Source organism: Hemiscyllium ocellatum, chromosome 38 (assembly GCF_020745735.1).
Source record: "Hemiscyllium ocellatum isolate sHemOce1 chromosome 38, sHemOce1.pat.X.cur, whole genome shotgun sequence".
NCBI classification, from domain to species: Eukaryota; Metazoa; Chordata; class Chondrichthyes; order Orectolobiformes; family Hemiscylliidae; genus Hemiscyllium; species Hemiscyllium ocellatum.
Genome location: NC_083438.1, coordinates 10,408,955 through 10,481,043, shown reverse-complemented (window position 1 = coordinate 10,481,043; position 72,089 = coordinate 10,408,955). Strand labels below are relative to the sequence as shown.

Genomic DNA, 72,089 nt, shown 5'->3' with positions numbered 1-72,089 from the left:
TAGTGGAGGACAAGGCAGGTTTGGGGAGTGAACGACCTACCCCTGTGTCTGATGGTCTCACATTCTGTTATTGGAAAGTTAGTGGGTGTTATTTTCATGAATATTCTGTTATTGAATGTTGCAGTCAGGGAGACCAGAGGATTTTGTGAGCCATCTCTGGGTGAGGTATGGGGGCTGTATTATCAGTGAATTTCGGTCTAAAACGTGATCAACAAATGGAGCATAAGTTGCAGAAAGGGGAATCTCTGTAAAGAGAGATATGGGGCCTCTTTCATACCCAGCCTGGGTTTTCCAACTGCATTTCCCAAATCATTTCAAAGCGTGTGTGACAGTCTTGAAGGGCTGAATGGTCTTCTCTGTTTCTGTGCACCCGGTTATAGCAGTAAGTAGCCTCCAATTGCTCGTGTCTAGCAGGTATGAGGGGCTGAATGGAACACAGAAACATGGGACTGAGGAACATGAGTTGGTCATTAGTCACTTTGAGCCTTCTCTAACAGGCACTAAGATTGTGACTGATCAGGTTGGGGTCTCAGCTACACTTTCCTGTCTATATCCCATTATGCATGACTCAATTCTCTGTCAAATATTTAACTAACGCAGCTTTCAATCAATGTGAGTCATATAGAACGGAAACAGATCCGTTAGTCCAATCTGTTCACTCCGATCAGATATCAAATCTGATCCAGTCTCATTTGCCAGCATTTGGCCAATATCCCTCCTCTCAGACATATTTTAAATGTGCGATTGTAACCGCCTTCAGCACTTCTTCTGACAGCACTTTCTGTACACACACCACTCTCTGTGTGAAACATTTATCTTCAGGTCCCTTCTAATTCATTCGCCCACTCCCCTCCAATCTTTGCTCTCTTTTTCTGGACTCCCCTACCCTGGGGAGCAGAGCGTGGCTGTTCAGAATATCCATGCCCCTGATGATTTTATAAACATCTATAATGTCATCCCTCAACCTCTGGCATCCAGGGGGAAACACCTCAACCTAATCAGACTCTCCCTATAGCTCAAACCTCCAGTCCAGGGACATCTGTGTAAATCTTTTCTGCAGAAAACCGCGTTGTACACAGTATTCTTAAAGTGGCCTCACCAACATCCTGTGCAGATGCAACATACCACCACAACTCCTATACTCAATGCTCTGACTGATTAAGGTAAATTTACCAAATATGTTCTGTCCCACTCTGTCTACCTGCGACTCCACTTTCAAGGAACAATATGCCTGCAGCCCTATGTCCGTTTATTTCACAATACTCCCCAGGACTTTACCATTAAGTGTATAATTTCTGCCCTGATTTGCCTTCCCAAAATACAAAACCTCATATTTATCTAAATTAAACTTCATCTGTCACTCCTTGCCCCTTTGCCCCATCTAATTGTGGTCTAGTTGTACTCTAAGATAATCTACTACACCACCTTTCTGATGTAATCTGTAAACTTACTAACTATTGCCCCTATATTCACATCTAAATCCTTTACATAAATGATGAAATGCAGTGAACTCAGTCCTGATTCTTCCAGCACACTGCTGCTCACAAGCCTCCAGTCTGAAATATACCTCTCTTCCTTATGGAGGGTATGGACAGGGTGGACAGAGACAAGCTTTTTCCCAGGGTGAACGATTCAGTAACGAGAGGTCGTGCTTTCAAAGTGAGAGGTGGAAAGTTTAAGGGGATACACACAGTAAGTACTTCACACAGAGGGTGGTGGGCATTTGGAACGTGTTGCCTGCAGAGGTGGTTGAGGCAGGCACGGTAGATTCATTTAAGATGCGTCTGCACAGATGCAGAGTAGGTGGGGAGCAGAGGGATACAGATACTTAGGAATTGAACGACAGATTTAGACTACATTTGGATCGGCTCAGGCTTGGAGGGCGAAGATCCTGTTCCTGGGCTGTAAATTTTCTTTTCTCTTTGTTCTTTAAATGAACACCTTGCTGAAGTCCATATAGACAATTTCTACAAAACTGCCTTCATCAATCTTTTTTGTCACCTCTTCAAAAAACTGAACCAAATTAATGAGACATGATTTCCCATGCAGAAAGCCATGTTGTCTACCCCGATCAGCCCTTACCTTCCCAAATGTATGTAAATGCTAACGCTCAGAATCCCCTCCAACAACTTACCCACCACTGACATCAGGCTCATTGGTCTATAGTTCCCCAGCGTTTTGAGTCACTGTTTCCTTTTCTCGTCCCACTCCTCCACTGCTCACAACAAATGTTAAATGTAACCAAGTCGGTGATATGGCCAATGATATCGGTGTCAGACTGGGTCAGGGTGAGTTTTAGGAACAAGTCAGGCTAGTTTCATTAGTCTGCTAAAACAACACATTTATGATCCAGAGCAATGTTACTCAAACTATGATGGAAAGATGATGAATGGCAAACTGTTTGGGTATTGCAAATATATAATCAATATTTCCCTGTTTAAAACACAGACACACACACACACACACACACACACACTGATAAACAAAATCTCTGTAATTTTAACTTGAAAGAACTTTGTCCAGTTATTATTGGAACTCATGACAAAAGGAAAAATTGCGAGATTGTCCAAAATGTTATTCTGCTTCTGAAGATATTGTACTCACACATCTGCTAGCAATGGGATTTCATCCTGGGAGAGTGGATTTGGCTGAATTCCCTTTGCTTTAGGCAGTGAGTAGATTCCAATGGAGTCTGGTCAGGGCGCACCCAAAGTGTAGCACGGTGGTTAGCCCTGCGCTTCACAGCACCAGGGAACTTGGGCTCAATTCCAGCCTTGGGTGACTATCTGTGTGGAGTTTGCACATTCTCCACCTTTCTGTGTTAGCTTCTAAATGGGTGATCTAGTTTCCTACCACAGCTCAAACTGTGTAGGTTCGGTGGATTGGTCATGCTAAATTGTCCATTGTGTTCAGAGATTTCTAGGTTAATATAGGGAAATGGGTTGGGAAGTTGGTATGGACTTGTTGGGCAGAAGGGCCTGTTTCAACACTGCAGGGATTCCATAAAAATAAGAATGGTAACGATGACTTTAGAACTTTTTTTAGCTTGCACACATTGCTGTGCTGAGGAACAATGAAGGAGAGAGAGTGCAATAGGCTGTTCCTTCTCGGGCAGATTACATATTCTCCCTCTCTGAGCCGAATCACACAATAATGTCATCTTCTCCCAAACTGGACCATGTGAGTTGTCCAAACTATGTCTCCATCACATTCCCTGTTCCATGTAGGTGCATCATTGCTGCTGTCATATACAGAGCCATACCCTTAGCAGAAAATAGCCTTGGTCGATTTGAAGATATGTTTATACATCCCTGTGTGGTTAAAAAATAAAAATGTTTAAATTATTCATAGAACATAGAACATCGAAAAATTCAGCGCAGTACAGGCCCTTCGGCCCTCGATGTTGTGCCGATCTAAGCCCACCTAACCTACACTAGTCCACTTTCCTCCATATACCTATCCAATGCCCGTTTAAATGCCCATAAAGAGGGAGAGTCCACCACTGTTACTGGCAGGGCATTCCGTGAACTCACGACTCGCTGAGTAAAGAATCTACCCCTAACATCAGTCCTATACCTACCACCGCTTAATTTAAAGCTATGCCCTCTCGTAATATCTGAATACCTGTGTTAAAATGATTGCATTTTTTAAAGAAATACAGAAATTGCTGGAAACGCTTGGCAGGTCTGTCAGCATCCAGATGCCTTTTACATGCTGTAGTTGTACCAGTCTCCACCACTTCCTCTGGGACCTCATTCCATATGCATATCACCCTCTGTGTGAAAAGGTGCCCTTTAGGCCTCATCAAAACCTGTCCCCTCTCACTTTCCACCAATGCCCTCTAGTTTTGGACGCCCCTAACCTGGGGAAAAATCACTGACTACTCAACCTATCCATGACCATTCTGATTTTGCTGCTGCAAAATGGCTGTACTGGGCCTAAATTCTGAAATGCAATACTGACACCTCTTCCTTCTCCATCAGGTCACAATTCTAAATCCATTTTAATCAATTTGTTCAGATGTATCATGAGACACTTCTGTGGGCTTTACACCGAGACCTTTGTGCCCAGAAGAAGTCTCACCAATATCCCGTACATCCTCAACATTGACGTCCCCATTCCGATACTCAAAGGTCTGACCAATTAAGACAAGTGTGCTAAACACATTCTTAACCACACTATCTATATGAGATGCAAATTTTAAAGAATTAATCTTCACGGCCGATTTTTCTGTCCTCCAACACTACCAAAGGCCCCGCTTTTAATTGTGTAGGTCCTGTTCTTGTTTGATTTACAAAATCCAATGCCCCGCTTAATCCAAACTAAACTCCATCTGACAACCCTCAGCCCAGTGTGTGATATTACTGCCACTTCCCACTAGCATCACACAGCAATATCCATAAAGCTGTAACAGTATTCTCCTGTGTGTTTGCTCATCAGCCTGTTCTAACATGATGTGCCATACCTCTGCAACAAGCAGGACTTGAATCCAGGCCTTCTAGTCCAGAGCTAGGAACACTACCACACAAGTTCAGGAATTGGAATCAAATCCAGAATTCTGGCTCAGAGACAGGGACACTACCCACTACAACTACCATACGCAGATTTTGGGTCATATTTTATGTGCTCACTTTCAGCTTGGTGTGGATCTATTATAATTAGGTTACCATCACTGAATTACAAAAAACACTTTGTATTGTTAAGCAAATGCAAGATATTTGTCTCAACTGTAGGATATTGAGTGTACTTGCTATGCTATCGAAATTAATATAAACAGCTTTAAATCGCTATTATCTGCAGTCTGCAATATTAGGGAAAGAAATCCTGCAGACACACTCTGTACAATGAATGGTCTCAAATGGATATTTATTACTGAACACCAGAGACGAAGGAAGAGCTTACTTTCTGGTCCCAAAACACCGATCACTATTACCCACCTCTAACATGTGACTGCCCTCTTCCTAAAACCATGAAATGATACCAGGTCGCTGATTACTGTCCAGCCTCTTCTCCCCGCTGACTGTGTCTGCAATCTATCCCTCCTCCCCCTAACCACACAAGGCAAACCAAGCTCAGGGTCTTTGTGAAAATCAAGGCCAGAGTGTGCAGGCCTCCTGGAGAAGGGGAGGGAATTTTAAAATTGTAGGGGGAGGGGGAGGTGGCAGTAATATCACACACTGGGCTGAGGGTTGGCAGATGGAGTTTAGTTTGGATTAATGCGAGGTATTGGATTTGGTAAATCAAACAACAACAGGACCTATACAATTAAAAGCAGGGCCTTTGGCAGTGTTGGAGGACAGAAACCTAGGCCGTCAGGTTTAATTCTTTACAATTTGCATCTCATATTGATAGTGTAGTTAAGAAGGTGTTTAGCACACTTATATTCATTGGTCAGACCTTTCAGTATCTGAGTTGGGACGTCATGTTGAGGTTGTATAGGATATTGGTGAGACTTCTTCAGGAATACTGTGTCCAGTCTGGTCATCCTGTCCGCTCATTCCATAGACATACCACCCTCTGGGTGAAAAAGCTGCCCCTTAGGTCACTTTTAAATGTTTCTCCTCTCAGCTTAAGCCTCTGTCCTCTGGTTTTGATTTCCCTGTACCATTAGAAAACACCTTGACTATTCACTTTGATATTATTGACCTTGATATTATTAAGCTGGAGAGGGTTCCGAAGATATTAACCTGGATTTTGCTGTGAAAGGACGGATTGAGCTACAAGGTGAGGCTGGGTAGGCTGGGATTGTTTTCACTGAAAAATATGAGATTAAGCAGTAACTTTACACAGGTTTATAAAATAATGAGGGGTACAGATAAGCTGAAGGGCTGATGTCTTTTCCCTAGAGTTGGAGATTCAGGGATATTTTAAGGTGCAAGGAAAAGGAGTTACAAAAGTCATGAGAGGTAATCATTTTAGACAGAATCTGGCTTGTGTGTGGAATGAACTTCCAGAGGAATTGGTGAAAACAGGGACAGTTACAACGTTTAAAGGACATTTAGATCAGTACATGGATAAGACATCAGTTTGGATGGTGCTGTGAGCAACTGCCCTCTCCATCTCCCTCTCTGAATGAATCCCTGTTGGTTTTCACCCTCTGCCAATGCCTTTGCAGTGGCGTGGGGTGGCCAGCAGAGGGTGGCATTGCATCACTTTAATCACCACAGAGACAGCCAGACCTGCACCGCACAGAGACACACAGATACACACACAACAATTGTTAGGACACAACATTGAGCTCATCTGGTAATTTAAACTAAACATAAAGAAATGCTCAATTTGCTTTGTAAACTGTTAAAATATGAGTGACTGAGAACTCTCAAATTCCACTTTTTAACAAAAACATCAATTTATTTTTTCACTCTGAAACTGAACATTTTAAATCAACTATTCACAACTCTGAGACCCCATTTTTCTTAACTGCTTATTACCCGACTCCAACTCTGCAGCAATATACTGTTTCAAAAATACATTTATTAAAATTACATAAACGTAATTTCAAAACCACACAGCAGCTGACCTCACACCGATATCCCTTTTTCCCATCTTTCCTAGGAAGACTGGCTCATATTACAGGATGCTATGGAAGTGTCTGCATTTCAGCATTCTTCAACCAGTGAACACATCCTTCCATGACACTGTCTCTCAATCTCCCCCTCTCTGTCTATTTCCCAAACCCCTCCCATGTGGTGATATTTAAACTGATCCCCTGCCATCTTTTTCTGGCAGTGATGTTCACACCCAAAGCACCCCCTTATCATGACACAATGGAGAGATAGAGCTGGAAATAGGTGGGAGCTGCACATCCCGTCACTTCCAGCATGGGCTACAAGTTTCCCCACACTGGGCAGGGATCTAACATAGTGCTACTGGACAATGCACTGGGGCAGTGTACACGGTCCTACATGCTGGGAGGGTAACTGATCCTGGGTTACATATCAATGCACTGGGGTGGTGTACACAGTCCTACATGCCGGGAGGGTAACTGCTCCTGGTTTACAGATGAATTCACGCGTGATCACTGCACAGGTTGCTGTGCTGGTCAGACTGTCTGGTTGAGGTTTATAGATAATAAAATAATATGGTCTGTGCAGCTCCCCATGCTGGATGGATATTTGTTTCAGGTTTACCCATTAGTGCCCTGGACAGATATCTAGTCCGGTGGTTATAGATCAATGCCCTGCTGTGGTCTGCACAGCTCCCTGTGCTGGACAGTTATCTAGTCTGGACCTTACAGATCAATGCATGGGCGTTGTCTGCATTGCTTCCCATGCTGAATACTGGCTGGAGGAAAACAACAATCCAGGCAGCATCAGGAAGTGTAGAATTTGATGTTTCAGGTGTAGCCCTTCTTCAGGATTCTTACAGAATGGTTACACCGGAAATGTCGACTTCTCCACCTTCTGATGGTGTCTGGATTGCTGTGTTCTCCCAGTTTCCTGCCTGTCTACTTTGCATCTGCAGCTTTTCTGTCTCTATCCCAGCTTCCCAAACTGGACAGATGTCTAGCCTGCGTTTGAAGATAAGTGCTGTGACATGACCTGTGCAGTGTTTAACCCTGGACAGATTGCAGTGTTGTACTGAGCTGCACACTGGCCTGGTCTACACAGTGTTCCACGGTGAACAGATATCTCCTCTGGATTTATGGTGTCTGGGCTGGTTCTGTGAGGTGGATTGAGAATGTGGTATATCTTACCCTTTCAGCTGATCTGGCAATGCCTTTAGTTCCCATTCCTGTGATTGGACCATGTGTCTCTCACCCCATTAATTTTACAGTTTGTCCAGGCACAGTACATCATGTTGGTGGGTGGGTAGGGGGGAAAGGTGATGGACAGGTCAAGGGGTTCCCCGGAACGTTCTGTCTTTGACATTCTATAACTGACATTTCCTGGAACGTTCTGCCCCGACATTCTATAAATGACACTCCCCGGAAACTTCTGTCCCCGACATTCTATAACTGACATTCCCCGGAAGGTTAAGTCCCCGACATTCTATAACTGACACTCCCCGGAAGGTTCTGTCCCTGGCATTCTATAACTGACACTCCCCAGAATGTTCTGTTCCTGACATTATATAACTGATATTCCCCGGAAAGTTCTGTCCCTGACATTCTATAACTGACATTTCCCGGAAGGTTCTGTCTCTAACATTCTATAACTGACACTCCCAGGAACGTTCTGCCCCGACATTCTATAACTGACACTCCCCGGAAGGTTTTGTCCCTGACATTCTGTGACTGACACTCGCTGGAACGCTCTGTCCCCGACATTGTACAACTGACACTCCCCGGAATGTTCTGTCCCTGACATTCTATAACTGATATTCCCCGGAAGGTTCTGTCCCTGACATTCTATAACTGACATTCCCCGGAAGGTTCTGTCTCTAATATTCTATAACTGACACTTCCCGGAATGCTCGGTCCCCGACATTTTATAACGGACACTCCCCGGAACGTTCTGTCCCTGACATTGCTTGTGAACGGCAGGACGTCAGTGAATTGAACAAACGATAAGATCCCAAGGGAAGAGATCCAGTTCCAGGGAGAAGGGGACATTGTTCCGAAGGCCCCTCACGCAGTTAAAGGGGTGAATACGTTTCCCCTGCGTTTACATTTCTCCACCACACAGGATTGACCACAATTTAGACCAAAATACAGAAATTCCCAAACTCCGTTTGTCTTCAGGAAACTGGGAGAGAATCCTTCAGGACAGCAACATTTCCACCATCCATATTAGGAACTGGGAAGGAGTGACCTATGTCTGCTCTCGAGTGATCGAGTGTGTGGGAATGTTGTAGAAACCATCTGTCGTTATGGATGTGTCTCTGTGTGTTGGGGAGGGAGGGTTTCTTGTGGTTTAGAACATAGAACATAGAAAAATACAGCGCAGTACAGGCCCTTCGGCCCTCAATGTTGCGCCGACCGAATCCTACCTAACCTACACTAGCCCAATAACTTCCAAATGCCTATCCAATGCCCGCTTAAATGACCATAAAGAGGGAGAGTTCACCACTGCTACTGGCAGGGCATTCCATGAACTCACAACCCGCTGTGTAAAGAATCTACCCCTAACATCGGTCCTATACCTTCCACCCTTTAATTTAAAGCTGTGTCCCCTTGTAACAGCTGACTCCATTAGCGGTAAAAGGTTCTCAGTGTCTACCCTATCTAAACCCCTAATCATCTTGTACACCTCTACCAAATCTCCCCTAAACCTTCTTTTCTCCAATGAGAACAGCCCCAAGTGCCTCAGTCTTTCCTCATACGATTTTCCTACCATACCAGGCAACATCCTGGTAAACCTCCTCTGCACTCGTTCCAAAGCCTCCACATCCTTCCGATAGTATGGCGACCAAAACTGCACACAATACTCCAGATGAGGCCGCACCAGAGTCTTATACAACTGTAATATGACTTCAGGACTCCAGAACTCAATTCCTCTGCCAATAAAGCCCAGTACACCATATGCCTTCCTCACAGCACTATTTACCTGGGTGGCAACTTTCAGAGATCTGTGTACATGGACACCAAGATCCCTCTGCTCATCCACACTACCAAGTAGCCTACCATTAGCCCAGTAATCCATCTTCTTGTTACTCCTACCAAAGTGAATGACTTCACACTTAGCTAATTGAATTCCATTTGCCACCTTTCTGCCCAGCTTTGCAATTTGTCTATATCCCGCTGTAACCTGCCACATCCTTCCTCACTATCCACAACTCCACCGACTTTTGTGTCATCCGCAAACTTACTCACCCAGCTTTCAAGCCCCTCCTCTAGATCATTTATAAAGATAACAAAAAGCAATGGTCCCAAAACAGATCCTTGAGGTACACCGCTAGTAACTGCACTCCAAGATAAACCTATACCACCAACTACTACCCTCTGTCTCCTTCCAGCCAGCCAATTTCTAATCCAAACCTCTAATGCATCCTCAATGCCATACCTCCGTAGTTTTTGCATTAGCCTACCATGGGGTACCTTATCGAAAGCCTTGCTAAAATCCATATACACAACATCTACTGATTTACCCTCGTCCACCTCCTTAGTCACCTTCTCAAAGAACTCAATAAGGTTTGTGAGGCACGATCTGCCCTTCACAGAACCATGCTGACTATCCTTGATCACGTTATTCCTATCCAGATGTTCATAAATCTTATCCCTTACAATTCTCTCTAAGACTTTGCCCACCACAGAAGTCAGACTCACTGGCCTATAGTTACTCGGGCTATCCCTACTCCCCTTCTTGAACAAGGGGACCACATTCGCCATCCTCCAGTCTTCTGTTACTATTCCCGTTGACAATGACAACATAAAAATCCAGGCCAATGGCTCTGCTATCTCCTCCCTAGCTTCCCAGAGGATCCTAGGATAAATGCCATCAGGCCCAGGAGACTTATCTATTTTCATCCTTTCCAGTATTCCCCAGACATCTTCCCTACATACCTCAATGCCATCCATTCTAATCACTTGTGACTCAATATTCACACCAGCAACAGTGTCCTGTTCCTGAGTGAATACTGACGAAAAGTACTGATTTAGTGTCTCTCCAATCTCCTCCGCCTCCACGCACAACTTCCCACTACTTTCCTTGACTGGACCGATACCTACCCTAGTCATCCTTTTATTCCTGACATACCTATAGAAAGCCTTTGGATTTTCCCTAATCCTACCAGCTAAGGACTTTTCATGTCCCCTTCTCGCTGCTCTTAGCTCTCTCTTTAGATTCTTCCTGGCTACCTTATAACTCTCAATCGCCCCTACTGAACCTTCACGCCTCATCTTTACATATGCTGCCTTCTTCCCTTTCACAAGGGATTCCAATTCCTTATTAAACCAGGGCTCCCTCACAAGACCCTTAACTCCATGCCTGACTGGTACATACTTATCAAGGACACTTAGTAGCTGTTCCTTGAACAATCTCCACATATCATTAGTATTCTTCTCTTGAAGCCTGTTTTTCCAATCCACACATCCTAAGTCATGCCTCACCGCATCATAATTTCCCTGCCCCCAGCTATAACTCTTGCCCTGCAGTGCACACTTATCCCTCTCCATCACTACAGTAAAAGTCACCGAGTTGTGGTCACTGTCCCCGAAGTGCTCACCTACCTCCAAATCTAACACCTGGCCTGGTTCATTACCTAGAACCAAATCCAGTATAGCCTCACCTCTTGTTGGCCTGTCCACATATTGTGTCAGGAAACCCTCCTGCACACATTGGACAAACACCAACCCATCTAACGACCTCGAGCTATAGCTTTCCCAGTCAATATCTGGGAAGTTAAAGTCCCCCATAACAACCACCCTTCTACTTTCACTCTTCTCCTGAATCATCCTCGCAATACTATCCTCTACTTCTCTCGGACTATTAGGGGGCCTGTAGAAAACACCTAACAGAGTGACCTCACCTTTCCAATTACTAACCTCAGCCCAAACTACCTCAGATGGCAAGTCTTCCTCCATCGTCTTTTCCACCGCTGTAATACTATCCTTGACAAGTAATGCCACACCTCCCCCTCTTTTACCCCCACGTCTGACCCTACTAAAACATTTAAACCCTGGAACGTGCAACAGCCATTCTTGCCCCTTTTCTACCCACGTCTCTGTAATGGCCACAACATCGAAGTCCCAGGTACCAACCCACGCTGCAAGTTCACCTACCTTATTTCTTATACTTCTGGCATTGAAGTATACACACTTCAAGCCACCCTTCTGTTTACAGGCACCCTCCTTCGAGATTGCTGCCTTGTTCATAATCTCCCTACACTCAAGGTCCTGTACCCTAAAGCTACAGTCCAGGTTCCCATGCCCCGGCGGAGTTAGTTTAAAACCTCCCAAAGAGCACTAGCAAACCTCCCCCCAAGGATACTGGTGCCCCTCAGGTTCAGGTGTAGACCATCCTTTTTATAGAGGTCCCACCTTCCCCAGAAAGAACCCCAGTTGTCCAGAAACCGGAATCCCTCCCTCCTGCACCATCCCTGTAGCCACGCGTTTAACTGCTCTCTCTCCCTGTTCCTCAATTCTCTATCACGTGGCACGGGTAACAAACCAGAGACAACAACTCTGTTTGTTCTAACTCTGAGCTTCCAACCTAGCTCCCAAGCTAGGTTGGCAGTCACATTTTTGTCAGTAATTCACACCTTCCCATTTGTTATTCCAGCTCCAATTATTTTAATAAATCCCTGAATACAGGGACACATGTGAAAATCCCACTGGGTCCCCAATCAAACGGTCCCTTTGCCTCCAGGCTGATGGATAATTGGTTGTTTTACTTCCTCACAGTTAACGTAGTGACCATCTACGTCCTGCTTTATAAAGATTGTGGATTGTCTCCATGTGTCAGACGTTACCTGGGGGCCATGGCAGCGGCGGATCTCCTGGTCATTACCCTCGACCTGATCCTGAGACACAGTCCCATTGTTTATAAGGAACACTTTGATTTCCTGTGGGACATCCCGGTGTGTAATATCCACGCCATCCTGCTTTATGCAGGCACTGACTGCTCTGTCTGGTTCACCGTCACTTTCACCTTTGATTGATTTGTGACCATTTGTTGCCAGAAACGGAAAAGTAAATATTGCAGTGAGAAAACGGTGGCTGTGGTTCTGGGAGCAGTGACTGTGCTGAGCTGTTTAAAGAACATTTTCTAGTGTTTTATGCTCACGGCTCGGTATTGGCTGGAGAACGCCCCCTGGTTTTGTGAGATAATATTCACTGCTCGAGTCTCCAGTGTCTGATCACAATCGAGCTACTCTACCACATTATAATCCTGAGTGTCCCATTTCTCCTGATTCTGCTGCTCAATGTTCTTACCGTCAGGCACATTTTAGTGACCAGCAGAGCCCGCAGTAGACTCCGCGCTCACACCAATGGGGACGCTCAGTCTGACACAGAAATGAGAAACCGAAAAAAATCCATCATTTTACTGTTTGTGATCTCAGCCAATTTCATCCTGTTATGGTCAACGTTAATGGTTTATTCTATGTGGAGTCGGATATATGGAATTGGGTATTCCCCTTTGTATCTCCATCCCTTTGTGCAGGAATTGGGCTTCATGCTGCAGCTCCTGAGTTGCTGCACAAACACCGCGATTTATGCCGTGACCCAGACTCATTTCAGGCAGCAGCTGAAGAATGTGCTGAAATATCCCTTCACCCAAATCCATCCATCAATCAAATTCCCTCATGAATCAATCCATCCAGGATTTTCTCATTTCAGTTCTGTGTTTCAGCGATGGAGCAGCCTGTCACTATGGTAACAGACGGTAGCGCTGGTTTGTCCAACCGTATCCCACAGGGGGGTTCCAGGGAAACATTTCAATGTTTCTCACAACTCAGGGGCCAGTGAGAAAAGGCACCATCCCACTGTCTGTATCCATCACTTCCATTTGTAACCAAAAAAATATTGATTAAAGCGTGCCAAGCAGCAGAGTGATCGATGTTGTTGTGTGTTTTTGTGTTGGAGAAGCTGAGCTGGAGAGAGTCATACTCAGCCCCGAGTCCTGGTCCTCAGGGAAGGGCAGGGCACCACGCCTTCAGCTCAGGAGCTGGGTTTAACTTCCTCTGTCCGCCCTCACTCCAACTTGGCCTCCCCATTTCCTCTCCCCCACTCTTACTCCACATTTCTCTCGCTCTGTCTCTTCCACCACTTCTCCCTTTCACTCTCTCTCGTCTCCCTCTCTCTCTCGCACACGCCCCCAACCCTGGTTTCTCCAGCTGCCTTCACTCTTTCCTCTCCCCCTCCCCCATTCTCTCTCTCTCTTGCCGTCTCTGTCTCCCTCCTGCAATTCTGTCTCTACCCCATTTTCCACCTTATCCCACATCTCACACCAACCACCATCCCCCCACCCCACCCACACACACAAACACGCAGCCTCAACACCCAACCACCCCCAGTCTCTGGGTCAGAGGGAGAGGGAAGGACCAGGGAGACAGAGTGCATCAGAGAGAGATAGAGGGAGTGACAGGAGGGAAAGAGATTCAGTCAGTGAGAAACGAAGTAATGTGGGGAGAGAGACACGGAGGGAGGGGGATCGAGAGTGAAAGAACGGGGGGAGAGAGTGAAGGAGCAGGGAGAGAGAAGAGGGGCAAGACAGAGATAGGGTGGGTGAGGGAGAGATAGAGAGAGAGAGAGATGGGAGGAGATAATGAGAGGGGAAAGAGAAAGCGTGAAACTGAGAGAAGAACAAGGGAGGGGTCAAGAGAGAGAAAGAGACAGAGAGAGAGAGGAGAGAAAGACAGCAAGAGCGAGAAAGGGGGCAAGACCTAGAGAGAGAAACGAGTGAGGAAAGAGGGCAACAGAGATCAGGATGGAAAGAGAGACAGAGAGAGAAAGACAGAGGGCAGAGAGAGAGATAGAGGTGGGAAAAGAGAGAGGGACAAGAGGGATGGGGGTCAAGAGAGAGAGTTAGAGAGAGCGAGTGGTGGGACGAGAGAGAGCAAGGGTGAGAGAGAGAGATGGTGAGAGAGAGGAATGGCAAGAAGGAGAGAAGAGTGTGTGAAGGGAGTTCGAGAGAGAGGGTGGCAGGAGAGAGAGATTTAGAGGGCAGAGCGAGTGTGGGCGCGAGGGGGCAAAACAGGACGAGACTGAGAAGGAGAGAGAGAGAGAGACAGAGCGAGACAAAGCGACGGAGGGAGAAAAGGGGTGAGAGAGAGAGAGGGAGACAGTGGGCAAGAGAAAGATAGAGGAGAACAAGAGAGGGGGAGGGCGAGTGAGGGGGATAGAGAGGGGAGGGCAGGAGCTGGGAGAGTAAGAGAGGGAAGGGCGTGAGAGGGGAGAATGGGAGAGGGCAGGGTGAGAGAGATGGGAGGGCGAGAGAGAGGGGAGGTAGAGAGAGTGGAGGAAGAGAGAGGGGAGGAGAGAGAGGGGAGGGCGACAGAAAGGGAGTGTGAGAGGGAAAGGATGGGAGAAAGGGGAGGAGAGATGGGAGGGCGAAAGAGGGGAGGGATAGAGAGCGGAGGGAGAGAGATAGGAGGGAGGGAGAGGAGAGGGCGAGAAAGGGGAGGGCGAGAATGGGGTGGCGAGAGAGTGAGTCGGGCGAGAGAGGAGAGGGATAGAGGGGGAGGGTGACAGAGGGGAGGGAGGGAGAGGGGAGGGCAAGAGAGTGGAGAGAGAGAGGAGGGTGAGAGACGGGTGGGCGAGAGACGGGAGGGATAGAAGGGGAGGGCGACAGAGGGGAGGGCGGGAGAGGGGAGGGCGAGAGAGGGGAGGGAGAGATTGGGGAGGCTGAGAGAGGGGGAGGGCGAGAGACGGGGAGCAGGAGAGAGGGGTGTGGTGGGAGGGCAGGAGGAAAGAGCGGAAGGGCGAGAGTGGGGAGGGCGACAGTGTGGGGAAGGGGAGTGGGGCGAGAGAGAGACTGCGGCGAGAGAGGGGTGGGGAGAGAGGGAAAGTGGAGACAGGGGAGGGGAGGGTGGGGAGGGCGAGAGGTGAGGGAGAGAGAGGGGAAAGGCGAGAGAGTGGGGTGGGCAAGAGAGGGGAAAATGAGAGAGGGGAGGATGAGTAAGAGGGGAGGGCGAGAGAGAGAAGATGGCGAGAGTAGGGGAGGGCGAGAGAGGGGGAGGGGAGGAGGAAGAGGGAAAGAGGGGAGGGCTGCAGAGGAGAGGGAGAGAGGGGAGGGCGACAGAGAGGGGAGGGTGAGATGAAAGGGAGGAGAGAGAGGGGAGGGAAAGAGAGGGAAGGGTGACAGAGGGGATGGCGAGAGAGGGGGAGGGCAAGAGAGGGGAGGGCGAGAGATGGGAGTGTGAGAGAGGGGAGGGAGAGAGGTGTGGGTGAGAGACGGGATGGTGAGAGAGAGTGGAGGAAGCAAGAGAGGAGAGGGTGAGAGAGAGGGCAGGGCGAGAGTGAGGGTGGGAGAGGGGAGGGATAGAGAGGGAAGGGCAGGAGCTGGGAGGGAGAAAGAGAGGAGGGTGAGAGAGAGAGAGGGGTGGTTGAGAGAGAAGGGTGGCTGAGAGAGGGGAGGGCGAGAGGGGGAGGGCAAGCGATGGGATGGCGAGAGATGGGAGGGAGGGAGAGGAGAGGGCAGGAGCAGTGAGGGTGAGAGAGGGAAGGGTGAGACAGGGGAGGGAGAGAGAGAAGGTCGAGAGAGGCTGTGGGCGAGAGACGGGAGGGATAGAGGGGAGGGCGACAGAGGGGAGGGCGGGAGAGGATAGGGAGAGAGAGGAGAGGGATAGAGAGGGGGAGGGCGATGGAGAGGGGAGTGCAAGAGAGGGGGAGGGAGAGAGAGGCGAAGGGTAGTTGGGCAGGGGAGAGAGGGGGAAGGGTGAGAGAGGGGAGGGCAAGAGAAGGAGATAGAGTGGAGGGCGAAGAGGGGAATGGCGAGAGCAGGGAGGGCGAGAGAGGGGCGGGCGAGAGAGGGGAGGGAAAGAGACAGGAAGGCGAGAGTGTGGGAGGGCAAGAGAGGGTGAAGGACGAGAGAGTGGCAGTCGAGAGAGCAGCAGGCGAGAGAGGAGAAGAAGAGAAGGGAAGGGTGAGTGTGGGCCGGGTGAGACAAAGGAGGGACAGAGAGAGGAGGGAAGAGAGGGGAGGGCAGGAGAATGACAGAGGGGTGGGGGAGAGATGGAAGGGCGGGAGAGGGGAGAGCGAGAGAGAGGAGGACAAGAGAGCGTGAGGCCGAGAGAGAGGGGAGGGAGAGAGAAGGGATGGAGAGAGAGAGAGGGAGAGAGTAGGGGAGGGACAGAGAGAGGAGGGCGAGAGAGTGTTGCGCAAGAGAAGGGAGGGAGCGAGAGATGGAGTGCGAGAGAGAGAGTAGACGGATAAAGAGTGCATGGTGAGAGAGGAGACGCCATGAGAGTAGAGGGTGGGAGAGAGGAGGGAGAGATAGCAGATTGAGAGGGAGGTGAGGGGGAGAGAGAGGAAGGGCAGGAGCGGGAGGGTGAGAGAGGGGATGGCGAGAGAGAGGGGAGGGGAGAGAGAAGAGAGGAAGAGAGAGAGGAGGGGGTGAGAGAGAGGACAGGGAGAGCGCAAGGGGAGTGCGAGAGAAGGGAGGGAGACAGGGGGAGGGTGAGAGAGGGGAGTGCGAGAGTGGGGGAGGGTGGGAGAGGGAAGGGTGAGAGTGGGGGAGAGCGAGAGAAGGAAAAGTGAGAGAGGAAAGGGCGAATGGGGAGGGGTAGAGAGAGGGGAGGGAGGGAGAGGAGGGGGTGAGAGGCAGGAGAGAGAGAGAGGAGGGCGAGAGAGGGGAGGGACAAAGACGGGAGGAAGAGAGAGAGAGGAGAATGTGAGAGAGAGCAGCGTGAGAGAAAGGAAGGAGAGGGGAGGGCGAGAGAGTTAGGGGAGCGTGAGAGAGAGAGTGGAAGGCGTGAGCGAGGAGGGCGAGAGAGGGCAGGCGAGGGAAGGGGTGTGAGAGAGGGGGGGCGAGAGAGGGAGGGTGAGAGTGGGGGAGGGAGAAAGAGAGGTTGGAGAGGGAGGGGAGGGCGTGAGAGGGGAGGGCGAGAGATGGGAGGGCGAGAGAGTGGAGGGCTGCAGATAGGAGGGCGACAGAGAGGGGAGAGTGAGAGGGAGGGGAGGCGAGAGAAGGGAGGGCGCGAGAGGGGATGGCGAGAGAGAGGGGAGGAAACGAGAGAGGAGAGGGTGAGAGAGAGGGCAGGGTAAGAGTGAGGGGAGGGTGAGAGGAGATGGCGAGAGAGGGGGGAGGGAAGGAGCTGGGAGGGTGAGAGAGGGGAGGGAGAAAGTGGGGAGGGCGAGAGAGAGGGGTGGGTAAGAGAGGGGAGGGCGAGAGAGCGGAGGGCAAGATGGGGAGGGCGAGCAATGGGATGGCGAGAGATGGAAGGGGGTAGAGGGGATGGCGAGAGAGAGGCGAAGGTGAGAGAGGGGGAGGGCGAGAGAGAGGGGAGGAAAAGAGAGAGAAGGGGTTAGAGAGAGGGCAAGGCGAGAGCGAGGGGAAGGCGAGAGAAAGGGAGAGAGAGAGGGAAGGGCATGAGAGGGGTGGGCGAGAGGGTGAAGGCGAGAGGGTGAGGGCGAGGGATGGGAGGGAGAGAGGGGGAGGGAGTGAGAGGAGTGGCAGAGAGGGGAGGGCGAGTGAGGGGTGGGAGAGAGAGAGGGAAGGGCTAGTGAGGGGAGTCGGGGGAGCGAAGGATGAGAGAGGGGAGGGCAGGAGAGGGGACGGCGAGAAAGGGAAGTGTGAGAGAGGGGGAGGTTGGGAGAGGGCAGGGTGAGACTGGGGGAGTGTGAGAGAGGGATAAGTGAGAGACGGAAGGGCTATATAGGGGAGGGGTAGAGTGGGAGGGATAGAGAGGGGAGGGCAAGAGAGAGGGGAGGGAGAGAGGAGAGGGTGAGAGTGGGGGAGGGATAGTGAGGGGAAGGCGAGAGAGGGGGAAGAGAGAGAGGTGTGAGGGATAGAGAGGGGGAGGGCGAGAGAGAGAGGAGGGAGTGAGGAGAGGGCAAGAGAGGGCAGGGCGAGAGAGGGGAGGGCGGGAGAGGTGAGGGTGAGAGTGTGGAGGGAGAGAGAGGGGAAGGCAAGAGGGGAGGGCGAGGGAGAGGGGAGGGCGAGAGAGAGTAGGGAGAGACAGAGATGAAGGAGGGGGAGGGAGGGAGTGTGGAGTGTGTGAGAGGGGAGGAGAGAGAGCGGGAAGGCCGAGAGAGGGGAAGGAGACAGAGTAGAGGGCGAGAGAGGGGGAGGGAGAGAGAGGGGAGGGAGAGAGAAAGGGGAGGGAAAGAGAGGGGAGGACGAGAGACAAGGCAGGGCGTGAGAGTGGAGGGCGAGAGCGGGTGGTGGGCGAGAGGAGGAGGACGAGAGAGGTAAGGGTGAGGGAAGGGGGTGCGAGAGGAACGAGAGAGTGGGGGAGGGAGAAAGAGAGTGGGAGAGAGAGGGTAGAGCAAGAGAGAGGAGGGAGAGAGAGTGGAGCGAGAGAGAGGGGAGGGCGAGCGAGGGGAGGGAGAGAGGGGGAAGGACGAGTGAGAGGCGTGGGCGAGAGAGAGGAGGGAGAGAGAGGGGAGGGCGAGAGAGGGGGAGGAGGAGAGAGAGGCGAGGGTGAGAGAGAGGGAGGAGGAGAGAGGAGGGGATGAGAGAGAGGGCGAGAGAGTGGAGGGTGTGAGAGGGGATGGAGACAGAGGGAAGGCTGAGAGAGGGGAAGGAGACAGAGGGGAGGGAGAGAGAGTAGAGGGTGAGATGGGAGGGTGAGAGAGCGAGGGGAAGGCGAGAGAAGGGAGGGAGGAAGAGGGGAGGGAGAGACAGGAGAGGGAGAGAGAAAGAGGAGGAGAGAGAAGGCGAGGGCGAGAGAGGGGAGGAGGAGAGAGAGGCGAGGGTGAGAGAGAGGGGAGGAAGAGAGAGGGGGGATGAAAGAGAGGGCAGGGCGAGAGAGTAGATGGCGAAAGTGGGTGGTGGGCGAGAGAGGGGAGGGTGAGGGTAGGGGGTGTGAGAGACGGGAGGCCGAGAGAGGGAAGGGAGAGTGGGGGAGGGAGAAAGAGAGGTGGGAGAGAGAGAGAGAGGAGGATGTGAGAGGGGACGGCGAGAGATGGGAGAGCGAGAGAGGGGAGGAAGAGAGAAGGGAGGGCAAGAGAGAGGGAAGCGAGAGAGGGAAGGTCGAGTGAGGGGAGGGCGAGAGATGGGAGGGTGAGAAAGGAGAGGGAGAGAGAGGGGAGGGCGAGAGAGAGAGGAGGGAGAGAGAGCAGAGCGAGAGAGGGGAGGGTGAGAAAGAGGGGAAGGCGAGAGAGAAGGAGGGCGAGCAAGGGGAGGGCGAGAGAGTGAAGGGCGAGAGTGGGGGAGGGAGTTAGAAGGGAGGGCGAGGGAGGGGAGGGCGTTATATGGGAGGGCGAGGGAGGGGAGGGCGAGAGAGGCGAGAGATGGGAGGGCGAGAGAGGGGAGGGAGAGAGGTGAGGGAGGTGGGAGAGATAGAGAGGAGGGAGAGAGCGAAGAGGGCTGGAGAGGGGAGGGCAGGAGAGGGGATGGTGAGAGAGAGAGAGGGGAAGGTTAGAGAGGGGAGGGAGAGAGAGAGGAGGAAGGGAGAGAGAGGGCGAGAGAGGGGAAGGTGAGAGAGGGGAGTGAGAGAGGGGAGGGTGAGAGGGAGGAGGCAGAGAGAGAGGAGGGAGAAAGAGGAGGGGAGAGAGAGTGAGGAGGAAGAGAGAGAGAAGGCAAAGTGAGAGAGGGGAGGGCAAAAGAGAGAGGAGGGAGATAGAGGAGAGGGAAAGAGAGAGGGCATGGGGTGAGAATAGGGGAAGGAAGGAGAGATGGGAGGGAGAGAGAGGGTAACGAGAGAGTGAGGGGAGCGTGGGCATGGTACGGCGAGAGAGGGGAGGATAAGAGAGGGGAGGGTGAGAGAGGGGAGGGCGAGAGAGTGGCGAGGGACAAGAGTGCGGAGGGTGAGCGTGTGGCGGGTGAGAGAGTGGTGAGGGTGGGAGAGGGGAGTGCGAGACAGGGGGGACAGTGAGAATAGGGAGGGCCAGAGAGTGGGAGGGTGAAAGTGGAAGGGCGAGAGAAGGAAATGCGAGGGAGGGAAGGGCGAGAAGGGGAGGGGAAGAGAGAGGGGAGGGCGAGAATGGGTAGGGGAGAGAGGGGAGGTCGGGAGAGAGGAGGACGAGAGAGGGGAGGGCCGGCGATGGGAAGGCGAGAGAAGGGAGTGTGAGCGAGAGGAAGGTGCGAGACGGGAGGGTGAGTGTGGGGGAGAGTGAGAGAGGGAAAAGCGTGAGCGGGAAGGGCGAGAAAGGGGAGGGGTAGAGAGAGGGGAGGGATAGAGAGGGGAGGACGAGAGAAGGAAAAGCGAGAGAGGGAAGGGTGAGAGAGGGGAGACGTAGTGAGAGGAGTGCGAGAGAGGGGAGAGCCAGAGTGGGAGGGAGAGAGGGAAGGGAGGGAACATCATAACAATGATGTTCATTATATTTTATTTAGAACATGAGATAATTCATCCACAAGAATGTTGAATTGTTCCCCTCTATTAGAATGGTGACTAAGTTATTGATTTTCACTGCCCAATTCCAACAGCAGACCTTGTCACAACAATACGCTTCACTTCTGACTGAAAACTCAGTGGTTAGGGCAGGACACTCCATGAAAGCCTTATGCCCGAAACGTTGAGTCTCCTACTCATTGGATACAATGCCTGACCCGCTGTTCTTTTCCAGCACCACACTTTGTGACTCTGTTCTGCAGTCCTCACTTTCTCCTTTTCCCTCGGTTGTCTTGTCTGGTCTGAAGTAATCTGAGAGGTACAGATGCACTTGCAAGGAGTTTTGTGGTGCTGGAACATGCAGAGGGAGGAGTGAAAAGGCTGTTGGATGGAGACTTGCAGGGGCTGTTGGGTTTAATTGAGATGTGGGTGAGGGTATCCCAGTTGGAATGCTGAGATTTGGAGGTGACATGACAAATTCGTGAATTCTGTATCCTCTCAAATGGAGAGTTTCGAAATCATCCAACAAGTGTGTCTAGGGCATGTCGACAGAATGGAAGCATGTGAGTTGTGAATTTACTTCCTGCATGGTGAGATTCCTACGGCCAGGTAGCTAGTGATGGACCAAAGAGTCCGCTTCAGGAATGACAGCCCTGAACATCGACTATACATGGAGAGAGTCCCTATTGGTTCAGAAGATTTCCATTGGTTTGACATGATTTGTCAGGGTGACCAGACATCACTTTAGACGCTGAAACTAAAGGCAATAGCTCATAATGACACTCCGTAATTGTTAGTGAGAAACTGGTGATAGAAGCTTTTTCTTATGAATCAGTCTTTTCACCAAGCAGTAAAGTTACATTGCACGGAGGCACGCAATCTGAAATACATCAGAACACCTTCCAGCAACTGGAGCATACTGGTGGCCTCTGACAAAGAAAATAGTTTCAAGGAAATATGACATGCTTCACATGGCCGGAGACACAGAAATGTACATGCAGAAATACACACGCACACACACACAGATACAGACACACAGAGACACAGACACACAGACACAGATACGCACACACCTCCACACAGAGACACACACAGATACTCACACACACATGCAACCACACAGAGATAGACACATACATACACAGACACGCATACACAGACACACGCGCACACGGACACACACCATCACACACAGATACACACAGAATTGCAGACACACACACCAACAATCACAACAAGATGACATCTTGTGTTAAGATTGACTCTTGGGAGGCGATGTGTCATTGAAACTTGAGAGGTTATGACTCCACATTATTTTTCAGGTGGGGTGATGAGAGATATTTTGAGGGAAATGGGGAAGCACTAATAATGTACATGATTTTTTCAGCGAAATATCCTCTTCAACATCGAAGATAGGAGCAGGAGGAGGCCATTCAACCCTTTGAACCTGCTCTGCCATTATCATGATTATAGCTCATCGTCCAACTCAACACCCTTATCTGTTTACTCCCCTTTGAACCCAGTTGCCTTAAATGCTTTATTGAACCGCATATTCAATACATTCAATGTTTTGGCATCCACTAATTCCTGTGATAATGAATTCCACAGGTTCATCACTCTTTGGGTGAAGAAATGTCTCCCTCATCTCTGTCCTAAATGTTCCACCCAAATCTTCAGACTGTGTTCCCTGATTCTAGACACACCCATCATCAAGAGCATCCTTCCTGTATCTACCCTGTCTCGTCCTGTTAGAAGAAGGTCCCCTCCCATTCGTTTAAACTCCAACGAATACAATCCTGAACTGGTCAATCTGTCCTCGTATGTTAGTTTCACCATTCTAGCAAGAACATCCTTCCTAAGAAAAGGGGACCAAAACTGCTCACAGTGTTTGAGCTGTGGCCTCACCAAGGCCCTGTACAACTATAACAACACATCCCTGCTCCTATACTTGAAGCATCACACAATGAAGGCCAATATAGCATTTGCCTTCTTTACTGCCTGCTGCACCTGAATGCTTACCGTCAGCGACTGGTGCACAAGGACATGTAGGCCCTGCAGCACACTCTCCGCTCCCAATTTACAGCCAGTCAGGTAGTAATCCACCACTTTGCTTTTGTCTCCAAAGTGAACAACTTGACATTTATCCAAAATAACTGCATCTGCCATTGATTTGCCTGCTCACCCAATCTGTCCAGATCATGTCATAGGTCTCTTCATCCTCCCACACAACTTGGTATCATCTGCAAGCCTTGAGATATTACATTTTATTCCTTCATCCAAATCATTAATAAATTTTGTTAATAGTATGGGTCGCTATGGCACCCCACTAGCTACTGGCTGCCAATTTGAAACGGACCTTTTGAGCCCTACTCTGTTTCCTCTCTGCTGATCAGTTTTCTATCTATCTCAGTACACGTACCCCAATCCCATGCTCTTTAATACTGTACTGTGATGTCTTAAGTGGGACATTGTCAAACACATTCTGAAAGCCCAAACATACCATATTGACCAGTTCCCCTTTGTCAACTCTGATAGTTATACATTCACAGAATTCCAATAGATTTGACAAGCATGATTTCTCCTCCATAAATCCATGCTGTCTCTGTTTGATCTTGCCACAGCTTTCTCAATGTTTTGCGATAAAGTACTTAATAAAGGATTTGATCATTTTCCCCACTACTGATCTCAAGCTTACTGGTCTATAATTCCTTGGTTTCTCTGTACCTCTCTTCCTGAGTGTTGGAGTGGCAGTAGCTGCCCTCCAATCTGCAAGGACTTTACCAAAATTTAAAGAATCCTGACAACTAAAGCACCCACTATTTCTAGAACCATTTCCTTAAGAACTCTGGGATGTAGATTTATCAGGTCCTGAGGACTTATCGGGTTCAATACCCTCAATTTCTCAGTACCATTTCTCTACTAATATTGACCTCCCTCAGTTCATCCCTCTCACTAAATCTTCTCCTGGATTTCTGGTGCTTGATTTGTTTCTTCCAGTCAGAGAGTCCTACAGCACAGAGAGAGGTCGTTTATCCCAAACTGGTCCATACTGACCAAAATGTCCACCCATTTCCCTGAATTTGGTCCACATCCTTCTAACCCTATTTGTCAAAATGCCTTTCAATGTTGTTAACGTACGCCCCTCAATCACTTCCGCTGGCAGCTCATTGCATACACATACCAACCTCTGTGTAAGTAAATTGCCCCTCAGGTTCCCTTTTATAATTTTCCCTCTAACCTTAAACTAATGCCATCTAATCCTCGATTCCGCAACCCTGGCAAAAAAGACTGGGTGCATGCCTCTCATGCTTTTGTAAACTTCTCTAAGATCCCCTCTCAGTCTCCTAGACTGCCAAGAAAAGAAGTTCTAGCTTGTTCAGCCTCTCCTTATAACTCAGACCATTGAGTCCTAGCAATGTCCTTATAAATTTCGTCTGCGCTCTTTCCAGTTTAATAAAGCCTTCCTCGTGCAAGATGACCAAAACAGAACATGAGCTCCACCTGCAGCCTCACCTACCTCCTACACAACTGTCCTTTTTAGTGAAGCCAGAACTAAAGTATGTATACAGTTGCTCAGCTGTTTCTTTGTCCTTTGTTATACATTTCCCCATTTCCATCTGTAGGGACCTACAAACGTCTTCACCAATCTCTTTCTCTTCACATACTGTAGAACCTTGTAGCGTCAGCTTTCATGTTCCCTGCAAGCTTGCTTTTTATGTACTGTGTTTTCCCATCTTAATCAATCCCTTGGTCCTTCTTTGCTGAATTCGGAACTGCTCTCAAACATCAGACCTATTATTTTCTTGGCCAATCTCTATGTTTTTTCATTCAACTGGATACTATCTAATTTAATTTATAAGCCATGGATTGGCCCTGTTACCCATTTTGCTTTTGTACCAGACAGGAATAAATAGTTGTTGCAGTTCCCCCATGATTTCCTTGAATATTTGCCAATGCCTTTCTACTGTCACATCTTTAAGCAACTTCCACTAATCTATCAACGCCAACTCATGCCTTTTCCATCTTCATAGTTTCCTTTATTAAAATTCAGCACCCTAGTCTACAAATAAGCCGACACACTCTCCATCTTGATAAAATAGTTGTATCATGTCATGGTCACTCATCTCCAAGGAATCTCACGCAGCTAGATTGGCAATGATACCCTTCTCATTACACAGTACCCAGTCTAAGATGGCCGGCTCTCTAGTTGGTTCATCACATGTTGTTTAAGAAAACCATGCAATATGTAGGCCAGGAATTCCCCCTTGTAGACATTGTGGCTAATTTAATTTGTCCAATCTAGATGCAGATTAAAATCACCCATGATCACCAATGTCTCTATATCACATGCTTGGCTAATTTCCTGTTTACTGCTATTCCAACCTGACCACTGCAGTCTGGGGGTCTGTGTATCTCACCCACTAATGTTTTTGTCCCTTGGTATTTCACAGTTCCACCCACACTGACTCCACATTGTTGAAGTTAACATCCTAAAAAGAGATGAACAAAAATACGTGACCAGGAATTGGGATATTTTTGCTCAAATATTGATTTTTTTATGCTAATTAGCCTTGACGACTTTCAATGAGTTGCTTCGTAAAATCTGGGAACGCCAGCAGAACGTGATGAGCTAGAACATCGGTGGAATTTCTTTCTCAGGAGATGAACATCAGATACATTTTGTTGAGATTTTCACAGTATATGCAACGACAGTGTTTCTCCAGCAGGTGGAAGTGAGGGCTGATAGTAGATCCTTCAACCAACACCTTCACTCAAAAAAAGTTAAGGCACAAAAAAGATTGACTGAGGCTACTTAGTTAAACATCATTTGTTGAAAAAATGGTGGAGTCTTTAAAAAAGGATGTTACAGCAGAGCACTGAGAATGGCTTTACAAAATGGAAATCTTGCCTGATAAATGTATTGGAATTCTTTGAGAAAACGGAGGAAACCGAGATTGTAATATGTTTGATTTTCTGAGGGTGTGTGATAGCACCCACGCATAAGATTACTGAATAAGATAGGAGCCTTGGCTTTGGAGGTACTGTATTAACATGGAGAGAGGATCTTTTAAATCCCAATCAGAAAAGTTTGATCAAGAGTTTTATTTTATAGGATGTCAATCTGTGGAGTACCACATAAATCAGTTCTGGGGACACAAAAATTTACAACATATTTTGATGACTTAGATGAGGAAAGAGAATATATTTTGGTCATGTTTGCGAATGACGCAAAAATTGGAGAGGAGGTAAGTGCTGAGTACTACACAAAAAGGAGTTTGCAGAGCGATACAGATAGGACAAGAGAGTGAACAAGGAGCTTTGCACATTAATGTAATGTGGATGCAATAAATGAGAACAGACATAAACAGTGAACTTATGCATTTTAACAGGCAAGATAGAGATTGAATTCAGAAATCTACAGGGAGTCCGTATCTCCAATCCACAAAAAGTTAGCTTTTAATTTCAACTGTCAGTAGGAATGGCAAACGTCATGTTGGGGTTTGTTTAGAAACTAATGGAATATTGAGAGTAGGAACAGTCAGATAGAGCAGCGAATGCGTGGCTGAGAAGCTGCTGCAGGGGTTAGGATTCCCATTTTTCAATCATTGGGATCTCTTCAGGGATAGAAATGACCTATATAAGAGAGATCAGAATTCGAAGAGGACCGATATTCTTGTGGGGAAATTTGCTACAGTATGCTGAAGGTTTTAAACTAGATGGTGGGAACCAACAAGATAGCGAGAAAAGAGAATTTTTTTGGGTGAGATGCGGTGAGCAATTCTAGGGGTCAAAGCAGACAACAGTTTGGCAACAGCGAAACAGGACTGGCAGCTTAATATTTCAGGATATAGATGTAATAGAATGTATGGGCAGGTGAGCAAGAGAGGAGGTGGAGTGGTGTCTTTGGTTATACAGAACACCACAGCTGGATGCAGAGAGGATATTTCTTAGAGACTGCCCAGTGAAGTTATATGGATGAAACTTAAAAATAAGAAAGAGGTAATGACCTTGCTGGGATTGTAAAATAGGCCTCCTAAAAGTCAGTCGGAAATTCACAAGCGAATATGAAAGGAGGTCTCTGCTATCTGTAAGCAAAAAGGATGACGGTAGGGAATTTTAACTTTCCAAACAGAGTTTGGGATAGTGTTAAGATTTTGGAATGTGGAAAATTTGGTTAAGTGTGTACAAGAAAACTTTGTTATTCAATATGTATATACACCTACAAGACATTTCTCAATACTTGACCTACTGTTGCGAACCACGGCAGGGCAAGCGACTGAGGTGTCCATAGGGGCACTCTTCAGGGAAAGTGATCATAATTCTATTGGTTTACTAATAATGAAGAGAAAGAATAGAATTGATTTTAAAATTAATGTTTCAAATGGGAGTGTGGCTAGTTTCAATGGTATTAGACTTTGAGAAGTTGGTTGGGGGTGGTTATTCACAGGTAAAGGGACAGTTGACAAGTGGGAGGCCTTTAAGAATGAGACAATCAGAGTTCATTAATGGTATGTTTCTGTTTGTGTGAAGGGCAAGGCATGGGAAAAGTTCAATGATGAGGAAAATTGCAACTCCTGTCCAGGAAATGAAGGAGGTATTCATCAGATATAGACAGTTGGGATTGAGTGAATCCTGAGAAAGGTATAAGGGCAGTCGGAGTATACTGAAGCAGGAAATCATGAGGGAAAAAAAGGGAACATGAAATTGCTTTGGCAAATAGAATTAAGGAAAATCCTAAAAGATTCTAAAATTATTTTAAGGCTAAAAGAATAACTCAAGAGAGAATACAGCCCGTAAAGATCAACATGGCTTTCCATGCATGGAACCACAGGTGATGGCTGAGATACTAAGCAAATATTTTGCATCAATATTTACGGTAGACAGGAGCATGGAAGCTAAGAAACTTGGGAAATAAATAATGTGATCTTAAAATGAGTTCATTTTACAGAAAAGGACGTGTTGGAGGTCTTAAAGTAGAAAAATGGAAATAAATCCTGGAAACCCGATTAGGTATTTCCCAGAAATTGGTGGGAAGCTAGGGAAGAGATTCCTGGACCCCTCGCTGTGATATTTGTATCATTGATAATCACAGATGAGATGCTAGAAGACTGGAGAGAGACTAATGTGGCAGCATTATTGAAGAAAGTTGTATGGAAAAGCAAGGGAACCATAAACTGGTGAGTCTTTCACGCCAGAAATGCTGCCAGACCTTCTGAGCATTTCCAGCAGTTTCTGCTTTTGTTTCTGATACACAACATCCACAGTTCTTTCAGTTTTTATTTAGTAGTTAGAGAGCATTACTTTTTGAAGTGGAGGCCTGTTAGAACATAACAACATTAGATCATAAGAAATACAATCAGGAGTAGGCCATCTGACCCCATGAGTCAGTCTACCTTTCAATAATATGGTGGATCATCTTTCAATGGACTGAGACTCCACTTACCCACCCATTCACTATAACCCTTCATTCCTTTACTGTTCACAAATATATCTTCACCTTTAAAACATTCAACTGGTTAGCCTCAGCAGGGGATTCCAGAGATTCACAACCCTTTGGGTGAAGATGTTGGCTTGACGAGCTATCCTTAGTAGCCACACATGCAGATGACAAGCAACATGAGTTCGACTGGGACAACACTACTATTATAGGACAAGCCAAACAGAGAACAGCCAGGGAATTCCTAGAGGCATTGCATTCATCCACAGATTCAATTAATAAGCACATCGACCTGGACCCAATAGACTGGCCACTGCAGTGGAGCTGGAACTGACAACCGGAAGTGGCAGATACAAATCACTGTAAATGCCGGAGGAAACATCACAGAAGCGCTTCACAGGAGGCTCCCAAGCACTGAGGATTTCACCAAGACAGGGGACGAAACGTTTGCAACACAAATTCCCAGCTGGGCAAACAGACCACAACAACAAGCACCCGTGCTGCAAATCTTCTCATAAACTTTGAGCCTTCCTGCTTCTGTCTTATCTATCCCATTTATAATTTTACAATCCCCCGTCCCCCATTCTTCTAAATTCCAATGAGTATAATCGCAGCCTGCTCAATCTCTCCTCATAAGCCAACCCTCTCATTTCCAGAATCAACATAATCAACCTCCTCATCAAACCCCACCCCAGTGCCATCTCATGTAAGGCGATGAAAAGTGTACTGAGTACTCTAGGCGTGCAGAGTACCAGCGCCCGATACCGCTGCAGCAGAAAGTCCTAACTTTAAACTCTATCCACTGCCAATGAAGGACATTATTCCATTTGTCTTCCTAATTAGCTACTGTACTTGCAAACCATACTTTTATGTTTCATGCACAAGAACACTCAGATCCCCCTGCACAGCTGTATTCTGTAATTTTTCACCATTTTAAAGTAGGCCACTTTGTTATTATTCCTATCAAAATGGATGACCTCATGTTTACTAACATTGTACTCCATCTGCCAGACTCTTGCCCACTCCCTTTACCTGTCTATTTCCATCTGCACACTTTGCTCTATCACTCATTTAAGTGTCTTCTGCGAACTACAACACACTACACTTGGGACTCTAACTCGAAGCAATCTATCTGAATTGTAAACAATTGCAGTCTCAACACTGTTCCCTGAGACACATCACTAGCCACTGATTGTCAACCAGAAAAACACCCATTTATCCCCACGTTTTGCTTCCTGTTAGTTAACCAATCTTCTGTCCATGCTAATGCATTGCCTGTAACACTGTGCATCTTTATCTTATGCAGCAGCCTTTTGTGCAGCACCTTGCTGAATGCCTTTTGGAAATCCAGATACACCACGTACACCAGTTCCCCATTGTCTACCACGCTCGTTATAACCTCAAAGAATTCCAATAAATCAGTTAAAGATGACTTGCCTTTCATGAACCCATGCTTCATTAAATAAATGTGAGGTGTTGCATTTTTGTAAGGCAAACCAGGGCAGGACCTATACAATTAATGGCTGGGCCTTGGTGAGTGTTGCTGAGCAAAGAAACCAAAGGGTGCAGATGCATCATTCCTTGGAAGTGGAGTTGCAGGGAAACAGGGTGGGGAAGGAGTAGTTTGGCATGCTTTCCTTCATTGGTCATAACATTAAGTGTAGGAGTCGAGATGTCATGTCTCAGCTGTACAAAACATTTGTGAGACCACATTTAGAATTATTACAGAGAAATCTGGCTGACCATTTCTATGAAGGATTTTCTGAAAGTTGAGAGGGTATAGAAAAGATTTCCAAGAATGATGCTGGAACTGGAGTGTTTAAGGTGTAAGCTGAAGCTGAATAGGCTGGGGCTTTTCTTTTCCCTGCAGTGAGAGAAAAGGAGGCTGAGGAGTGGCTTGAACAAGACTTATATAATCATGCAGGGCATTGATATGGTGAATAGCCAAGGCCTTTTTCCTCGAGCAGGAGAGTCCAAAACTAGAGGACAGCGGATTAAGGTGAGAGGAGAAACGTTTGAAAAGACCCTGAGGGGTCACCTTTTCACGTGTATGTATGGAAACAGCTGCCAGTGGTAGTGGTGGAGGCGGGTTCAATTACTGAATTTAAAAGGCACCTGGATGGGTGTATGTACAGGGAACATTTAGAGGATGATTGGCCAAATGTTTGGCAAATGGTACTCAGTCAGATTGGGATATCTGGTCAGTGCAGTTGGACCGAAGGGTCTGTTTCTGTGCTGGATATTTGTATAACTATAATATTTGTTAAAACTGAAAAAAAAACTATTATTACCACAGCTGGAATACTGTGAATTGTTCTTTGGACTCATATCAAAGAAAAGGTACACTGGAGTGTGAGACAATCCACACGAGGTTTAGCCGACTGATCCTGAGGATGGACGGACTGTCTTGAGAGTAGAGACTGAGTCGTTTGGGCCTATACTGAATGGAACATAGAAGATTCAGTGGTGACATTCTGAAACAACTATTATTTTCAGGAAACTTGATGGTGTAAATGCAGAAATGTTGTTTCCCCTTGTGGGAGAGTTTCGGACCAGGGAGTAGAATCTCTGAATTAGAGGTCACAAATTTCAGGCAGAACAGAATGTCTCCCAGAATGTAGTGAATCTATGGAATTTGTTTCCACAGAAGCCTGTCGGGGTTGGGTCATTCAGTACTTTGAAAGCTGAAATGGGCAGGTTTTGATTTGGTAATTGAATCAATGCTGACAATTAAAATGCTGGAAAGTGGAGGTGAGGACTATCAGTTCAGCCATGATGTCATTGTTTGGAAGACCAAACTCCATTGGCTGAACAGACTGCTTCTGGTTCCCTCTCATTGACCTTTGCTCTAAGTTACTCTTTTCAGAATTATATAGGCCTCATTTAAATTAACCTCTATTTCATGTTTGAAGCCCAGCTGCTTCCATCCCTCCTCATCATGGAAAAAGACAGGGATCATCTTTCTCCCTGTTTGATGGCATTGCATTCTGCCTCTAATGCAGTGACTACATTTATAGTCCTCCAGTTCTGTTGAATATTTGCCAAACAGAACCACGGCTGTCACAGAAAAGGTTAAAGATAGATGAAAACTACATTTAAACTACCATATCAAACTCACTGTCGGCATGATTTGCATGGAATACACACACATTGCATATCAAAGCTCTCTCTGCACTCATCCATTAAACACTGCAAGGGTTGTTCAGAGATGATTTGCATATGTGTTTGTGTATGTCTGTGCCTGTAGATGATAATCTGCTTGTATAACAAAGTTTCGATGCAGAGTGTTGTTCCCTTTTTATTCTGGTATCAAGCATTTCAAAATCAGAAAGACAGTGGGTAGGAGTTCAAGCTCGTTTACAAGGCTACATCAAATGTTTTCCGTGATTGTACAGCTCATGTAATGTGTTGGGTAAATCTCCCCCTATATTGTGATGTCCAATGCAATCATGTCAAATATATTTTGGTTTAGACACAGAGTAGAGCTGCATCCAGGATTCCCTAAAAAATTCCCCTCTCAGAGTAGGTACAACACAAAGTCGATACAGAATAAATCGACCTCTACAATATTAAACATTCCATGAGATGTGCAGTAAAGGTTAATTATAGACTAAATATGCATTGCATGGAACCATTAAACATTCCTCAGCCAAGAATATTACTGCTGAGATACAATAAAAACACTATCACAGTAAAGTCTTTCAGCCTCATTCCCATCAAGCATTTCCAGATCACTCAATACTTAGACAGATTTTTGAGCAGTACTGACTCAAATCTCCCGAAAGAAATGGATGAATTTAGCTGAGAGCATATGTTGGTGTGGTGTTGGCTTCATGTTATTGAGGAAAACATTATCCGATTGTGGCGAGGCAAAACAAGGCAACAGATATAAAGAAAAAAGGGGGAAGGCAGGAGGGGAAGAGAGAAAAAAGGAGACAGAAATATAAGCTGTGCCAATGTATCTCTTAATTATAGTTATTTTTTGACTAAACATGACAATTGATACCTCTGTCATTCAAGAATCATACAACTTATTGTCCTAACATCAATTCGAATTGGAATCCATTGAGTTATTTGCATTTTTTTCCCACAATTCGTGTGCTGTGCTTGTGGGGAAATATAAATTGGGGTTTTGTTGCTCTGTAATTTATTCTGAGCATTCTATTTCTGTTTTTATTTACATAAATGCTTAATTGGTTTCAAGAAAGTGATGGTGACAGCAAAGCCAGATGAAAGAAGTAATTTGTTTGTAAGATTCAAATCGAAACAAATTTATTTTAAGAACGTTGAAAATTTTCAGAAGGGAAAACAAATTTATGAAGACGAATTGCAACAGATGTTACATATTTCTGGACGATAAACACAATTTAAAACTTTTATTTAGGTTAAAATTCAGTGCTGAAAATTCTGCAATTAAACTTCAATGTTGAACTGGATCTACTCTGAATGTCCCACTAATTTATATTGTAGTCCGTTTAGACGGTGCAGCATCACTCAAAGTGCATTTTAGAATATTCACGTGAAATACTTGAAATTACATCAGGAATTGCTGCAACAATTACATTTAATTGATATAGTTGTTGTCAGGTTTTGTCACACGTATTACTTTCTGGTAAGGACCAGCAATGAGTCCCTATCCCCAATTGCCCATTGCATAGCTTGCTAAAGCCACTTCAGAACACAGTCAATTCCTTCCAGTGGGTCTGGAATCTCATGTCGGCCAGACCATGTAAAGGTGACAGATGCCTTGCCATTTGTGAACCAGCTGTTTTTGCATTTTTCCATTGACTCGGGCTACATGGTCACCTGGCTTTCTTTCTGATTCCAGGATTTCTTTGAATTCAAATTTCACCCTGGGCAACGATGGTATTCCAAACCCTGGTCATTCAGCATCAAACTGGAGTTTGGGAATACTGGTGTCATGATATCATCACTGTGATCCTAATGTTGGAAGTGCACAGAAAGTGGTCACAAACAGAAATACAATAAATCTGACACTTTACATCATGAACAAATGTTGGAGTGCAATACTGGCAAGAACTGTCTTGCTGTTCACAGCAACATCACAGGAGACTTTGCATCCAATCTTAAATGTGTACCAGACTCTGTCTGAAGAGCCTGACTCACCGTTATTTGCATTATTTGAATTCTTCATTCAATTATGAAAAATTTAGTCACATATCCCAAGAACGCGGTCATCAGCTACCTTTATAAAGGCGTGCCATCTTATTCGGCTAATTATGGTTGATCTTTCTTAAGAAGCTTTATTACAACCAAATAGCTTCTCAGTCGAGACTGTAGTGCTGGAAAAGTACAACAGGTCAGGCAGCGTCCGAGGAGCAGGAGAATTGACGTTTCAGGCATAAGGCCTTCATTAAGATACCTGATGAAGGGGTTCTGCCTGCAACGTTGATTTTCCTGCTCCTCTGATGCTGCCTGACCTGCTGTGCTTTTCCAGCATTACACTCTCAACTCTGATCTCCAGCACCTGCAGTCCTCACTTTCTCCTGATGGGTTTCTTAGTCAGGTTCGGCACAGGAAAGGACCATCACCTTATTGTTGAATGGGTAGGGCAGGCCAGGTAGGAAGTTCAGACGTCCTCCTCTGAAGGACAATACTTAACCATGTAACATGCTTCAAACATTTGGTAGGTCTGATATTATCGTTCATTATTCCAGCATTTTCATTTCATACTCTTTTATTAATTGAAGCTACCATGGTAGGGACTGATTCTGGAACTTTACTCCAAACCTTTTGATTGCTTATTACATACACATAATGCCGCCTCAACCACTTTATCAAACTGTCATGTTAGCTTCAATGATTTTTTTATTGACTCATGGAACATGGTGGTTGTTTTTGGTTGTCGGTAGATGTCCTTCAGCAGATGACAGTAGGCTGCCTTTCTGAAATAACATGTTCCAAAATGGCCTGAGGAAGGGAATTCCAGATTTTGACCCAATTACAGTAAAGGATCGGTGAATATTTCCATGTCAGGATGCCGAGTGTTTTCGAGAGGAGCTTACAGTGGTGCTGTTCCCTTGTATCTGATGTTCCTATCCTGCGAGATGCAAGTGGTAGTGGGAAGGTACTGTCTAAGGAAGTGGCTAAGTTACTGCAGTGTAGTATTTTAGATAGTGCATACAGCAGGTACTAAGAATCAGATTTGGAGGCAATGGACGCTTGTGGATGTGCTACTGATCAAGTGGGATGCTTTGTCCTGGACAATGCCAAGCTTCTTGAGTGCAGTTGAAGCTGCTCCTATTCAGTCAAGGGGCGAGCTGTGCTATTAGCCTCCTGACCTCTGTCTCTTAGACAGTCAATTGTCTTTGCAAGTCCGGAGGGTGAGTTACTCGCTGTCGTATTCCTAGCCTCTGGCGTGCTCGCACAACTATTTTATTTATGTGAAGTGTCCAGCTCAATTTCTGATGAACAATAAAACCCAGGGTGTCGTTGGTGAGGGATTCAGTGATGGTAACCCTATTGAATGTCAAGGGGTTTTGTTTAGATTGTCTCTTATTGTCAATGGTCATTGCCTCGCAGGTTTGTGGTGTGAATGCTATGTGCCATTTGTTATCTCAAGTCTGGAAATTGTCCAGATTTTGTTGCGTTTGAATGTGGATTGAGGAGTCACAAAAAAGTGCTAGATTAATGCAGATTTCACTTCTGACCTTCTGATGGAGGGAAGGTCATTTATGAAGCAGCTGAACATGATTGGGCCAAGGACACTTTCTTTCGGAACTCCAACAGAGATTTGCTTTGGCTCAGATGACTGACCTCTAACAAGCAGAGCCATCTTCCAATGTGTGAGGTCTGACTGCAGGCAGCAGGGAGGTTGTCACCTGATACCCATTGAGTCCAGTTTTGCTATGACTCCATAATATCACACTCTGTCGAATGTGACCTTAATGTCAAGGGCTGTCACTTTCCCCTCATTTCTGGAATTCAGTTCTTTGTCCATGTTTAAATCAAGTCTGTAATTCAGACATGAGCTGAGTAGGCCTTGCGTAACCCACATTTACGCAGGTTAGTGCTGCTTAATAGCACCTTCTTACACCTAACTCATGATTGAGCATGGACTGATGGGGCAGTAATTCGCCAGGGTGGTTAAACCTATTTTCTATGCATAGGACGTGCCTGGCCTATTTTCCACATTGTCCATGCCAGTGTTTTAGCTGTACCGGGAGTACTTGGCTAGCACAAGTCATGAGTATTATTGCCAGAATTTTGTCAGGCTACATAGCATTTGCAGTAACCAGTGCCACCATCTCCACCCCCGCCCCCCCCAACCACCACCACCGCGCCAAACAGTGTCTTGATTTCACGTGGAGAGAAGCGAATTCCCTGCTGACAGGTATCTGTGATATTTATGATCTATGGAAGATGCTGAGGTGGATCAGACAATTGGCACTTCTGGCTGAAGATTGCTGTGAATGCTTCAGCCTTAACTTTTGCGCTGATGTGTTGTGCTCTCCAAAGCAGAGCAAGGGAATATCTGTGGAGCTTATTCCTTCAATGAGATGTTTAATTTTCAACTTTAATTCACGATTTGATGTGGCAGCACTGTGGGCTCAGACCCCTGTTTCCTGAATTAATGGTCTAGCCCAATATCTCCAGACTGTAACTCCAACCCACACTCCATAATGTGGATATTCACAACAGTAGATTGCTTATCCTTTGTATTTTGTAGATTCTAACAATGCATCGTATATTCGCTTAAATTGCTAGTCTCGAGAATGCTTTACTTCACAGACTTTAGGATATAATGTTCTGTTTTCAATTTTTCTCTCCGACAGCCAAGATAATTGATGTCACACGAGTTTTCCTCCTCACTAATTGCAAAACCAAACGTTTCTCACCTCATCTTTGAACTTACTAATAAAAATTGCTACATTCTTGACTAGACCATTCATATACGCTGCACACAGCAAAGGATCCAGCACCAAGTCATATAGTAAGCCATTGCACACAAGATGTCTTCACAACAACTACCTTCGACCATTACCTTCTGCTAACAAGTAAATCTTTGATGTATTTGCCAAATTGCACCAGATCCCATGAACCCTTACCATATTGAAGATGCAAGATCTGGTCAAAAACCTGATTGAAGTCAAGAAGCATTGCATCCCCTTTTTATACCCGATGTCATATCTCATTGCCTCTCCAGAAAACAGAATCAACCACTTCCGAGATGATATCACTTCCATCAACGTCATCCTGAATTTTATTGCTTCAACCTTACAATTCCAACTTTTAATGAATGCTGTCTCTTAGATTTACTTATCAACTTTCCTCAAGCTTTCTGCTTTTAAACATAGGTTTATGAGTGAAACTACCCATTGTCATTTAGCTCCTTTCACCCAATGATAACTCTTCTTATCTCTCTGACAGATAATTTACTCTAACTGAAGTAATCTTGTGTCTCTTCTGTTTCATTCTGGAAAATGGGAATGGAATTAACTACAATGTTGAGACCAACAGCAATCTGTCTGTTTGTTCTTGACACTGTCAGTGTGTGTTCACCCTCAGAGGTAGGAAGACTGTTTGTGCTGATAATATGGAAAGTAGCACCTGGTGTATCATTCTCAGCTGGCACACAACTTCCTGTTTCTATGTGCCAGCAGCAAGCCACACATCTCACTTCTGATCAGAAAATAAACCCAGGGGATGCAATCTGGCGGAAACAACTGCCAATGTGGCGTAGATCAGGACACAGAGTGTGAAGCGATCACATTGAAGTGACATTTGCAAATCGACATTTCGATCTCTGTTTCACGGTCTGATTCCAGGACGTCATTGGACGAGTCTCTCGAACATCTAACAAGCTCATTTGATTCACGAACATCTGGAACGCATCGACATGCATCTTTTCATGCCTTTGATCTTGTAACTTGTTACTCTCTCTTCAGATTTAATGTTCCCAGTTTTTGATTCTCTCTTCTGTATCCATCACCTTCCCAGTCGAATACATTCTGTTTGATCTATTTCCTAAATTTTGGTCAACTAAAGAAATAATACCATTTTGTACAGACAGATATGTTGGTGTGTCCGATTAACAGAATCGATATATGGAGAGATCACCTTGTCTGTATCTAACTCTGATCGACATTGAATTCAAATAAACCACAGCACTGTACGGTTTTATACTTTGCAAATCCTCTCTCTTTGAAAGAGCTTGTTCTAATGGTTAATTCTTTCTTGATTATTTCAGAAACTATGACTAAAAATCCCTATTTTTAACAAAGTTTCAAATCTTATTAAAAGTTGCAGCACTTGCATTTCCTACAGTGAGCTTTGTGGCGTTTAAATGTTCTGGTCAAAATTTGCTTCAAGCAGAAGACTGAAACATTGGTTTCTCTGAGTTCTCAGCCAATGCCCTTACAGTTCCATAATAACTGCAAGCTATTGATAAGCCCCAGAATGAACAGAATGCCCAGGCCCTGTACACATCCAAACGCCATGATGTAGGCCTCGAAGCCCTCCGTTTCTTCCTGTCACACCAACCCAATCAGTACATGCTCAACCTCAACTACATTTCTTTTCAATCCTCCCACTTCCTTCAAAAGGGTTAGCCATGGACACCTGTATGGACCCCAGCTATGCCTGCGTCTTCATCAGATATGTGGAACAGTCAATCTTCCACAGCTACACCGGTATCATTGCCAACCATTACCACCGCTACATTGATGACTATATCACCGCCACCTCATGCTACCACGAGGAGGTTGAACAGTTCATCAACTTTACTAAAACATTCTACCCTGACCTAAACTTCATAGGGACCATCTCGAACATCTCCCCCCCCCCCCCCCACTTTCCTAAACGTCTCCACCTCCATCTCCAGTGACCGACTAAACATTTACTAAAAGCCCACTGTCTGCCACAGCTACCCGGGCTACATCGCCTCCCACCCAAACTCCTGTAAAATTGTTGTGGTTCTGTTCGCTGAGCTGGGAATTTGTGTTGCAGACTTTTCATTCCCTGTCGAGGTGACATCCTCAGTGCTTGGGAGTCTCCTGTCAAGCACTTCTGTGATCTTTCCTCCGGCATTTGTAGTGGATTGAATTTGCCACTTCCGGTTGTCAGTTCTAGCTATCCGCTGCAGTGGTCGGTATATTGGGTCCAGGTTGATGTGCTTATTGATTGAATCTGTGGATGAGTGCCATGCCTCTAGGAATTCCCTGGCTGTTCTCTGTTTGGCTTGTCCTATAACAGAATTATAGGACAAGTGAAACAGAGAACAGCCAGGGAATTCCTAGAGGCATGGCACTCATCCACAGATTCAATCAATAAGCACATCAACCTGGACCCAATATACCGACCACTGCAGTGGACAGCTGGAACTGACAACTGGAAGTGGCAGAGACAAACCACTAAAAATGCCGGTAGAAACATCACAGAAGCACTTGACAGGAGGCTCCCAAGCACTGAGGATGTCACCTCGACAGGGGACCAAACGTCTGCAACACAAATTCCCAGCTTGGCGAACAGAACCACAAAAACGAGCACCTGAGCTACAAATCTTCTCACAAACTTTGAACTCCTGTAAAAAATGCCATCCCTTATTCTCAATTCCTCTGCATCAGCTCCCAGGAGGACCAGTTCCACCATAAAACATCCCACATAACCTTCTTTTTCAAAGACTGCAGTTTCCTCTCCACGTTGTCGACGATGCCCTTGAACTCCATCCTCCAATCGCAATAGGGAGCCCTCATCTTCCACCGCACCAACCTTACATACATCATACCATCCTCCGCTGCTTCCACCATCCGCAAACAGACCCCATCACTTGGGGTATATTTCCCTCCCTACCCCTATCTGCATTCCGGAGACACCATTCCCTCTGTGACTCCCTCAGCAGGTCCATGCTCCCTCCCCACCAGCCCAATCTCCACCCCTGTCACCCTCCCCTGCCAACACAGTAAGTGCAAAACCTGGCACCCACACCTCCCCCCTCACCTCTGACAAGGCCCCAAATGATCCTTCCACATCCCACAGAAACTTATCCAAACTTCCACAAATGTCATCCACTATGTCTGTTCCACCTGATGTGGTCTCCTCTACATGTGATAGACAGGACACTAACTTGCGGATCATTTCAGAGAACATCTCTGGGACACCCATGCCAACCAACCCCATGGCCCCGTGGTGGAACACCTTAACTCTCTCTCCCACTCCACCAAGAACAGACCAGTCATATTCTTGTTCAATTCCAATGAATAAATACAAAATAACCGAGCCTGAATTTGGGATGATATTAATAGGATTTATTTCGATCTAAGCATGAACAGATTATTTTGACATAACAGGTGGAGAGATTCACTTCCTGAAAAAGCAGCTCAAGTGATTTAAGCTGGCACCAAACCGAGTTTGGTCAATACTGAGGCAAAAATACAGCATAAAGTCTTGAGTGAAATAAATAAAGAAACTATCTTAACCCCGGAACAAGATAGAGTGTATTATATATGAACAAAGACACAAGTATTTTAGGATATAATAGAAAAGTAATTTATAGTATATTGAACTGCAAACAGAGATATGAATTTGTGTCTCTACATTCTTCCTATCTAAATTAATCATTTCAGAAATGCCTTTGTTAAATTTCATGTATCACTCATCGGTCCATTCCACGAACCTTGCGAGGGCCTTGTTAAATTCTGAACCATCACCTTCCAGATTCACAGTGGTTGCGAGTTTCATTTTACAGCAAATTGTGAAGTTGTCCATTGCATGCCAATGTCTTAGTCAAAAATTTAAAGCAATCACAGCTCCAAACATTTACCAAATATCACTATGGATCTTCCTTGATTCCAAAAAAAAAATGTCCCTTTGATCAATGATTTCTAAAATTTGTTCCCATATCTGTTGCGATGGACGTTTTCAAATAACTTGAAGTGCAAATGGTTCACGTCAGTCGGAATACAGTAACATTTCATGTGTCAGCCCACACAAAAAAATCAAGCAATTTTGTTGTCACCAGTTGCTCTAAGCAAGTCTATGATGGACTGTTGTATCAAACAAAATCATTTCCAATGTTGTGAGGGTTCGTCTATCTTCTGTGCAATGGTCTGAATTTTGTGTCTGACTGCAGATGAAACTGGCTGGTCTGGGCAAAAGTACACTTTGTGCCTTTCACATTGTTAATGTATATTGCTGACTTCAGCTGAAAAAATTGATGTTGTCCCAGACATCGTCTGGCACCATTAATTAGACCATTAATTTCCACATCACTAGCCAGACCATCAGGGGGAGTGTATTGACCTCATTGAACCGAAGGCTTGGAATATTTCCAGTATGAATCATGTGAATTAGAGCCTCTGAACGAGACAAAGTAGGAAAGTTGAATTTAGAGTAGTAGGAAGTTTTACGATAGAGAGAGATCACTTCGCCCATCGCACCTGTATCACGTGAAGACCCAGCCTTCCAGCCAACACCCACTTTATAGCATGTTGTCCATAACCCTGCAGGTGATAGCACTTGAAGTAAACATTCGGGAACATTGTGTAGGGTCTAATCCATTATCAACATAGATATGATCTTCAATGCTGTAAATCCTGGCTTATGGGAAAAAAAGTAGGGGCAGAACTGTATCAATATTCAAACAGTTGGTACAGCCCTGAGAAGCTAATAGGCCCATTTCTAAACGTTGTTTCTTAGGACATTTTGACTATTCTTGACTTAATATCATTGTAAACTGACATGAAAAAAAATGCAGATATATTCCCCAGAAATGCTGACAGCAACATACCTTTATTCAGCCAAGATCAGCAACATGAATTAAGAAAGTTTAAAAAAAACTTTCTTTTAACTGATTGTTGACAACACGGGATTTCACAAAGTGGAAAGTACAGAGGGGAAGGGTGGAGGGGTGGGAGTGGGCGATGTTCACTATTCCCTGATATCTGGTTGCGTTTGTGAGCAACAGATGAACCTGCGAACCAGATTCAGGGGGGTACTGCAGGTATTTCAGCAGATACTGTGTACACGGCATTCTCTCATAAATCAGCAATGACATGAACATTTATTTTTGATGGTATTTGAAGCCAACTAAAATTGAACAATATGATGGGACAACTTGCTTTCATTTCTTTGAACTAATATCAAGGGACACTGTCTGTGGACCTGGGGTGGCAGGAGGATCTTTAACAGCAGAATGTGAGGGAACAGAACCACCGTTGGAAATCCAGATAGTCTGGAACCTTTTTAACTGGAGGATGAGAGTTCGGGGCGGGGTGACCTCATATAAGTTTATAAAGCCATGAGTGGAAAGGTGAATGGCTCTAATGTACATGATTCATACTGGGAATGTACGAAGCTTTCGTTAAAAAAAAAATCACATGTCAACAAACTCCACCTGATAGTCTGGCTAGTATTGTGGAAATTAATGGTCTAATTAATGGTGCCAGACAATGCCTGGGACAACATCACTTTATTCAACTAAACTCAGCAATATACATTAACAATGTGAAAGGCACAAACTGTACTTTTACCCAGAGCAGCCAGTTTCATCTGCAGTCAGACACAACTTAAAATTCAGACCATTGCACAGAAGGTAGACGAGCCCTCACAACATTGGAAATGTCATTGTTTGATAAAAGAATCCATCATAGACTTCCTCAGAGCAATTCGTGTCAACGAACTTGCTTGTTGTTTTTGTGTGGGGTAGCGCACGAAATGTTACTTTAATCCGATTGATGTGAACCATTTGCATTTCAGAAGTTATTTCAAAACGTCCATCACAACAGATGTGTGAGTAAATTTCAGAAATCATTGATCAAAGGGGGCAATCTTTTTTGGAATCAAACATTTTGTAAATGTTTGGAGCTGGGATTGTTTTCAATTTTTGACTAAGACATTGATGTATTTGCCATATGGTGAGGGATTTCAACAATAGAGAATATGTTTTTACAATGAGAGGAGAAAAATTTTTAAGAAAGATATCAGAGACAACGTTTTACACAGAGAATGGTTTGTTGTTGGAATGATTTGGTGGTGGATACTAACAACCTTTAGAAGATATTTGGATAAGTAAATGAATATCACATGTTTGGAAGGATATGGACCAAGTACACACAAGTGGGATTAGTTTAGTTTCGGATTATGACTGGCATGGACTGGTTGGACCGAAGTGTCTGTTTCCATGCTGTATCACTCCATGACTCTATGACTATTTACAAATTTTTCTCAATAGTAAGCAGTGCTGTAGTGATCCTTGAATGAACTGTTGATGTTTAGGTTGTGTCTGAGACTCTGCAAAAAAGGAGGGACTAGTTCTCTAGGTTACACAACTGAAAATAAACTTTTCTCCAGCATTGTTGCTGAGTAGATTTGTTTCTGCGGAGGCGGTGGTTATGGTTTGCAGTTGGCTTTCCACCCACTGGTCAACAATGAGACAAAATATCTTTGATCCACTGCAGAAACTCCACCTGCTTCCAGTAAATGAAATTGGAAACTCAAGGACCTTTTCTGCAGTCAGCTTAATTGTTGCCAACTATTGCATCTGGCCGATTAAAGGGAAAATGAATCAACTATATTAAAGTCCTACCAAACAAACTATATTTTCCCATTTACTCATAATGAATACATTTCACTTGACATTTCTTCTTTAAAAAGGAAAGTCACTGAATACAGCATTCACTGTTTGACTATCAGAAAACAGGACATTGAATGCAATGACGTTCTGGTTAGATCAGCCTGTTTATGAGTATCTTTAAAGCTCCTGAAAATGAAGTTAATGGATCCAAAATCCCACATTGCAGTAACATTTGTTATCATCTCAAAGTAAATTAATAAACTTGAATTGGTTCAAACTCACATCACTTGTTGCACCATTCTCTGATTCATTCATCTCATTAAAACTGAGTGGGCCCTTTTTACATGGTTAATACTGGGGTAGTGTAACCGCGAATCTTTGCTGACTTTTATGAGTTAACCCCCTTGTCAGAGCTATCAGTGAGCAGAGAAATGCACTGTTTATCAACTACATCATTGGCAATGATTATTGTAATACTCTTATTTAACCAAACGCTCCTGGTGTACCCAGACAGTTACCTGCAATGCTTTAGATGTTGAGGACTAAAAAAAAACTTATGGACTGTCCTGTTCTAGTTCATTAGATGCTCTTTCAAAAGTTTACCGAGGTGTTATGTATCACTGCCAACTCACTGTTTGTTTCTCAGGCACACAGCTTTCCTTTACTATGTATTTTAGGGTCCCGGGGCAATTTGACAAAAAAGATGTAGGGAGAGACATTCTGCAATGTAAGGAGGTGCTTCTAATCTCTGGGTCCAAACTGTTTAGTGATACACACTCACATTCTGAACATAATCACTTTAGACATGCTCCATATTAGGTTGGCTAAATTGAATTTAGAAACGCAGATTAGAAATGGTATGTTATTTTGAAATGTGGGAGAGACTTTGAGTGACAGCAAAAATAAAGTCACTCATTTTGTTGGCTAATAATATTATTGAAATTCATTTTAGCTTTATCTGCTTGTGGTTGAATGTAGGATTAAAGGGAGTTCACGTCTAATTGAATATTCTAAATATAATCACTTTGGACACGCTCTGTATTCAGTTGTCTAAATTGAATTTCGAAATGTTTAGTATGAATTACATGTTATTTTGTAGTGGGACAGAGACTTGCAGTGTCCAGGGGGAAAAAAAGCTGAATTGTTTTACCATCTGGTCATATGTTTGAACTTTGATGTTAGTTTTACCCGCTTGTAAATGAACATAGAAATAAAGGGAGCTAACATCCGATTGAATTTGTTTTTTTAAACAAAATACTTGCAACGATCATGTGAAACAGACCTGAAGCTACTCAATTTTACTTCCACCATTTAAAAAAAAAACTTCCAAAGAAGCTATTCAGCAAAACAAATATCCCAAGATGTGTATATGCCCATGTTTAAACAGAACCTCATGTAAAGACATGAGCCCCTGTGTTCGGGCTGTGTGAGCTGATATCAGGATCCAGTCTCAGCCTCCAGCAGGAAACCAACAGGCGGAAGCTGTGAGCCTGCCCCTTCCGATGGCCATATAAATCCTGGGCACTGGACCGTAATTCAATACTCCGGGATCGGCTTGTTTAGAAAAATCTTGAAAGAACCGTTTCCCACAATTTATCAGAATGATTGTGTCGGCAACTTTTCTCAGTTTGTTACTGACTTTCTTATCATGTGAGTGTTTTTTGTTCAAGTCTCTCTTTGTTATTGTCTCAATGTTAGTCTACCGCAGGAATGTAAAAGACTCAGCCATCATTTCATGAGCATTCATGCTCATGGTTTATTTGTTTTCTTTTTTAAAGGTGTCCAGTCGGAGATTGTTTTGACTCAGCCAGAGACAGAGACTGGCTATCCCGCAGGCAGTCTGAAACTGATCTGTAAAACCAGCGGCTTCGATCTTAGCAGCTACAGCATGAGCTGGGTCCGACAGGTTCCCGGACAGGGTCTGGAGTGGCTGCTTTGGTACTATGATTCATTCAGCAATGACTATGCTCCAACGATTAAGGGTCGCTTTACTGTGTCCAAAGACACTTTAAACAACATTTTCGCGCTGGACATGAATAACCTGAAGATCGAAGACACTGCCATCTATTACTGTGCAAGTGGGTACTATCTTGATTACTGGGGCCAAGGGACCATGGTGACAGTGACTTCAGGTAAGACATAGAACATAGAACATAGAAAAATACAGCGCAGCACAGGCCCTTCGGCCCTCGATGTTGCGCCGACCAAAGCCTACCTAACCTACACTAGCGCTATAACCTCCATATGCTTATTCAATGCAAGACCCTTGAACTTTCTGAGTAACTTTTACTGTTAACGTTCTATTCATGTGAATAATTCCTGAATTAAGTGAAACTCGGATTCTGAGCTGAGTTTGATTTGGTTCAGATTGATTTTTGTTCAAGCTGATTATAGGCTTCGATTAAGGCTCAGCAAATAGTTAAAATGGTGTTGATGGAGTCAGATGCTCAGTGTATCTCTTTTTTTGATCAGATGGACATTCTGTGTGGCTGGGTTACTTGAAGCACCTAAAGTATTTTAATCAGGAAGGTATAAATGATGTTTAATGTCAGTGACACCCTGATTGTGAGCCTTATTATCGACAACAAATGCTAAGCATTTAAAGATATTCAAAATATTAGCAAACATGGTTAAAATATGCGAAAATATCATTATTGATTTCTTGAGTATATTCCTGTATACATAATGTGCTTACCATAATTGTATTTTGTCATTTATTTTGTTAATTTGTTTGATGACATGCAGGTTAAAAATTGTTATAATATTTTCTTGCTGTGCTATATTTCATTCTGTTGATTGTTTTATTTGATCCTGTTCAATTGAGTTGTTTGGATTCTGGCTTTGTTTTAGAAGATACGGTTGAACTGAATTGATTGTTTCTGACTTTGTTTTTAGTTGGTTTTGTTGAATTGCGCTGATTGGCTTTTGAAATTATTTTATTTCATTCTGTTGAATTGAATTGATTGGATTCTGATTATCTTTCATTTCAATCTGTTGTTTTGAGTGGATTGGATTTTGAATTTATTTTCCTTGATTCTGTTAGACTGAGTTACTTGGATTCTTATTCAGTTTGTGGAATTGATCTGCATTTCAATTACCAATATTTGTGAAGTTCTTTGTTTTTCCTGAATCATTTCCGAATTTGTTAAACTTGTACGGCAATAATTTTCTGTTTGACTGAAAACATTACATCTGTTTGTAACTGTCTGAAAATCAAATTAAGGCAGAAACACGGAAGTGTGAGAAATGAAAAAAAATCCTTTTTAGTGCATTGACTTTTAAAAAAAATCTCAGTTCTAATTGTAAACTAAGTAGAAGTTTGTTTTGAGTAGTCTCATTCAAAATAAAATTTGGGACTAAAATCTAAAAGTGCAGAATTGATCAGATTTGTAATTGAAACTAAACTTACTATAATATAAAATTATAATGTGGCAATATTTATCCATTGAACTAATTTTGTTTTGACCTTAAAGTGATTAATCATTATGTGCCTTCAACTGCTCTACTGTGCACTGCACAAGAGTTACATTAGTTTGATAGACTAGATTAGATTACCTCCATTGCGGAAACAGGCCTTTCGGCTCAACAAGTCCACACCAACCCGCCGAAGAGCAACACACCCAGACCCATTCTGGTACATTTACCCCTGATTAATACACATAACACTATGGGCAATTCAGCATGGTCAATTCACCCAACCTCCGAAGGGCAACACACCCAGACCCGTTCCCCAACATTTACCCCTGATTAATACTGAGCAGTGTTGTTAGATTTCAATCTGTTTTTTTTTGTGAGGTTAAATCATGTTCTTGATTCTGTTGAAAATGTTTGCAGAGCTAGTTCTGCTGCAAACACATTGGTGTTCCTCAGTGTTGTCATTTGGTGATCTTTGCTCTATTGGGGAGGGAATGTGCTTGGGTAACATTACGTTTTGTTATATTTGGGAAATTGTTTCCGGTTTCTACATTGTTTTTGCACTATTTACATGGTTGGCGACAGTGAACCACTCCAGTTTCCTTATTCAATGCAATCAGCATGTGAGTTGAAATTTCATAAAGCCTAATATTATGTGAAAGGCAAATTGCAAAGGTTTTGGAAATGAAGGGAAAACAGATACCTTCGGGTGCAATTTTTACTTAGAAGTAATAATTAAGGATTAATCTAATCCACTCCTTAGAATCCAAATTCAGAACTGTGGGCGGCACGGTGGCACAGTGGTTAGCACTGTTGCTTCACAGTGCCAGAGAGTCAGGTTCAATTCCCACCTCAGGTGACTGTCGGTGTGTGGAGTTTGCACATTCTCCTCGTGTCAGCGTGGGCTTCCTCCGGGTGCTCCGGTTTCCTCCGACAGTCCAAGAATGTGCAGGTTAGGTCAATTGGCTGTGCTAAATTGCCCATACTGTTAGATGTAGGGGAATGGGTCTGGGTGGGATGCTCTATGGAGGATCGGTGTGGACTTGTTGGGACTTGAAGGGCCTGTTTCCACACTGTAAGTAATCTAATCTAATCTAAACCCAACTATCTAGTCAATCACAAGGTCTGTCTTTAAACAGTCCACAAGTCATCGAAAAATATCAATAGAATTTCAAAAGTTCAATTCCGCTGTACACTACACTCAAGTTTTCTGGCTGGAAAAGATCATTGGCAAAGACCATTTAGAAATTCTGCTCGATTCGATGAAGAACAGACCAATTTCACTGCTTTGATCAGTTTCACAAGTAACTTGAATGAATTAATTTTTATATCCCTGATTAAATTGGATTTGCAGGATAAAAAAACAAAATATGAACTGAAAGATTTAATCTGCACCTGTGCCTTTTTAGCGGTTAGTAATACTGCCTCACAGCGCCAGGGACCCAGGTTCGATTTCACTCTCGGGTGACTGTCTGTATGGAGATTTGCACATGCTCTGCGTGTCTGTGTGGGTTTTCTCTGGGTGGTCCAGTTTTGTCCCACCATCCAAAGATGTGCAAGTTAGGTGAATTGGCCATGCTAAATATTGTTCAGGAATGTATAGGTTAGGTTGCATTAGTAAGGGGTAAATAAAGGTTGGGGGGGAGTGGGTCTGCGTGGGCTACTTCCTGTCCAGAGGGTCGGTGTGGAATTGTTGGGCTAAATGGCCTGTTTTCATGCTGGATGAAATCTACTCTAAAACCAGGGGAATACTTGCTGTGAATGCAGAGAATGTATTTTATATCGATGCATTCAGACATATGCAGAGTTCACAAGTTTGCAGAAGGCATGCACGAAATGATAATAGAACACATTGTTTATTCAAACACTGAAAATAGAGTAATATTTATTTTAGTTAATACACTTGACTGGTTTATTGCAATGTAGCAATGCTCACATTAGTTAAGTGTGACGGTCATTCAATTAAATTCCCTCAATATGGAAACGGGTCATTTGGCCCAACAGGTCCACACCGATCCTCCAAAGAGTTACCCACTCAGGCCCATTAGGTGACTAATGCACCTAACACTATGGACAATATAGCATGACCAATTCATCTGATGTGCACATCTTTGGATTGTGGGAGCAAATCCACACAGACACAGGGGAGAATGCGTAAACTCTACAACTCCCCACAGACAGTCGTCCGAGGCTGGAACCGAGCCCAGGTACCTGGTACTGTGAGGCAGCAGTGCTCACCAGTAAGCCAGCGCACTGTCCACATTTATTTAGACATCAGCTAAAGTGGGCAACTCCAGACAGAAGCATGTTTTCAATTCATATCTTTTAAAAAAAAATTCGTACACTACAAAGCAACTAAAAAGACAATGCCCTCGTTCCTTCAACAGAAATGCATTTCCACACTGGAATGCAGTCTTGGCTTTGTGCAGTGCATGCAAAATCTACACAGTTTAAGAAATGTTTTAAAAATATGTAAAAATAATTTGGAGAATAATCCATTTCCTGTGGAGTTGTGCTTTAATTGGCGATATACCCCACCTTAATAATTTTGTTAATTACAATGACTTGTTAAGTTTATTGACTCAATCATTATCTATGTTCATTGTGAACACAATCTCATTCACATTAATCCTCTGGTTAGTTTCTCTGATAAATATGAAATTGTAATGAATATATTTGACATGAGGAATTGAGCAGATGTATCTGCTAGGATCAAGACTGTTATACAGTTTGTTTCAGTGCTAGCTCCGATTAACTTGTCAACTGGTCCTGACCATTTGTAAATTGTCCAGTTTGGATATCTGAATCTCAGACAGTTCAATTTTATCTTGCGCTTCAAAACCACTTTTTTTTCTGCCAGAAATGTAATATTTGGAGCCCTGACTAAATTGTTTCAATCAGAACCAACACTTCAGGAAAAAAAGGCAGACTGCAAAGAGTTTTGAAATTGGTTGTTGACAACAAGGAATATTTGAGTGAGGCAGAGGGAAATGTGCTGCATATTTTCTTTGTGTCTCAGTTATCTGGGATATGTTTAATGGCATAATATATAATCAGAAATTACTTTGCATCTTGTTAGTTGAAAATCTATCGTCAACCTTTAATGTCACTGACAACGGTCATAATACACTTCAAAACATTTTAATCTATTTCAAACTAAGTAAACTATCTGGTGCAGCAACATTCACAGGGCTAAGAGGAAGGGAGTTCCAGGTTGAAGTCCAGTGACAATGAATTTATGGCAATGCAATTCCTAGTTTTAATCCTCTGTAGTTCCCATCGAGTTCCGAGCTGCTGACAAAGTATTCTTGGATAATTGCAGCAATGCTACTTTCATTGTGTAAACATTCTGGAACAATCCCTGGTTGTTGGAAGATGATCATAATTAACAAGTGGGCTTTGTTCTCCGAGAGAGTGTCGAGCTCATTGTGTTCAGGTCTGTTGTGGTAGTATCCTTGACTGTGTGCACTTACAACCTGTTAGAGAGATACGTAACACCATCTCTTATCAGGTTAATTTGGGGGGAAAAGCAGATTAAGTTGATTTTTTGTTGGAATTCCCCTCAGAGGACTGTGAAATCTATTCAATCGCTGTCCTGACTTGATATTTAGCAGAACATTGGCGGTTAGCATCTTTTTCCAAATCAATATTTGTTCACAAGCTTTAGGGCATTGCTAGTTGGGGTTAATGGAGTAAATCCTCAAAGAAATCCCAGCTTTTGACTTGTTGTTCTAACAATATCACTTATAACTAATTCAGAATGAATTATTTTCCAAGCATATTTGTTGAGATTATGGAGAAAAGCAAATTACTGTGGATGCAGAAATCTGAAACCAAAGAGAAAATCTCAGCAGGTCTGGCAGCATCTGTAAGGAGAGAAAAGAGCTGACGTTTCTAGTCTAACTGATCCTTTGTCAAAACACAACATGATGCTGAGCTCTTCTTCCGTCACCTTCACCTTCGTGCTCACTTCTTTGGGCAAGAGTACTCCCCTGCTCCACAGATCCTTTCACATCCCCCCAACATGCCACCTCTAACTGGACACCCCACCAGGACAATTTCCTGCCCTCGATCTTTTCATTGACAATTGTAGGCGGGACATTGACCGCAGTAATTGCTCTGCCCCCTTACCCATACCAACCTCTCTCCTTCCGAAATTTCTGCCCTTCGCTCCCTTAGGTCCAACCCCAACCTTGTCATCAAACCTGCTGACAAAGGGGGTGCTGTAGTCATCTAGCTATGCCTGCCGTTTCTTGTTCCCGGCCTACCTGGGTCCCCTCCCACAACTGCTTTATCGGTACATCGATGACTATTTCGGTGCAGCTTCATGCACTCGTCCTGATGTGGAAACATTCATAGACTTCTCTTCCAGTTTCCATCCCTCCAGCACCTTCACCTGGTCCATCTCCAACACTTGCCTTCCTTTTCTTGGCCTTTCTGTCTCCATTTCCAGCAATAGTCTATCCACTAATATCCATTACAAGCCCACTGACTCCCACAGCTATCTGGACGACAGCTCTTCTCACTCTACATCCTGTAAGGACTCTATCCCTTGCTCTCAGCCTTCGCCGCATTTGTTCTGATGAGGTCATTTTCCAAAGTGGTGCTGTTATTATGTGCTCCTTCTTCTCCAACTGTGGCTTCCCACCTACAGTTGTTGACAGGGCTCTAGACAGCGTGCGGTCCATCTCCCACGCCAGGACCCTCATCCTCTCCCTCCCCTCCCAGAACAAAGATAGGGTCCCTCTTGTTCTCACCTTTCACCCCACCAGCCTTCACATACAAAGAATAATCCTCCACCATTTTCGCCAAATTGAGCACAATGCCACCACTAAACACATCTTCCCTTCCCTCCCCCTGTCTGCATTCCGCTGGGATCATTCCCTCCCAGGACAACCTAGTCCACTTCTCCATCACACCTAAGTCCTCTCCCATCACACACAGCACCTTCCTATGCAATCGCAGAAGGTGCAACACCTGCCCATTTACCTCTTCCATGCTCACCATCCAAGGCCCCAAACACTCATTTCAGATTAAGCAGCGCTTCACTTGTACCTCTTTCAATTTGGTCTATTGCATTCGTTGCTCCAATGTGGTTTCCTCTATATAGGAGAGACAGAACACTGACTGGGTGATCGCTTTGCTGAGGACCTTCGATCTGTACACAGTCAGGTCCCGGACCTTCCCGTGGCTTGCCACTTTAACACATAACACTGCTCCCATGCCCACATATCTGTCCTTGGCCTGCTGCAATGTTCCAGTCAAGGTCAATGCGAACTGGAGGAACAGCATCTCATCTTCGACTAGGCACGTTGCAGTCTGCCGGTCTCAACATTGAAGTCAACAACTTCAGATGATTATCCCATATCGACCCCTCTGTGTTCATTCTGCTCCGTAATTTTATTTATCTTTTTATTTTTTTTCCCACTGTTCTGTACCTCTTATTTCTTGATTATCCCTCTTTCTCTCTCTCCCCACTCTCTCATCACCTTTTTCTCTCCTATTCCTCCTTTGCTACCCTTCTCCCCTGTTTTCCATTTTGCCTCTGTTTCACCCATCCAGTTAGACTCGAAACATCAGCTCTTTTCTCTCCTTACATATTCTGCCAGATCTGCTGAAATTTTCCAGTATTTTCTCTTTTGGTTTGTTGAGATTATACCTAGGCTGTTTTACTTTATATTACACCAGTGCTGTGGCTGAATTTGATTGTTCAGTACGGTGGGGGTTCCGCTGAATCCAACACTACAGTACCTCTGCTAAGAGTCCTTTTCCAACAGGAGTCAAGCCAAAGTAATCACTGTCTCACTCAACAGGTCTGAGCTCTTGTGCCAAAAACATGAAAACAATTTGCTGAAGAGGGGGGTCTCTGGATGCGAAAGGTTAACCTTGATTTCTCTCCACAGGAGCTGGCAGACCTGCTGAGTTTCTTCAGAAATTTCTGTCTTTATTTTGGTTTTCAAAGCATTCAAAGTTTGTCGTTTAATTGAAAAACGATCTGTTCGATGAAACCCGTTCTTCAGAGAGAAGATGCATTTGAACAAATTGCGAACGTTCAGAGATATTAAATATCAGAGAATCATTGAATTTGACCGCCCTGATCTCAAGCTATTGTTTCACAAGAAACTACTATGAAGTAACAACACACTCCAGAGTGCAGTGGCTGCTGTAATTGGATGGAAGTTATTTTGATCATTCAGATAGAGAATATCAATGATCCCGTTCCAAATAATCAACAGACTTTTTTTAAAATAATGTGTGAAACAATTAATTTGTAGAAATATTTTAATAAAAAGTATTCACGGCCAGTGCTAGCTTAATGAGTGACACAATGATAGGAAGGTAGGAACAAGAGGAGGGCACTCAGCCCCTCGAGCTGTTCCACCACTTACTTAGATCATGGTGCATCAATGAGTTAAATCCATAGGTCTCCCTTTGGCTAAAAGTGTTTAACACCTTTGATTAACGAGCAAAAACTATCCCAGATTTACTGATTCGACTGCCCATAACAAAGGGAGACACCATTTCTGAAAGACATTTCTGTGAGTATTTAAAGTGACACATTGAGGCTGGAATTAATTGCTCATGAAAGTAAGCTTTAAATCTCTGACAATTTCCAATTGAAACATCCCAATCATCAGGTTCCATTAATTTAACACTATACTTCCCTGGAACAAAGAAATATGATGTGTGATTGCCTTGCTAAAAATGAGGGAAGCTTCATTCCCATTATGTGATTAAGAAATAGTTCTGTCCATGCAGTGAAAACACAGTCAAATCACACAGAAGGAAACCATGCCATCTTGTGTAGACACACAAGTGCCTCAAATAATTTTCAATTATTCCAGTGATTGTTTGAATCTCTGGACAGGTGTAGAAGCGTCAGACTTTTTATATCGCCTTGAGAAACCAGTTGTTATCAGTCTATTTGAATTCCTGAAGTTTGTGTGGTATTAGCACATTCACAGCGCCGTTAGGAAGTGAGTCCCATGGCTGTGATCGAGGAAGAGGAAACGGGCAGGGAAATAGTTGAGAGTCAAGTTAAAGTCTGATTTGGAGGAAAGCTTTCAGAAGAAGCATTTACATGCATGTGCACCCTTATCCTCAAGGATCACAATTTTGGAATATCCTGTCGAAGGGACATATCAGCATCCAAAATGGAAGCTGAAGAAGGCAACTTGGCCCCTCTAGAAGGGTATTCCATTCATGGGATCATCGTTAATCTTGCTGCTCACCAGTCTTCCCAACACACCGATAACATTGAACCTGATTGCTTACTGTTCAACAAAAGAATGGTGTACCTTTGGAATTCTCCACCACAGAAATTGATTGAGGACAAAAGATTAAATGATTTCAATAAGGAGATAGATTTCTTCAATCCTTAAAAAAATGCTACGGATATGTGGGAAAAAGGGAAACAGGCTACAATATTGGATACGTGGGACAAAGGGAAACAGGCTACAATATTGGTTATGTGGGAAAAAGGGAAACAAGCTACAGTATTGGATACGTGGGAAAAAGGGAAACAGGCGACAATATTGGTTATGTGGGAAAAAGGGAAATATTGGTTGAAAGCCATGAAAACATTAAATGGGGCATGGTTTGTAAGTTTGCACGTAACGCCAAAATTGGTGGCATTATTGGCAGTGAAAGTTATCTAAACTTACAATGAGATCTTGATCAGCTAGACCAATGGGCTGAGGAGTGGCAGATGGAGTTTAATTTAAATGAATACGATGTGTTGCTTTTTGAGAAGACAAATCAGGTCACAACTTAGAGTTAATGGTAGGGCACTGGGTAGTGATGCTAAACACAGGATCCTGAGGGTTCAGACACAAAGATTCATGAAAGCGTTGTCTCAAGTATCTAGTGTGTTGAAGGTGTTTGGTACATGTACCTTTATTGGTCAGAGCACTGAGTGCAGGAGTTAGGGCTTCATGTTGCAACTGTCCAAACATTGGAATGAACTGCAATGGAAGTGGTAAATGCAGAGATAGGTCAAACATTTAGAAGCCATTTGAACAGCTACAGGAACTGGATAGGTCTGGATGGATATGGGCCAAAGGCAGGCAAGTAAAATTAGTTTAATTTGGGAACTCTGGTCAGCATGGATGGGCTGGACCAAAGGAAATGTTTCTGTGCTGTACGACTTTATGAATAACTGACTTTATGGTGGAGGAGGCTCAGAGTTGGAAGGTGGTGAGCAAGTGAGGGGCTAGATTGGGAATGTGGGAGAGTTTGGGCTGGTAGGCTGGTTGGCTGGCTGCTGGGTAAGCTTGCGTGCACTCTGCCTGGCAAAAGGTGGCATCAAGGTAAATGGTAATGGTTACAGGATAATTTGTTCGAATTGTGCTTGGTAGGTGAGTGGTAGTTTGAGCTGAAATGCAGGAGGTCTGGCTTTGCCAGGCTGGTTTATGGAGATGTGGGCTGGGTGCCAGTCTGGTTAATGTAGAGGTGGACAGAATGCCAGGATGTTTCGGGGGTGGAAGGTCACTGCAATGAAGTGACAGGTGGACGTGTTGTCAAAATGCAAAGCTTGGAGTCTGGCAAAATGGAAGGTTGTAAAGCACAGATGCAAAAGGAGCTAGGATGCAATGTGCACAGGTTGACTTCAGTAAGATGAGAGGTCAGTGATCAAGGGCTGAGGTCATGTCTTGGGTAGTGGGCTTTTGTCAGAGGTTGTGAAAATGATGGTGCCAAGTCCAGTCAGTGCCCGATTCACCATGGGCCAGGTGCAGGGTGGCAGGAGTGTAAATGACTGAAAGGAATTGAGATCATATGTCCATCTGGAATATAGAATATAAAACATTACAGTGCAGTACAGGCCCTTCAGCCCTCGATGTTGCGCTGACCTGTGGAATCAATCTGAAGCCTATCTATCATACACTATTCCATTTTCATCCATATGTTTATCCAATGACCTTTTAAATGCCCTTAAAGTTGGCGAGTGTACTATTGTTACGGGCAGTGCGTTCCATGCCCCTACTCCTCTCTGAGTAAAGAAACAACCTCTGACATCTGTCATCTATGTCCTCTCCTGCTAGCCATCATATTCAAGGAAAAATACTTTCACTGTCCACCCTCTGTTTATCTTTTATGTCTCAATTAAGTCTCCTCTCAACCTTTTTCTCTCAAACAAAAACAGCCTCAAGACCCTCATCCTTTCCTCATTAAACCTTCCCGCCATACCAAGCAACATCCTAGTAAACCTCCTCTGAACTCTTCCAAAACTTCCACATTCTCTCTATAATGTGGTGACCAGAACAGTATACAATACTCCAAGTGTGGCCACACCAGAGTTTTGTACAGCTGCAGCCTAACCTCGTGGTTCTGAAACTCAGTCCCTCTATTGATGAAAGCCAACACAAAGAATGCCTACTTAACAACTCTATCAAACTGGCTGGAAACCTTTTAGGGATCCATGTACATGGACACCAAGATCTCTCTGCTCAGCTACACTACCAACATGGATTGCCTCAGATGTGTTTCGTGTGATAGGGGTTGTGTGTTCCGGGCATGAATGGGTGTATAGCAGGGTAGGCTTTGTCAGAGTAAGTGCAGTGGTTAGTCTGAAAAATGACGTTTGGTGGTGAACTGCGTGTCAGTTTGATAGTTAGTGAAGTTAAAGATTACTTGTTCAATTCTCAAATCATATTTACGTAAATACTCAGCTGTAACACTCCAAAGTCTCTGAACTTTAATGGTCCTGCATTTTTCAGAGGCCTCCAGAATTCAGATAATTGTAAATTAGATGTTTCAACTTCCAGACAATTGGCATGAGGCTAGCTGTGACAGCCATCCTCCCCGTCCCAGTGCTCAGCTCCTGCCTGTGCTGCTGCTGCTGCAGTGACCTTCCTCCCAGAGAGAACATTCTGCCTTGCATTGATAAGTGAGGAAGGCTCACTGGACCTGATTTCCACGTATGGGGACGGCAAACACGAGGGGACACAACTTTAAAGTGAGGGGAGATAGGTATAAGACAGATGTCAGAGGTGTTTTCTTTAATCATTGAGTAGTAAGGCTATGGAATGCTTTGCCTGCAACGGTAGTAGATTCGCCGAGTTTAAGTGCATTTATGTCGTCATTAGACAAGCATATGGACGCACATGGAATCGTGCAGGTAGGATGGGCTTCAGATTAGTATGACAGGGCGGCGCAACATCGAGGGCCGAAGGGTCTGTACTGCGCTGTAATGTTCTATGATTCACTCTGATTTCTCTCCGGGGGTACTGCCAGCTGTTGGGTATTTCCAGCAGTACGGTACCTAATTGGGCAGCACGCTGGTTCCGTGGTTAGCATTGCTGCCTAACAGTGCTAGGTTCCATTCCAGCCTCGGGCGATTGTCTGCGTGGAGTTGGCACTTTCTCCCCATATCTGTGTGCGTTTCCTCCCACAGTCCAAAGATGTGCAAGCTGGGGGAATTGCAAATGTTGTGTTCAGTGATTGGGAGGTTAGGTGCATTAGTCAGGGTTAAATGTAATAGGATAGGGGAATGGGTATGGATGCGTTACTTTTCAGAGGGTGAGTGTGGACTTGTTGGGCCAAATGGCCTGTTTGCACACACTGTAGAATTTTGATGAATCTGCATTTCCTTGGTTTGTATTTTGTGAAACTTCTCTGCTCTTCACTTGTAATCCAGTGAAAGTGTCAGTTGTGAGATCTTCAAACAGTTACTTGGGTGGGATCAGAATGTTCTTCTTCCTAAATTATATGGTAATGGTCAAGGTAGAGGGCCTGTTTCTAAAGAGGGAACCAATGATCATGATCAGCAACTGGCAGGAAACAAAACAAAAGCATTTATGCTGTAGACTTCAGCGGGAGCATACTGGCAAACGTTTACAACTGAGGATACATTTGAGTAACTGATAAGGTCAAATTATCAGAAACTAACATGGTCATTCTGTTGTAGAGACACCATCTCATCCCACGCTTTATGGACTGGTCTCCTCCTGTGAGGAGCACAACACCAGTTCTGTCATCTATGGTTGTTTGGCGATGGACTATTCCCCTGACGTCACCAAGGTAACCTGGAAGAAAGGTGGAGAGCTAATCACGATTGGATTGAAGACTTACCCATCAGTGAGAAACAAGAAGGGAACCTACACCCTGAGCAGCCAGTTAACCCTGCCCGGGTCAGCGGTAGATTGCCCCAGCAAAATCTACTGTGAGGTTCAGCACAGCGGGTCACACAAGACCAAAGAAATGCCATGTCCAGGTACGTGTTGTGGGAACTGAGATAAACAGAGCATATGGGATTAACATGAATAAAGCATTATTAAGAACAGTTTTCACAGAATCACCTTACACAGCACAGGAGAAAGGCCCTTTGATCCATCCAGTTCACACATATCAATTGCAGCACCTAACTATTCCAGTCTCATGTGCCAGCACTTGATCCATTGCCTTGTATGCCTTGCAAGGATGCATATAAATCCTTCATACTTATTATGAGGGGCTCAGTCTCTACATGACTTGTAGGCACTGAGCTCCAGACTCACATCACCCTCTGTTTAATTTTGTTTTCCCCCCGAGATCCGCTCTAAACTTCCTGGCTGTACCTTCACCCTGTGCTCCTGAGGCATTAACCTCTCCATCAAAGGGAAAGGTTTTGTCCAGTTTACCCTGTCTATGCCTAAAATAATTCCAGACATTATGATAATCTTCTCTCTCATTCTCCTCTGCTCCAAGGAAACCCCCCCTCTATCTAATCTAGTTTCATAACTAAACACCCCCAACCCAAGCAAAATCATGGCAAATCTCATCAATGCTGATTTCAGTGTAATCACATGCATAGATTCAGAGATTCATGGAGATGTACAGCATGGAAACAGACCCTTCGGTCCTACCTGTCCATGCCGACCAGTTATCCCAACCCAATCTAGTCCCACCTACCAGCACCCGGCCCATATCCCTCAAAACTCTTCCTATTCATATACCCATCGAAATGCCTCTTAAATGTTGCAATTGTACCAGTCTCCACCACATCCTCTGGCAGCTCATTCCATACATGTACCACCCTCTGTGTGAAAAAGTTGCCCCTTAGGTCTCTTGTATATCTTTCCCCTCTCACCCTATATCTATGCCCTCTAGTTCTGGACCCCCGACACCAGGGAAAAACCTTTGTCTATTTACCCTATCCATGCCCCACATAATTTTGTAAACCTCTATAAGGTCACACCTCAGCCTCCAACACTCCAGGGAAAACAGCCCCAGCCTGTTCAGCCTCTCCCTGTAGCTCAAAACTTTCAATCCTGGCAACATCCTTGTAAATCTTTTCTGAACCCTTTCAAGTTTCATCACATCTTTCCGATAAGATGCAACATCGAGGGCCGAAGGGCCTGTACTGCGCTGTATTTTTCTATGTTCTATGTTCTATGTTCTAAGAAGGAGACCAGAATTGTACGCAATATTCAAACAGTGGCCTAAAAAATGTCCTGTACAGCTGCAACATGACCTCCCAATTCCTGTACTCAATACTCTGACCAAAAAAGGAAAGCATACCAAACGACTCCTTCACTATCCGATCTATCTGTGACTCCACTTTCAAGGAGCTATGAACCTGCACTCCAAGGTCTCTTTGTTCAGCAACACTCCATAGGACCTTACCATTAAGTGTATATGTCCTGCTAAGATTTGCTTTCCCAAATGCAGCACCTCGCATTTATCTGAATTAAACTCCATCTGCCACTTCTCAGCCCATTGGCCCATCTGGTCCAGATCCTGTTGTAATCTGAGGTAACCCTCTTCGCTGTCCAGTTCACCTCCAATTTTGGTGTCATCTGCAAACTAACTAACTGTACCTCTAATGCTCACATCCAAATCATTTATGTAAGTGACAAAACGTAGAGGACCCAGCACTGTACATGATCCCTACCTTAGAATTTCTTGTAAACATTGTCACTGAAACAGCACAAATTACCAGGGCAGCAAACAGCACCCAATGTATAACACTGTAGATCCTTCGATAACATGCACACAACGCTTCAGTATGGCCTAACCAGTGTTTTATTAAGTTCCAGTATCATCTCCCTACTCTTCATTGTCAATGTCAAGGCTAATAAAAGCAAATATTCTCCCCACCTTCTTAGCCTCTTTATCCAGATGACACAGTACTATAGGGGATCGGTGGGTACGTAAGCCAAAGATCCTTTCCAGGGTTCTACCATTCAAAACATAATACCTCGCAGTTTCTTCTGCCGCATTATGTCACCTTACTCTTAGCAACAACGATTTCTATTTGCAACTTCTCTTCAAATATTACCAACCCTTAAAGTCTGGTTGAAGCTTTGTAGCTCGGGTGTCCGTTGTTGTGGTTCTGTTCGCCGAGCTGGAAGTTTTTGCTGCAAACGTTTCGTTCCCTGGCTAGGGAACATCATCAGTGCTATTGGAGCCTCCTGTGAAGCGCTGCTTTGATGTTTCTTCCGGTATTTATAGTGGTTTGTTCTTGCCGCTTCCGGGTGTCAGTTTCAGCTGTAGTAGTTTGTATGTGGGGTCCAGGTCGATGTGTCTGTTGATGGATGTTCTTGCCGCTTCCGGGTGTCAGTTTCAGCTGTAGTGGTTTGTATATTGGGTCCAGGTCCATGTGTCTGTTAATGGAGTTAGTGGATGAATGCCATGCCTCTAGGAATTCCCTGGCTCTTCTCTGTTTGGCTTGTCCTATGATGGTAGTGTTTTCCCAGTCAAATTCATGTTCCTGGTTGTCTGAGTGTATGGGTACTAGGGATAGCTGGTCGTGTCGTTTTGTGGCTAGCTGATGTTCATGGATGCGGATTGTTAGCTGTCTTCCTGTTTGTCCTATATAGTGTTTTGTGCAGTCCTTGCATGGTATTTTGTAAACTACATTAGTTTGGCTCATGCTGGCTATTGGGTCCTTTGTTCTAGTGAGTTGTTGTCTGAGTGTGGAAGTTGGCTTGTGTGCTGTTATGAGTCCTAAGGGTCGCAGTAGTCTGGCTGTCAGTTCTGAGACGCTCCTGACGTATGGTAGTGTGGCTAGTCCTTTTGGTTGTGGCATGTCCTCGTTCCGTGGTCTATCTCTTAGGCATCTGGTGATAAAGTTGCGTGGGTATCCGTTTTTGGCGAATACATTGTATAGGTGTTCCTCTTCCTCTTTTCGCAGTTCTGGTGTACTGCAGTGTGTTGTGGCTCTTTTGAATAGTGTCCTGATGCAGCTTCGTTTGTTTGTGTTGGGGTGGTTACTTTCATAGTTTAGGACTTGGTCTGTGTGTGTTGGTTTCCTGTGTACCCTTGTGGTGAATTCTCACGAACATCAGCTAGCCACAAAACGACACGACCAGCTATCCCTAGTAGCCATACACTCAGACAACCAGAAACATGAATTTGACTGGGAAAACACTACCATCATAGGACAAGCCAGACAGAGAACAGCCAGGGAATTCCTAGAGGCATGGCATTCATCCACAAACTCCATTAACAGACACATAGACCTGGACCCCATATACAAACCACTACAGCTGAAACTGACACCCGGAAATGGCAAGAACATCCATCAACAGACACATCGACCTGGACCCCACATACAAACTACTACAGCTGAAACTGACACCCGGAAGCGGCAAGAACAAGCCACTATAAATACCGGAAGAAACATCAAAGCAGCGCTTCACAGGAGGCTCCAATAGCACTGATGATGTTCCCTAGCCAGGGAACGAAACGTTTGCAGCAAAAACTTCCAGCTCGGCGAACAGAACCACAACATTACCAACCCTTGTATATCCTCCTGCAATCTAAAGCCATTATGCTCATGACTTACCAACATAACAATTTTCCTTTCATCTGTGAATTTACTGTATAACCCTCCTACATTCGAGTCTCAATCATTGGTATATAAGAGAAACAGCAAGAAAATCAGCAAAATCCCTGCAAAACACCACGAGACATAGATTTCCAGTCACACAGATACTCTATGACCATTATCCCCTGCTCCCACCACTCAGCCAGTTCTGGATCCAATCTGTCAAATTAACTCGGATCCCATTGGCTCTGATTATTGCTATCATCTGTACATCGAGTGATCTCTCTGAAAACTATCATCAAATTGTTAAGACATGACTTTCTCTCAATAAAACCATGCTGAAAATTGTTGATTGATCTTCCAAATGGAGACTAATTCTGCTTCTCAATAGTTCCAATAATTTCCCCACCACTGAGATTAGCTTGACAGATCTGTGTTTTCATTGTTTATCCCTTCCTTCGTCCTGCATAACGGTGCAACTTTGGCTGATCTACACTCGCTTGGCACAACTGCTGTGGCTAGACAGTAATTCTAAATAATTGTCAGCGTCCCAACTATTTCATCCTTTGCATCACTCAACAGCTTGGTATATATTTCATCTGCCCTGGAAATATAACCACTTTTCATCCAGTAATTCAACACAAAACATCACATCATGTGCCCTAAGTTCGGAAAGTACATCACAACACTCCTTGATTTCTGTCCCCACATTGTTCCTTTTACTAGTGAACACTGACACATCACATTTGTTTCGAGCACAACCTAATCCTCTGGCTCCACTCCAGTAATAACATTTAATGGGCATTACTGTTTCCCAAATGAGTCTTTTATTATGAATGAGCCTGTAACTTTTAAAAATATTTTCCTTTATTTTGGTGCTATTATTTTCTCATGATCCCTTTTGCTCTCCTAATCCCTCTTTCTTTCAAACTCCCCTTGCACCTTCTGTACCTTATATTAGTTTCTATTGCTTTCAGATTTCAGTATAGACCGGAAGCCTCCTTTGCTTCTCTTTATCTCACCTCCATGCCCTTTGGTGTCCAGAGCTCGCTGCATTCTTGATCCCACGCAGCTGCTATCTGGGAAATGTCCTCCCTATGCTTTTCTTATTTATTTCTTAAATGTGTCACACTGCTCTGATTTAGATTTATCACTAAGTGCCAGCTTCCAGTTCACTCTGGTCAAAGCATTTTCCATCTTTCCCTGTCTCGCCTGAAAGCACTAAATCCTGGAATATTGAATAGCCACTCCTGCCCGGCTCTCAATATGTCTCTGCGATAGCAACCGCATCATTTCCTGATTTATGCTGGTAATTCATCTGCCTTGTTCATCAGACTCTGTCATGAAAACGAATACCATCCAAAGTTGCTATCTCCCTTTTGATTTAACCGGCCCTAGTTTCTATGCCTCCTTGACTCCCTTGCTGTGTCCTATAAATTTAGCCTTTCACATCGTCCTGCTGATCTTTCTGTGTGGATCCCAGCTTCTCCAGCACTCTGCACAATTATGATATCTTGTAATATCGAGGATAGTATCCATCAACCACAGGAAACTTTGATATATGAGAACACATTGTATTTGTTATGAAATTTGTCACATAATGTATACGGTGTGCTTCCTAATTTTCAGATATTCTCCAGCCAACTCTTCTCCTAACTGTGAGCTCCAGTGAAGAAATCGCAAGCAGCACGTTTGCAACCGTAGTCTGTTCAATCATCGATTTCCATCCGAAGTCAATCTCTGTGAGTTGGTTGAAAAATGGCCAACGCTTGTATTCTGGCTTCTTCACGTCTCCCGTGTGTGAGGCAAACGGGAACTTCTCGGTGACGAGTCGGCTGATGGTCCCTTATGATGAATGGTACAACAGCGCAGTCTATACCTGCCAGGTCAATCATGGAGAGAACATTCAAAGTAAAAACATCACCGCACTCCAGGGTAAGAGACACATACTGAGAGAGCTACAAATCATTCTGAACTCTGATGTGAATCAAACACACTAATTTATCAGGCGTAGTAAACGGCACGGTACAGCTTCTCATATCCCAACATGCCACGTATCTTATTTCAGTTTGAGTGATATATTAGCATGGCTCATACTTCAACATTTTAGCAAATCAGAAAGGCATGTTTCCTCTCTGTTGAAGACAGATATATAGACAGTGAGCTTTGTTAAATAGTTTGTTGCCTGACCATGCTGGGAGAGGCATTCAGAGTGCTGAATCCTTGCCTGGTAGTGGCTTCAAGGATAAGTTTGGGGGTGGAGGGGGGATATTGGAGAGATATCTGATTGAAACATAGAAAATACTGAAAGACTGAGATCGAGTAAATGTGGAATAGATGTTTTGACTGGTAGGCGTGACTCAAGGGCACAGTCTCAGGGTCAAAGGGGCACCGTTTAGAACTGAGATGGGGGAATTTCTTCAGCCAGACGGTGATAAATCTGTAGAACCCGCTGCTGCAGAGTGCTGTGGAGGCCAGGTCATTGTGTGTATTCAAGCCAGAGATAGATCGGCTCTTGTTTAGTGTGGGGAGAAGACAATAGAATGGCTTTAGCCCGAAACATCAATATTCCTGCTTCTCAGATGCTGCCTGAACTGTTGTGCTTTTTCAGCACCACTCTGATCTAAACTCTGGATTGTCTGAACACCCTTATTCTGATCCTCTACTGTATGATGTTGTGGTCTCAAAATGGCATACTTAAAATAAACAGTGACCTTTACTTGAATATAAATCAAAATGCGTTCAATGCTTCATTCCCTGCTCAGGAAAGACCTGTTGGCTTTGGACATTGTACGACATCAATTTTTATCTGGTACCGAGCTCTTTAACTTCATTTATGGGATCAGACCACATACCAAGTGGGTGTCACATTTGATGAACTGGGATAAACGTGATCTCACTGAGCTTTATAAGATGCTCTCTAATTAATGGATGAGGCAGGAGAATAAATTCTGGTGGGAATGCTACAATAGAGATTAATGAATTAGGAATTTGAGACAGGCTGCTTTAGCCTGGTTTGCGGTGGTGATGTTTACACAGTGAGTAGTGAATGTCTATAAAATTAATGCACATTTTCATCGCGTTTGTAGATTAATTTAAGACGCTTTTGTTTGTTTTTCTTTCCCCCTGTTTTATGAATAAATTTAAAAATGCAGCTTGGTAAATAAAGTGGAAGTACAGACCAGTCATGAACTAACTGAATGGAGGGAAAGACTTAAAGAGATGGGTATCCTTCTCGATATCCAAAGCTGTACTGAGTGACTAGTTTTCAGATCTACTCCAAACTCAGCCCACGAGGAACAATGACATAAATTAGAGAATGACATCATAACAATAACGCAAAGTATTTTTGATCACGTTAAATATAATGAACAGAATTACCATGGCTGTTCACCGCTCCTGTAACACTTTAGAACTCTGCAAAGAAAATAATTATCATTTATTAGAATTTGTCCAAAATTTGTGATGTGATTTGGCAGTCAGCGTGACCAGCAGCACTTGCACCTAAGGGTTATGAACATGGAAATGAACTCATTATATTCAGATTACTCTTGTCACAAGTATCAATAGATGGTCTCAAGTGAGAGACAAATTCTGAAAGAAAGGTAATTCCATGGATTACATGATGGAATCTTTGATGATTTTACTTTTTTCACGGGTTTCACTTGTTACAAAGCCAGTGTTCTTGAGGAATAATTACACAGGGTATGTTATAGGTAATCACAAATGCTTTCACAAATCAAAATACATCAACAATAGTAAGCATCGTTTCAGCAATAGTTGGAGTTGCCATTTTGAAGGTGGTATCTTCACCCTGTGAAGAAGTAATCTGAATATTGGGTGTTTGTATCATAAAGGGGCATTTTTCATTGACTTTGATTTTTGTTTCATAGAAGATACCGAGTGCCACCCTAACACCGTTAAAATCCTCCCACCGCCAGTAGAACAAGTCTTACTGGAGGCGACGGTGACGTTAACCTGCGTTGTGTCCAATCTTCCTTCTGGAGTCAACGTGACCTGGAAACAAGAAAAGAAGCCTCTGAAATCAGAGATTGCTGACCAGCCTGGACAGAATCCCGACAGCGTGATCAGCAAATTAGACATGTCGACTGAAGCCTGGCTGAGTGGTGTTACTTTTGAATGTGTGGTGTACCATCAGAATCTACCGACTCCAATGAGAGACTCCATCCACAAGGAGAAAGGTGAGTGGTGAGATTAAAACACACAGGATCCCATGTGTAATCCAGATCCAGTTGCATCAATGTCAGGCTTTGATTGGTAATGAACAAACACTATTGGGAGCATTGATGATGCATCTGAAGGCAGGATAGCTAAGTAGCTGATTAAGGAGAAGACTGACCAAAGGATATTCTATTCCGATTAAGTCAGATAAGGTGGGAAGAAACCTGGGGTGTGACGTCACCATCAGCAATGACAATTGGACAGAATGTCCTTGTTGTGGGCTGGAAACATGGAGGCGACTTTCACATTAAATTGTTACTTCTTTTACTGAACAGAATGTGTACCATTCTGCTCCTTTAGAAAACCAAAGTGAATAAATCCCAAATTAAATTTGGTGTATTTTAGTATTTAGTGAAATTGTGGTATTGGTTCTGGAGTTTTGGGTTGATTTATAGTTGTCTCAAATATTCTGCAGTGATTAATCCGCTGGAGCCATCAGTGTCGGTCCTCCTGCCACCAACAGAAGAAATCTCCGCTCAGAGGTTTCTCTCCCTCACCTGTTTAGTGAGAGGTTTCTCCCCCCCTAGAGATCTTCGTCAAGTGGACAAACAATGACATGCCGGTGAATCACAGTAACTACAAGAACACCGAGGTGATGGCGGAGAGTGACAACATCTCCTTCTTCATCTACAGCCTGTTATCCATTACAGCGGAGGAGTGGGCTAGCGGTGCTTCTTACTCCTGTGTGGTGGGACATGAGGCAATTCCATTGAAGATCATCAACAGAACAGTCGATAAATCCAGCGGTAAACCGAGTTTTGTAAATATTTCACTTGCACTGATGGACACTGTCAATTCATGTCAATAAAAATCTCGAAGTTGCATTTAATAATTCAACAGAAGTAATAAAGTGTTTTTTTAATCCAGTTTTGAGTTAACTACTGAACTAATTGCTTCTCCCTCTGACTTACATTGCATCGGTGTAGTTAAAGTGGGTTATTAACAGGTCTAGGACGAGTGTATTGTGCAGTTAATGTTCTCTGCTCAGATACACCCTGGGTCAGAGACAGAGTAAAGCTCACTCATTGCAGAATTCCGACAAGTACATTGTCCATCCTAAATCCCTCTGTGACAAAATCTGAAAATGTCCATTTTATGTCAAGGGTAGAGCATGAGTTTTGAACTTAGTGTTCTTGATTCCCTCAATTGGACATTCTTCCAAACTTCATGTCAGTTTTAAACTGCTACATTGCAACAATTGGAAATGTAAATTTAAGACACTTTAAAATTAAATTTGATTGGAACATACAAATTGTAAAGAAGGCAGAGCAGTTTGAATGTAACCTTTGTTTCTGGGAACTGCCAGGGATCTTGCACCAGCGCATGAGTTGACAGAATGTATCTGCACTTTCACACCAAAGAGAATCGACAGATTAGTTGTTGTGGAGCAGAGGGGAGGGGAACAAGTCTGTCCTCTTGCTCCCTGTGCAGAATTTTCATGGTAGATGTCCTCTGTAATGTAACCCAGTTGCTAACAGGAACAGTCAGCTTCTTGCTTACTGTCCAAATATTTAACATTTCCATGCAAAATAATACCTTTGGAGCATGTTGGACACGCTTGGCTCTGTTAACAAATGATTAACATTGATTCCCATAATCCAGAACTGGTGTTTGCATCGTCCCAGTTTGAATTCGATAGTTTTGTCTCAGTTTTCTGGAGCACGAGGGATCAATTCTGGTATTCGAATACCTGATATCATTTTGTTTCACACACAGAACACAAGTAGACATTTTCTAATAAACATATTCAGAAATGTTATATCTGGGGCAGTGGGGATTTGAACTCATGCCTTTTCTCTCAGAGACAGAAATTCTATCACTGCAACAGAAGAGTTGCTCATAAAACGCTTATCTCTCCATGACGGTGGGAAATGTTTCCTACAACACCAAGGTCAGATCTAATTATGGGAAATCCATTAAAATTAGAACAATAAATTAGAATAATAAAAATTGCCGTCTGGTATAAGAACAGATACAGAGAGATGATCACAAATACACACGTAATGACACATATACGGGCTCTCACCTAAAGACGCATATTTATGTGCACACTCAAATGTGCATATAGATAAGACGTCACACATGCATATTCGCACAGAGCCACACATGCAAGTAGTACTTGAACACTCACCTAAGCTCATACAAAAACTCACATACACCGAAAGAAAATCATTTGCATAAATGAGCAGAGGTACTCACACATAACCATGAGAAACATAGACACACGGTAACACACAAATGGGCATAAATACATGCATTCATACAGCACAATGCGTACAGACATACACGCATGAACACACAGATACAAATTCCGAAAAATGTCCTCCCACATGTCAACTCACAGGCATGTAAGTGCACAGAGATAAACATTAATATCATTATTTTCCCATTTTCAGAATCACAAACATACATTGACAGAGTCAGCTTAATTAGTTATTTTTAAAACACATTGATTAGCATATATACAATATCACACGTACACACAAATTCAGAGTCTCACATGTAGACTCGCAAGTGCATAGATCAACAAATAGAGGTGCGTTTATTAAACAAGGATAATGGGCACCAGCATCAGCAAGCATCCACAAACTCTAACACAAACAAGCTTCTCAGGAGATGGTTTGGGAAAGATTGCCACACAAGCAGACATCATGATATAAATATAAACATCCATCAAAACATGACATTGCATGCTAACATTTATTAAGCATAAACATGAAAATAATCTAGTTTAGGTAGGATCTGAAACAGACACATAAGCACACATTTTAGATAGCACTATTGAAAAGTGAACATACACAAAGACATTACAAGATAAGTATAGCCAACAACGGAGTAGCATATTAGCATAATGATGCTTACACAATGTGAAAAGACCAAAATTTAGGTGCACAAACACATGAGCACACAGCCGTATAGGAACAGGAATATGTTTATTCATGCACAGACTCCAACATGGGCAAGAGTGAAGTAAGAGACTCTCATAACCACAGACACAAACATTAAAGGAAAACCAAACACACCAAGCAGTAGATCAAATAAATTAAGGGACACATGTACAAAAACTTATTCCTAAATATACAGATCCTACAAACAAAAATATGAAGCAATGTCCTGACTGTGATGTCACTTGTATCCACGATTTGCCAAGCAATTGGTCACCAATGCATAAAGATGAGAATCACATTTGAACTTTTCTTCAGTGATGGCCACAATTTTCAACTAAAGTGCTGTCACAGCCTATATTTAAAATATAATGATATAATTAAAATAATCATTCGTAATAATCATTCCTCATATAATAATATCCTTAAATAATAGATTAAAAGAAAATAAATTAAAACGTTCTGACATGGACAATGAAAAAAGAACATGTGCAGTTGTATTTGTAATTTCTTGCTGAGAGTCAATAATGCACTAATAGATACAGATAAGAGTCACACTTGAGAAATACCTGACTGCTTTATGAAGATGTAACAGTCTCTAATTACATGACTTGGATGCAGATAGATCGATCTGGATCAATAAGCAAACTAAATGCGTTCTCTCGGCTTTATATTCATAGATTCAATAGATCGCACTTGGATTGAAGTTTATGAGGATGATAACAGCAACATCTGGACAACTGCTTCCACATTCATCACCTTGTTCTTCCTGAGTATTTTCTACAGCGCTGCCATCACTCTGGTGAAGGTGAGAATGATCACATCTTTCTCACGCCAAGCAGCCCAATATGTTTTGTGAAATCTCTAAGTGTGCCATTGAATAAACATTAAATCTGAAAGTCCCTGATCATAAATATCTGCGTCATTGCTTTATTTCTCTTTTTCAGGTTAAGTGAATGAGTTGTGGACCCATTTGATTTTCATGATCTGCTTATCAAGGTCTCTGAATTCCCAATCTACAATCTGTCCCGTTGCTAACTCTAACAGTGAGATTACTTCAGTTTATCAGCATGTAACTGAGACAGTTATTGATGGATTTTCGTTTTTACTTTGATATTTTTGAGATGGTTGTGTTTGGAAGAATGTGTAGCTTCCCAGTTGTTTGAAGCCCATTTGTATTCTTTTTATTTGTTCCTTACTCAGAATGGTTGCATACCCTTTCTGATGAGCCTTCGTATTCCCTTTCTTGTGACTGTACTGATGTACAGAAAATTCCCACCTCACAACGCATGTGTTCTCATCTCAATGTGGCATCCAGCCATTATATTCACATCTGTTAGCTTTTATATCAACTTTTTGGATAAAAATGCTTTCTGAAATGGTTAATAAATCTCGAATGAATATGCACTAACCTTGAGTTTGCTTAATTCTTTCTTCAAGGCCAGTCAGTAATAATACATTTTCCCACATCCTACTCCTTTCCCAGCCAAATACTTTCACTTGTTCTGTTTGGTTGTGTTTCATCCAGTCATTTAGTTTAATGTTGCGCTGCCATGCCACCCACTAATGTAAATACATCGTTCACATGATATGTCTGATGGAACACAACAGAGACAGAATGATTAGAGAACATTTCCTCTTATGCATCAAGGGTCACGGCCTCGGGTCACGTAATGAAACAAATGAGGAGCTTTGCTCCACCAGAAGCCTATAAAAGGCAGGCAATGGAGTTTGAACATTTTCTCTACACTGTCTAAACTAAATGTATTCCCAATGTCGCGACAGTCTGGGTTAGTAATGCATAAATCACCACCTAAAACGCCCAACGAAACATTCATCAGCCAAAAATGCCAACGTTCAGGCAGGTAGTCAGACACAACACGTGCACAATCCAAGTGCGGATTCTCAGAACTGGAGTTTTTCTCACATGAATCTCATGGAGCACAATTCCTGGGATCTATTTGACACACCACACCTGTCAAGTCCCAGGGAATGAGACTAAGATTTATCTGATACAGGGATATTAGTGAACAGCAACCCTCAAAAATAATAAATCAGAAGTCGATGTTGATCAGGCAAGTCAGAGCTCATGAGTCCCTGAAATATTCAGCCATTGGGATCTATATGATGCAAGACGGAATTGAGAACCAATCATAGCAAATGTTCACAGAGCCTGGGAACTATCAACAGAGGAGAACATTCTCAATTTCTCAGAGTCGGTGAGGTATATCATTCCTGGAATAGTGTTGTGAATCAGTCACGCACCCAATCTCATAACTTCGCATTTTTTCAAAAACGTGGCACCTGAAACTAGATGCAATATTCCAGGTGAGACAAGAGACTTTTATTTCAGTTTAACATAATTGCTTTGTGTTTGTTCTCTACAGCGTTATTGATGAAGTAGGGGTTTTTTGGTCTTCTGTTCACGTATCATGGCACATTCCCTGATTTGTGCACAGACACACGGAGGATCCTCTGCTCCTTCACCCCTTTGGGTTTACCCCCTTACTATTGTACGTTCCCCTGAGTTCATCACAAAACAAAGAAGCACGTCACACCTCCCTGAAACTGAGATATATCTGACACGCCGATATTAATGAATAACAATCCGCAAAAATTATAAACCACAGGTTGATTTTGATCAGGGAAGGCAGAGATCAGAAGTTTGGAAACCCTGCTGCTTTCCATGTCCTTTTCCACAACCCCTCTGTCAAACTTGATGCTCTTAGCTGTTCTTCCAATATCCTAACATTTTACCTTAAATTGCTATTAATATTTTTCTGTAATTTTGCATTATAGACCAAAGCCCAGGTTGAAACAACAAGGACTCTAAACACTGAATTCTGAGAACGTACACAATAAGGTAGCCTACATTCTGAAATGGCAAACACCCGTTAACAAATGGTTGACAAGTACAAAACAGCGGGTGAGATTAACTTGAACTGATCAAAATAAAAGGAAGGTACTCTGGAGGTACAGCGGTGTAGGCAAGACCTGGGCAGACAGAATGGAATTTGTTTTTTAAAATTCTTGTTTATATCCGGAATTTTCCTTCCACACAATGTAACTTTTTATTTCCCGTCACCAAGTCCTCCATAGTATCTTTATTTTCAGCTACTAACCATCACCAGTAAATTGAATAATTTATGTTCAAAGCCCCTCCCACCATCAAAGGTACGACAGAGTAGGAAGAGCTAGAAGGAGATTTTTCTAGTGATGAAACATTACTGCTGTTCTAACACAAGGTATTTCTGAGGGATGGTCCAGTGAAGCTATGTGGATGTAACTCATCAATAAGAAGAGCATGATTACTTTGATGCAATTGTAATAGCCCCCCCACCCCCCACCTCCCACCTCCCCACCATGCAGTCAGAGTGAAATTGAGTAACAAATATGTCAAGAGATCTTATTTATATGTAAGAATAATAGGATTGTAATAATAGCAAATTGTAACCTTCCAAACATAAAGTGGGACAGCCATGGTCTTCAGAGCTTGGATGGTGAGGAATTTGGTAAGTGCTAAAGTCAATTTTCTTCATTAATATGCAGATGTAACTACCACAGAAGGAGAAAACCTGACCTACTTTTGTGATATAAGGCAGGGCAAGTGACTGAATGGTTATTAGAGGAGCTTTTTGGGGCCGTGGTCATAACTCAATAAGTTGTAGAATATCTATGGAAAGGATTGGCATTATATAAAAGTTAAAGTTCTTAATTGGACTAGGGAAAATTTTGATAGTAAGAGACAAAAACTTTCAAGGGTTGATTGGAGTAGATTGTTTGCAGCTCAAGGGACGGCCGACAAGAGTGAAGCTTTCAGAAGTGAGATAACGAGAGTTTGGAGGTGTAATGTTCCTGTTAGTGTGAAGATAAGGCTGGGAAGAGGAGGGAACACTGGAGGAATAAAGATATTGAGGCTCTGGTTCACATTAAGAATGAATCATATATTAGATATAGATAAATGAGATCAAGTGAATCTCGAAGAGTACAAGAGGTGCAGGGACATTCTAA

The 72,089-nt window shown here is 44.0% G+C and overlaps 1 pseudogene; it reads left to right on the top strand.

Annotated features, from left to right (window-relative positions):
* The first annotated feature begins 44,389 nt into the window (after window positions 1–44,389).
* LOC132833890 (Ig heavy chain C region, membrane-bound form-like) lies at window positions 44,390–69,050 on the top strand (annotated as a pseudogene).
* The last annotated feature ends 3,039 nt before the right edge of the window (window positions 69,051–72,089 follow it).